Source organism: Setaria viridis, chromosome 2 (genome assembly GCF_005286985.2).
Source record: "Setaria viridis chromosome 2, Setaria_viridis_v4.0, whole genome shotgun sequence".
Lineage (NCBI taxonomy): Eukaryota > Viridiplantae > Streptophyta > Magnoliopsida > Poales > Poaceae > Setaria > Setaria viridis.
The window spans coordinates 39,719,435-39,784,409 of NC_048264.2; the positions used below are offsets into that span (position 1 = coordinate 39,719,435).

The 64,975-nt window shown below is 44.7% G+C and overlaps 11 protein-coding genes across 14 annotated transcripts; 6 read left to right on the forward strand and 5 right to left on the reverse strand.

Annotated features, from left to right (window-relative positions):
* Positions 1-743: 743 nt before the first annotated feature.
* On the forward strand, positions 744-14,512 carry LOC117842392 (protein CHROMATIN REMODELING 4). Its single transcript, XM_034722818.2, has 11 exons — positions 744-1,017; positions 2,232-2,477; positions 3,138-3,239; positions 3,334-4,014; positions 4,911-4,961; positions 5,136-7,781; positions 8,216-8,370; positions 10,211-10,325; positions 11,096-11,163; positions 11,278-11,884; positions 12,175-14,512. Exons 2-11 carry the CDS (start codon positions 2,259-2,261, stop codon positions 14,203-14,205), a joined length of 6,675 nt encoding a protein of 2,224 aa, XP_034578709.1. The 5' UTR covers positions 744-1,017; positions 2,232-2,258; the 3' UTR covers positions 14,206-14,512.
* Positions 14,513-15,142: 630 nt separating this feature from the next.
* LOC117842393 (uncharacterized) lies at positions 15,143-18,915 on the reverse strand. Of its 3 annotated transcripts, XM_034722819.2 has the most exons (4): positions 18,680-18,915; positions 17,390-18,553; positions 16,216-16,550; positions 15,143-15,363 (listed from the first exon to the last, which is right to left on the reverse strand). In XM_034722819.2, exons 2-4 carry the CDS (start codon positions 18,432-18,434, stop codon positions 15,313-15,315), a joined length of 1,431 nt encoding a protein of 476 aa, XP_034578710.1. In that variant the 5' UTR covers positions 18,435-18,553; positions 18,680-18,915; the 3' UTR covers positions 15,143-15,312. The 3 variants fall into 3 exon arrangements, with proteins under 3 accessions (XP_034578710.1, XP_034578711.1, XP_034578712.1); XM_034722820.2 differs by having other exon boundaries at positions 16,151-16,550; positions 17,390-18,915; XM_034722821.2 differs by having other exon boundaries at positions 16,217-16,550; positions 17,390-18,914.
* Positions 18,916-20,988: 2,073 nt separating this feature from the next.
* On the forward strand, positions 20,989-22,638 carry LOC117846512 (ubiquitin-ribosomal protein eL40 fusion protein). Its single transcript, XM_034727713.2, has 4 exons — positions 20,989-21,182; positions 21,329-21,542; positions 21,918-21,984; positions 22,423-22,638. The coding sequence occupies exons 1-4, from the start codon at positions 21,080-21,082 to the stop codon at positions 22,447-22,449; spliced, it is 411 nt and encodes a 136-aa protein (XP_034583604.1). The 5' UTR covers positions 20,989-21,079; the 3' UTR covers positions 22,450-22,638.
* A 1,837-nt stretch (positions 22,639-24,475) lies between these two features.
* On the forward strand, positions 24,476-26,668 carry LOC140221947 (uncharacterized). The gene is made up of 2 exons (XM_072291903.1): positions 24,476-25,772; positions 26,376-26,668. The coding sequence occupies exons 1-2, from the start codon at positions 24,476-24,478 to the stop codon at positions 26,666-26,668; spliced, it is 1,590 nt and encodes a 529-aa protein (XP_072148004.1).
* Positions 26,669-29,330: 2,662 nt separating this feature from the next.
* Positions 29,331-32,176, forward strand: LOC117846513 (ubiquitin-ribosomal protein eL40 fusion protein). The gene is made up of 4 exons (XM_034727714.2): positions 29,331-29,620; positions 30,254-30,467; positions 31,433-31,499; positions 31,907-32,176. Exons 1-4 carry the CDS (start codon positions 29,518-29,520, stop codon positions 31,946-31,948), a joined length of 426 nt encoding a protein of 141 aa, XP_034583605.1. The 5' UTR covers positions 29,331-29,517; the 3' UTR covers positions 31,949-32,176.
* A 1,551-nt stretch (positions 32,177-33,727) lies between these two features.
* On the reverse strand, positions 33,728-35,491 carry LOC117846511 (protein EXORDIUM-like 7). Its single transcript, XM_034727712.2, has one exon. It carries the CDS (start codon positions 35,189-35,191, stop codon positions 34,145-34,147), a length of 1,047 nt encoding a protein of 348 aa, XP_034583603.1. The 5' UTR covers positions 35,192-35,491; the 3' UTR covers positions 33,728-34,144.
* A 2,138-nt stretch (positions 35,492-37,629) lies between these two features.
* Positions 37,630-43,542, reverse strand: LOC117843052 (protein FAR1-RELATED SEQUENCE 6). Its single transcript, XM_034723613.2, has 4 exons — positions 43,385-43,542; positions 38,405-40,705; positions 38,249-38,320; positions 37,630-38,150 (listed from the first exon to the last, which is right to left on the reverse strand). Exons 2-4 carry the CDS (start codon positions 40,679-40,681, stop codon positions 38,061-38,063), a joined length of 2,439 nt encoding a protein of 812 aa, XP_034579504.1. The 5' UTR covers positions 40,682-40,705; positions 43,385-43,542; the 3' UTR covers positions 37,630-38,060.
* Positions 43,543-43,569: 27 nt separating this feature from the next.
* On the forward strand, positions 43,570-47,072 carry LOC117843053 (pentatricopeptide repeat-containing protein At4g17616). Of its 2 annotated transcripts, none has more exons than XM_034723614.2 (2): positions 43,570-44,171; positions 44,278-47,072. In XM_034723614.2, the coding sequence occupies exons 1-2, from the start codon at positions 44,094-44,096 to the stop codon at positions 46,246-46,248; spliced, it is 2,049 nt and encodes a 682-aa protein (XP_034579505.1). In that variant the 5' UTR covers positions 43,570-44,093; the 3' UTR covers positions 46,249-47,072. The 2 variants fall into 2 exon arrangements, with proteins under 2 accessions (XP_034579505.1, XP_034579506.1); XM_034723615.2 differs by having other exon boundaries at positions 43,576-44,202.
* A 566-nt stretch (positions 47,073-47,638) lies between these two features.
* Positions 47,639-51,289, forward strand: LOC117844896 (protein FAR1-RELATED SEQUENCE 5). The gene is made up of 3 exons (XM_034725729.2): positions 47,639-50,300; positions 50,385-50,445; positions 51,105-51,289. The coding sequence occupies exons 1-2, from the start codon at positions 47,762-47,764 to the stop codon at positions 50,399-50,401; spliced, it is 2,556 nt and encodes an 851-aa protein (XP_034581620.1). The 5' UTR covers positions 47,639-47,761; the 3' UTR covers positions 50,402-50,445; positions 51,105-51,289.
* Positions 51,290-51,429: 140 nt separating this feature from the next.
* LOC117844901 (expansin-like B1) lies at positions 51,430-53,852 on the reverse strand. The gene is made up of 5 exons (XM_034725743.2): positions 52,738-53,852; positions 52,510-52,616; positions 52,241-52,422; positions 51,948-52,080; positions 51,430-51,813 (listed from the first exon to the last, which is right to left on the reverse strand). The coding sequence occupies exons 1-5, from the start codon at positions 52,943-52,945 to the stop codon at positions 51,598-51,600; spliced, it is 846 nt and encodes a 281-aa protein (XP_034581634.1). The 5' UTR covers positions 52,946-53,852; the 3' UTR covers positions 51,430-51,597.
* A 1,479-nt stretch (positions 53,853-55,331) lies between these two features.
* LOC117844898 (NAD-dependent malic enzyme, mitochondrial) lies at positions 55,332-62,599 on the reverse strand. The gene is made up of 19 exons (XM_034725731.2): positions 62,199-62,599; positions 61,977-62,073; positions 61,305-61,423; positions 60,888-61,055; positions 60,547-60,675; positions 60,043-60,103; positions 59,660-59,763; positions 59,477-59,560; positions 58,615-58,721; positions 58,298-58,409; positions 57,825-57,938; positions 57,140-57,205; positions 56,699-56,771; positions 56,533-56,619; positions 56,363-56,417; positions 56,206-56,277; positions 56,050-56,112; positions 55,864-55,978; positions 55,332-55,777 (listed from the first exon to the last, which is right to left on the reverse strand). Exons 1-19 carry the CDS (start codon positions 62,367-62,369, stop codon positions 55,703-55,705), a joined length of 1,872 nt encoding a protein of 623 aa, XP_034581622.1. The 5' UTR covers positions 62,370-62,599; the 3' UTR covers positions 55,332-55,702.
* Positions 62,600-64,975: the final 2,376 nt, after the last annotated feature.

The window sequence follows — 64,975 nt, forward strand, 5'->3', positions numbered from 1 at the left end:
GCCGATGAGGCAGCGGGGAGGAGGCAGCGGGCGGCGTCGAGCGGGGTTGGTGGGGGAGTCGGGGGAGGAGATAAGATAGAGAGAGGGGGAGTTGATCCGAGCTGCGATTTTAGATCTAATAGATGAGAAATTCGAGTGAGGAAGCCCTTTATTTCACTTGGGTGAGGGATAGACAGTCTTTTGAGAATGTATTACTGATATCAATACGCCATTAAAAGTGATATCAATACGCCATTAAAAGATTATCGAACATCATAATTTATTTAGAAAATAAAATACCACAAAGTTGGAGACCAATGGGAGAGCCGGGAAGAGGAGAAAGAAACAAAACCAAAAAAGTAATAAAGCCCCACCTACGGAGCGGATCAGCGGAAGCAGTCATCATCTTTTTGCCAAAGCTCAAACCGTCTCGCAAACCTATAAAACCCCGGAAGAATTCGCGAGCTTCCCACGCAAATGATCCGCCCGCTCCGCCCAGCAATCCCGCCTCCCCCGCCCGCGGCCGCGCCTGGAGCGGCGGGCCGCGCGCGGCCACCGACCCCCGCGCCCTCGCCGTCTCCACGCCACCGCGGGGAGCGCGGCGCCCACCCGCGCGCGGTGCGCACCCTCCCCCACGTGTCCCCCCTGCCGCCCGGGGGCCCCGCCTGTCACCCACCGTCCCCGGGGTGGGCAGCCGAAAGCGACGCGTGAAGCGCTCTGCCTTGCCTGCCCTGCCTGCCTGCTGCCCTCAGCGCTCGCCTCTCGTCACGCGCCCCCTCCACAACCCCCGATGCGATGGGTGCCCCTGCCCCTCGATAGCCGCGCCGCTCTCCTGCCCCCGTTCCCCATTTGCATCCTCGCCCCGCCTCCCTGCCCTAGCGCCGCCCTCCACCTCTATTCGCCCCAAGCGCCGCCGCCGCCGCCGCATCATAGGCCTCGCCGCCGCCCCGGCTCCGACCTGCGGCCTCCGGAGGTGCTGCTGGCGCGCGATCCGCCGCGGCGTCCGTTGGTCCGGCCTCGATTCGACGGCGCGGGGAGGTGAGGCGGATCTCTGCAGCGCGATTCGGCGCGGTTTTGGGGCGGGTTTATGGGGGTTCTGTATGGAATTTTGTTGTGAAATGGTTTGCCGGCGGGTGGAGTTCGGGGGTTAGGGCGGAGATTCGGATTTGGGTGTGTGTGGCGGATGTGCTGTATGAGGCTGTCGAGTAAGTTACCTGTGGCGAGCTAGTGCTTTTGCGAGCTCTGATGCTTCAGCTTGCACGGTCCGGTTGGGAGTTAGTCTTGTTGTCTCTCTATGTGGAGAGAGCTAGTTCGTTGATTAGTTCGGTTCCTGTACTAGGGTCTAAATGCAGTGAACGCCAAAATTAGGGAGATTCAGTTCACGAGGTGAAGCATGGGGGTGTCCTGACTGAAAGTACCAGTGTGCTTGTGATGCTTGGTTTGGTGATTTGGCTGTAGTGCTAGTTGTGTGGTGGGCTGGATAATGGTTATAACAGCTTTATCATGTGAGTCTAAAGCAGCCAAACATGGAAAGTTTGTGGCAACTATTGATTAGTCCATCATGCTGATGGTTAATGCTGGCTAGTTGTGTAAAAATGATTAGGAAGGAAGGGTTTATGTGATCTTTCTCTATGGGTTTTGGCGATTTGTTGGGTTCTGTGTTCTGTCTTTATATGTAAAGTTCCAATTTCACTATACATGGAATGTTAATAAATTGACAAGCAACAACCAGGGAGTTCTGTCTAACTTTGTTTGTCTTTTAGCTTTCACACGGTTTTTCTATGATATGAAAATGGTTTGCTTTGTTCATTTAAATATTTAATGCTACTCTGTGGCTTCTGTTTTTTTTTTCAAATTTGCATTTGCTGTTCCACAACAATACATAGTCCAAATTGAAAAGGGAATTCAGTGGAAACCAATAGCCCAAGTGCAATGGATATTTTGTTGCAAACTTGCAATATGTGCTGTCACACACCACTATAACAGATAGTTACTTCAAGCTTATGACTTCACGAATGCTTTATTTTGGCATGAAAACATACGATACCTTAGTAGAATCTTATACTTAAAATACCAACTGTTCTAATGCATCAGCCCATAGTGTTCTTATACTTGAATACTTGATTAAGTCATGCTTGATCTCACTTGAGATTTGATGTGGGTTTTGTGATGGCACAATGTATTATGGGTGGTGTCATTTGAGCTCGGCTATTAATAAAAAAAAATTGCATTGCTCCTTGTTCTGATTGCAGTATGCCTCTGACGCAAGTGTGCTGAAGATGAAGGAGAGGAGCTCTTTATGTGATAGTGCTGCTGATGGAAATTGGGGTTTGAAGTACAAAAGGAAAAGGAGCAAGTTAACAGTTAGCCCATCTAACGACAATGAGGCTACCTCGCCAACATCAGACTCTCCAAGGAGCTACGGTTCCACCAAAAAGAAGTTGAAGCATGACGCTAACATTTCTCCATCTGCCAAGAAGATAAGAGGGCATGACGGGGTGAATTTCTCAATCAATACCTGTTCATTTGTAGTTTGCCTTTAGTCTTTCATGTAGATATTGTTTGTGAGCTTTTTGATAGGATATTGTTTAAGATTAATACTTCACTACTTTTTTGTGCTGTGCTACCATGCAAATATGAGCGGAAGGCTTAAACAATGATTTCATAATGTAGCCATTATGGAAAAGGTATTCTTCATGGAGCATGCATAGTACGATTCTAGTGAAACACCTGTACCATGGTTCAGGTCTTTAGGAAACCTTTTCATACAAGCAAGCAAGCCAAGTGAATTAGGAGCCTACATGTTTTATTAACATGCGAATTCTCACACCTGCAATAGCCTGTCATACTCGTTCATACTAGCTTGATATGCCTGAGCTTCCATGATACTATTTTGTTCAAGATAAATGCTTGCAAGTATGTTGAAATGGCACATCTAATTAGATTGTGACACATGGTTGAGGGGAATTTCTTAGCAACTGCAACGGGAAAATTGGTTATGAATAATGGGAGCAATTCCGTCTTCCTCCAAATATCAACATAAGAATTACATTTTTTTTAATTTTGAAATTTATACACTTCCTATTTATGAACTGCTTTGTATGTGACTTCAGTTGTGTTTTCCAAGTTTGCTTATACATATTACTTTTGTTTCTCAGTATTTCTATGAATGCGTAGTATGTGATCTTGGTGGCAATCTTCTCTGTTGTGATAGCTGTCCGCGTGTTTACCACTTGGAATGCCTCAATCCTCCTCTTAAGGTTTGTATTGAGTCTGTTGTTTGGTTTGAAAACTATATATTTTTATTACAATGACAATTTTTTAATCTCTTACATTCTTCCATCCCCAATCTAGCGTCCACCCCCTGGGAAGTGGCAATGCCCAAGATGCCGTCCGAAAAAAGGTAGCTTGAAGCTGATAGGTAATGCAGAAGCTGACACTTCTAAACATGAAAGAACTACTAGGATGTTTACAAGTACGACATCAGATAGTCCACCTTCCCATACAAAAGTCTCTTTTAAGACCCGGAGCTCCACACAAGAAAAAATTGGATCAAACGAACAAGGAAAACAGTCATCTGGTGGCATTTTGAAGGGGGGTGACCCTAGTCTGAAGAAGAATGAAGGTGAGAAAAAGAAGACACTGATATTACATTTGAAGAAGCGTTCAACCAAGGAATTATCAGAGAATGCTAAGCCTTCAACGTCAGAATTTGTTGGAGAACCTTCAGAGGAGAAAATTGTGAAACATGGAAGTGTTTTGAAACTGAAGAAACATCCACCCCGTATGGACTCGTCTCCAAATAAATCTAAAAGCAGGAGGCAAAGTAGTCAGAGAGACAGTAAAAGATCTGGCACAAAAAAGCTTAAATATTCAACGTCTGATGATGACAGCGTTTCCTCAACAGAACCATCCACATCTCTTGATAACAGTGAATCACCACCAAAAAGAAAACCCTCGGATGGAAAGACGCCTTCATCTAGTACCAAGAAAGGAAAAAAGAAAGTGAAATTTGTTGAAAAAAAGCACCCTGAGGTACTGAAGCAAACACCTTGTTATGTTCTAATATTCGGCAAGTAAATAGAATATGCCATTTTCCCCCAAAATGCTCCTAAGTATTTTTTCCTGCTTTGGTGGACACATTAGTATATTAATTTTATATTTTTCTTCGACATGTACTATAAAATGTGCTATATTTTCATTTTCTGTATATTATTTTTCTCCTGTTAAAGTTGGCATCGTTCCTGTTGTGGTTACTTGAGCCCCCCTTTTTTGTTTGGTTATAGCCCTTTATTTTTTTCCCTTTTAACCTTTTGTCATCTAGTATATTATAGTCCATGGCATCACCTCTGTTATTTTTTTTCATTGGATGCTAGTCTGATAGCATGATTAGCCATCTCTGTTTGACCATTGTGTGAATGTGGGTTCATGTTGAGAATTGCAATTTAACTAGCAAGATGAACACCCTATTCAATGCTGCACTCTTATAAAAAAACTGAACATAGGTTGAAGACCCAAAATTTTGACCATGAACTTACGTATCTTTTTGAGATATACTATCATACAATGCTTTCGGTCATTTTTGTATGTCTTGAACATAAAGTTAGCTAGTCACACATTTTTTTCTTTTCAACCTTTTGTTATCTAAAATTTTAGTCCATGGCAGCACAATTTTTAGGTTTGTCTTCAGCTGCTAGGCTGCTACATGATTAGCTGTCCCTGAGTTGATTATTGTGTGTTCATTTGTTAAGGGTTGCAGTTGGATCAAGTTCTATTGCATAATGAGCACCTTATTTGATGCTGCATTCTTTCCAATGTTCTATCTTAATGCAATGACACGCAGCTCTCCTGCGTATTCAAGGAAAAAAACACAGAAATTTTGTAACACAAAAATGTCATAGTGACGCTTTATACCTGTATACATTGTGCAGGAGCAGAGTGTGGTAGGAGACAAAATAACGACTCCTCAGGAGGATCAGCAGGTTGGTCAGGACAGTTATCTACTATTGTGGATATCAGTGTCTGCTATCTGCACTACATTATCTATATACTCCATATTGCATCTTCAAACAATCAGTTTTAGTCTTCCCTTTTCCTATACTCCTATTATTTGTGCCATTGAATCTGATTATTGTAATACATTACTCTTTGCTTAGGTTGATCGCATCCTAGGGTGTCGGCTTCAGATGGATGATATGACTCCTTGTGCTTCCGGTGGACCAGAAACTAGCCATGACATGCCTAATAGATCTCATGATGGAACACAGTCTTCTAGCAATGGTACAGCGGAGGAAGTATGTGCTGATGAATCAGCAAATCATGGTGATGAAAATCATTTGCCAACTTTAGAAACGCAAAAGGAAACAAACAGTAAATCCTGTAAAAATAAGGGGCCAATAAAGGAAGAACAAGTCAAGAAGATAGTATCAGGACGTTCAGGTGATCAAACCAGTATAATAAGTGATGATCGAGTAGTCAGAGAAAATGTTGCAGCTTCAATAAATGGTGAGGATGAGACGACATCTGATATACCAGCAGAAAAGGATGGTGCCAAACTTCCAGTTTCAGAAGCTGATACAATGGTCCAGACCAAGCAAGAGCATACAGCTGAAAGTAAATTGCATGGAAAAATAGAAGAACTAACAGGAAAGGACTACAATGATGTTGGATATGAGTTCTTGATCAAATGGGTTGGAAAATCAAATATCCACAACAGCTGGGTTTCTGAATCTGAGGTAAAAATATTAGCAAAAAGGAAGCTAGAAAATTACAAAGCAAAGTATGGAACGAGTCTGATAAACATTTGTAAGGAACAGTGGTGCCAGCCACAAAGAGTTATTGCTCTTCGTACTTCCTTAGATGATGTAGAAGAGGCTTTAATCAAATGGTGTGGTCTTCCTTATGATGAATGCACCTGGGAAAGATTAGATGAACCTACCGTGATGAAATATAGCCATTTGGTCACTCAGTTCAAAAATTTTGAGAGTCAGGCTTTGGGTAAAGATGTGGCAGATGATTATGCAAATACAAGGAATCGACTGGAGCTTAATGTATTGGTTGATCAGCCAAAAGAACTTCAAGGAGGAATGCTCTTCCCTCATCAACTGGAAGCATTGAACTGGCTGCGTAAATGCTGGTACAAGTCAAAAAATGTCATTCTTGCTGATGAGATGGGTCTTGGAAAGACAGTATCAGCTTGTGCTTTTCTATCATCTCTATGTTGTGAATTTAAGATTAATTTGCCATGTCTTGTCTTGGTTCCTCTTTCTACAATGCCCAACTGGATGGCTGAATTTGCGTCTTGGGCTCCTCATTTGAATGTTGTGGAGTATCATGGTTCTGCACGGTCACGATCTATCATTCGCCAATATGAGTGGCATGCGGGTGATGCAAGTCAGATAGGTAAAACCAAGCGGCCGTACAAGTTTAATGTTTTGCTCACCACTTATGAAATGGTGCTTGTTGATGCTGCATATCTGCGTTCTGTCTCATGGGAAGTTCTTATTGTTGATGAGGGACATCGTCTGAAGAATTCTAGCAGCAAACTCTTTAGTTTACTCAATTCACTTTCATTTCAGCACAGGGTTTTGTTGACTGGAACTCCCTTACAGAACAACATTGGTGAAATGTACAACTTATTGAACTTCTTACAACCTACTTCTTTTCCTTCTCTTTCATCATTTGAGGAGAAGTTTAATGATCTTACAACAGCAGAAAAGGTGGACGAGCTGAAGAAACTCGTAGCTCCTCATATGCTTCGGAGGTTGAAAAAAGATGCAATGCAAAATATCCCCCCAAAGACGGAGCGAATGGTGCCTGTCGAATTGACATCAATACAGGCTGAATACTACCGTGCTATGCTTACAAAGAACTATCAAGTACTGCGCAACATTGGAAAAGGTGGTGCTCATCAGTCTTTGCTGAACATAGTAATGCAGCTTCGGAAAGTCTGCAACCATCCATATCTTATTCCCGGAACTGAACCTGAATCTGGTACACCCGAGTTTCTGCATGAAATGCGCATAAAGGCCTCAGCAAAGCTAACCTTATTGCACTCTATGCTTAAAATATTACACAAGGATGGTCATCGTGTCCTTATTTTTTCTCAGATGACAAAACTTCTTGACATCCTTGAAGATTATCTGACTTTAGAGTTTGGTCCTAAAACATTCGAAAGAGTTGATGGTTCGGTATCTGTGGCAGAGCGCCAAGCAGCGATTGCTCGTTTTAATCAGGATAAGACACGTTTTGTTTTCTTGCTTTCTACACGTTCATGTGGACTTGGCATTAATTTGGCCACTGCAGATACTGTTGTCATATATGATTCAGATTTCAACCCACATGCTGACATACAGGCAATGAATAGGGCACACAGAATTGGACAATCGAACAGACTTCTGGTTTACAGGCTTGTAGTTCGTGCTAGTGTTGAAGAGCGTATTTTGCAACTTGCCAAGAAGAAATTGATGCTTGATCAACTTTTCGTGAACAAATCAGAATCACAGAAAGAAGTGGAAGATATCATTCGTTGGGGAACAGAGGAACTCTTCAGGAATAGTGAGAATGCAGACGGTAAAGATAGCAATGAGGCTTCAGGTGCTGTAGCTGATGTTGAATTTAAGCATAAAAGAAGAACTGGTGGCCTAGGTGATGTTTATGAGGACAAATGTATTGATGGTTCTGCCAAGCTTGTTTGGGATGAAAATGCCATCATGAAGCTGCTTGATAGATCAAACCTTCCATCAACAGTGGCCGAAAGCACTGATGGGGACTTGGACAGTGATATGCTTGGTACTGTGAAGGTAATTTGACCTGTGTGCTTTCTCCTACAAAAATGGTGACTATGTATGCAATCACTTCTGCTAAATTATTATGATATCAATATCCACGTGTCAAAATTGTTGATGTATTATAGATTGTGTTACAAAGTCTGCACTAAAATTTAGATCTTTAGCTCTTATACCACCTTAACTAGCACATATTTATGTTCCTGAATCCTGATCTCCCAGATGCTGCCTAGGTGCTAAGACACGCATTCCTGCCTAGCTAGTTTATCCTGCCCAGGCATCCACCTAGACTCACCTAATCGCTGATTAGATGCTAGGCTGCCACCTGACTAGCTAGGCTGTACTTCCATTATCCCTTTTTTTTAGGGTGATGTAGGTTTTACTTTGTGCTATTGATAGCCTCTTTCTGGAGATCTTCCTAATAGTTTTCTCTTGTCTCTGTTAAGCAGTCAATAGATTGGAATGATGAGCTGAATGATGAACCTGGAACCAACGAGGATATTCCCAATATCGATAATGATGGGTGCGAGCAGGCATCTGAATCAAAGCAAGGTGCCGGTACTCGTGCAGAAGAAAATGAATGGGATAAACTTTTACGTGTCAGGTACTCCGCAATACTCCACACACTTGTATTTCTTGTGCTGAAGAGTCCATAATTCAGAGGTTTAAGTAGGTTCAAGGTGATGGTCTTACCAATGTACTAAAATTTTAAAAACCTTTACCTCATTTTAAAAAGCATACCTTCACTTGATTCTCCTTGCTCTCCTTGTTTAGTTTATAATCTATCAAGCCAGAAATAAAGTTTCTCCTAACAAGCCAGAAATAAAAATTTACCTAAAAAAAGCCAGAAAGGAAAACAAAATTGCAAGAATACATACTCCAATGCTAGCATGTAGGAACAGTGAACAATTCATGCAGCTTATCAACTTTTATGCTTTGTGCCATCACAGTGGAGGCAAAGCTTGTATCCTTGCTTATTAGGGGAACAAATGTTTATACACCGTTCCCCATTTGGGGTGGAAAGCACCACTTGAATTTTGGTGTCATATACCGAGTATACAGGATTTGGGGCCGTTTGAGCATCAAAATCTCATTTAAACAAGGAAACCCTTCACAGCGTGGATTTATATACTTAAATATATAATTTGTTGAGACAAGGAAAGGCCTAGGTTCTCTAGTTACTCTGATGATTGGTTTCCCTGCTTAGTGCGCTCTCTTTCTCTTGCATTTTGACCATGGCAATTGATTATAAAACTAAGAGTAAAATGCACGGGTGGGCCTCGAACTTGGCACGGTGTGTCATCTGGGTCCTAAACTCCCAAAATGCACATTCAAATCCTCAAACTTGCTAATCGGTTTACGTGAGGTCCAAATCACCATTACTTAACTTAAATCACCATGTATACTGTGGGGCCCACGTGCGATGCCCATCTCTCTTTTCTTATTCGCTCTTTCCTATCGCCCTCCTCTCATCCCCTCCCCCTCCATGGCCGGCAATGAGCACCTTCCCTCCCCCTCAATGGTCCTCTGAGCCCTTGACGATGGGATCTTGTACTTCCCCGTGGCGATAGCTGAGCCTTCTCCTCGTTGAGCTCTCAACGGTGGGATCCCGTCCTCGCCTGTGCCGTTTTCCGATGGTGGCGGCTGAGCTCATGACCGCGGCGACGCCCACGCTTGCACGGCCGATTTGCCGTAGGAAGAGCGCCGTGAGGCGGCGGGCGAGCTCACCATGGCAATGTCTCTGCTCCGACCTCAACTCGCCGGCTCTACTCCGACCTCACTTGCACCGGCCCTCCTCCGGCCTTGCGCGTGCCAGTCCTGCTTCAAGCTTGCCCGCGGCCGTGCTTTTCCCACTTTGAGCTTGGTGGCCCGCGGGCTCGATTCGCCTGAGCTCGCGACGTACCGCTGCTACCACCGACGCATGGGTGTGTGCCCCTGACCTAGCTATGTTTTCTGCCACCCATGCTCGCGCCGCTGGCCATGGCGGAGCCACCTCTAGACTTGAGCGACTAATGCCCCCGCGTCCAATGCTGCTAGCTGAACCGACGAGCCGCCAACAGCCACCACCGCTCTGGGCTGCTCCTGCGTGCGGACCCACTTGCTGGAATTGCCACCGCCACCACCAACCAAGGAGCAGAGGCCGATCCAGCCTGTGTTCATGGCAGTTTTACAAAAGGGTTCCCTAAAAACTGACAATTCTGAACCCAAAAATGTGTATTGTAGATCTTACAGAAAACCCCCTCTAGGAATATAGAAGCTAGTCAGCAGAAACATGGATGATTTAATCTAATTAAATGTGATTTAATCTAATTAAAGTGAGCCAATTAGCAAGTTTGAGGATGTATATGCGCATTTTGGGAGTTTGGGGACATGGATGACACAACGAGCCAAGTTCAAGGTCCGGCTGTGCATTTTACTCTAAAACTAAAATAATGTTATTTCAGATGGGAGCAATATCAAATTGAGGAGGAAGCATCTCTTGGTCGAGGCAAACGTTTAAGGAAGGCTGTTTCTTACAGGGAAACATTTGCAGCACTTCCTAATGAAGCCTTAAGTGAGGTACTTTTGTGTTGGACTGACCTTTTTGTACATATTTCTTCAGTTCTCATCAGAAAGCACCGATGCTTCATTTACCACTTTGCTACTAACTACATGACAAATATGACTAGTAAAGATAGATCTGTCCTAGCTAGTGAATACTTTGTTTTCAAATAGATTGCAATTTTCACCAGGCATATGTACGAAGGACATTACATTTCATATTTGGGCTATAATGTGAAAAATTGCCCTCACAATAATACCACAAATGTAAATATTGTAAATATGATGGCACTCCCTCTGGTTGCAAATAAAGTCATTTAAGCCACAGAAATTTTCTGCAAATGCGTTGTCATTTAATTTTGAGGCTCAATTCACTCCATTCTTCATGAGTGTTCAAACTGATATGTTTATGGTGAATGGGAATATGTGTAGGTGCAAATAAGTCATTGATCTTGTAAGTTGCTCAAACATGTGACCAAACTTCTGTGTGTATTGGTGCCTTGAGCTGGTGCAGAGTGTTATCTGGGCGACCATGGAGCTTAGTAGGCTTCCATATAGATGCTGCACTAGGAGTCAATTTAGAGTAATGAATGATTCAATTTCTTGAAAGTTTACACTTTCCTCCATGGCTCATACGGATAGCACATATAGATGACTTTGTCCCAAGTGATATTGCACTTACATAGATATTTGTATGTATTGCCACTTTTCATTTGCTACTGTCCTTTCACGCTTATCTTCCTACAGTTTGTGTTATTGTGCAATGATTTGCTGATATTGGTATGCAGGACTCTGACGAGGGAGATGAACCAAAGAGAGAATATACTGCTGCTGGACTGGCCTTGAAGGAAAAATAGTATGCCCTCCTCTCCACTCTCTCCCTGGCTTTCTGTCACACTGCAGGCCATATGCTAGCTTGCACAGGTACTATTTTAATCTTCAGGCACTGATCTACCTCTGCTTTTGACAGTGGAAGACTTCGAGCTAGACAAAAGGAAAGGATTGCTCAGCGGCACATAATCAAGAACTATGCTGATGATAAATTTGAAGAGTTTATGACACCATATGACTCCATTGCTAATGACCATGCCGAAAATCCTTTAGTAATAGTAGAAGACCCAAATTCTTCACAGCTATCTGGAGCTAAACGTTTCAGTGAATCAACTGCAGAAATGAGGCAATCCTCAAAGAAATCAAAGAGATATGCTGAAGTCCCTCAAGATCTTTATGCCAGAATTCCTGGTAACGCTGCTTCATCTAAACACCACTCAAAGGGTACAGATGTCTTCAACCCAGGGACCCCAAATCACTTGCTACCTGTACTCGGTCTTTGTGCTCCAAATGCTGATCAGGTGAACTCATACAAAAACTCACTTAGTGGGCCAAGCATAAAGGAGCATAAAAAGGCTAGTGGTGACGTAGCCAACAAACAGCTTTCAACTGCTGCTGACCATTCTAGTGAGCATAGAAATGAACCTCAGTCAGCTTCTGACAAGGCCATCTTTCCTGGTGCATCTGAGGAGGCTTTGAGAAGGCTAAATAACATCATTCCAGATAGTTATTTTCCCTTCAGTCATGTATGTTCTCTTCTCTGTTTTTGCATTTCCACTTCTTTTGGAACTTGGTCCACTAACTTATTCAGTTAGCCAGTAACTTGCTTATCATTAATATGTTTCTTCACAAACCAAAAGTTTAAGATTAGTTCCTCACTTTCATACGTACAACATAGCTCTGGTTTTGATATTTGATTTTATGGGTATAGTGTTAACAGAGTGAAATCATTCTCAAGAGGAAGTACCATTTTGTTTTTATCAAGTTAAGAGCAGCATTAAGGAGCAGGAAAAATAACGTTTGTTCTTATGTGCAGATTCCTCCTATATCAGGGAAGGGGGTTGATCCTGTTGAAAATTCTGGACCTTCCATTGCTTCATTTCAAGGGAAGCTGGGTCTTCCGAACTTTGGTCTGGATGACAACATTCCACTTAAGCATATGAAATCTATACCTGATATGCTTCCGAACCTGTCACTGGGTGCTCAGAAAGATTATATTCGTAATTCTGTCCCAGAGTTGCCAGATAGTTCATTGTTACCAAACTTCATGGCAGATATTGCTGGTACTTCGAAGCAAAAGTCATTTATGTCTGGCCTGGTTCCAGGGCTGGGTCTAAGCCCAGTGCAACCAATCCATTCAGCAATGCCTGATAATCACAAGAAGGTCTTGGACAATATAATGATGCGTGCTCAATATGCCTCAAACAAATTCTTGAAGAAGAGATCAAAGCTAGATTATTGGTCAGAAGATGAACTTGATGCTCTGTGGATTGGAGTTCGTAGGCATGGAAGGGGAAATTGGGATGCCATGCTTAGAGATCCAAAGTTTAAGTTTTTGAACCACCGAACTAGTGAAGAACTGGCGTCAAGATGGATTTTGGAGGAGCAGAAAATTATAGAGGAACCAATGTCTACAGCCACTAGACGTCCCAGCTCTACACCATTTCCTGGAATATCGGACGCAATGATGTCCCGGGCACTGAATGAAAGTAACTTCTCCAAACTGAGAATGGAGCAACCTAAGCTACAGTCCCACTTAACTGATATTCAGCTAGGTTCCAGTGACATCATGTCCAGACTTCCTCATGTTGAAGCTGCTAATTACATGAACTCGGGTGAGGGTGGCCCATCTCAGATACCATGGCAGGATTTCAAGCATAGATCAGGTTATGGTGGAGATTTTCCTGGCAGTACATTTGACAAGTTAGAGAAACCTGATATTGGGTTGATCCCACCATTTATGCCAAATCCTTTTATCAGTGATAGCATTGGTTCACTGCCCATAAACAGAAAAACTAATAGTGCCGTTCTGCCGAATGAAATCCGGCCAAGTTCTTGTGAGAACATTCTTCTTCATGGTGTTTCAGACGGGCAGATCAACTTACTTCATGAGATGCAGCGTCGTGTGAGGTTAGGCAAACAACCCATGGAGATGAATCTCAACCACACAGACCACTCAAATCCTCAGCTTGATAATACTGGCGGTCTTGGAGGTTTGAAATCAAACAAGTTACCTCATTGGCTTGAGGAGGCTGTACGTGCTCCTTCATCGAAGACACCTGAACGTGAGCTACCTGCAACTGTTTCAGCAATTGCTCAATCTGCTTGCCTTCTTCTTGGAGAACAAGAACCGGCAATACCTCCATTCCTCATACCGGGAACACCTCTTTCTCGCCCAAAGGACCCTAGAATTAATTTAAAGAAGAGGAAACTCCGCAAGGTTCAGCAATCGACCTCCCATGTAGAGCATTCCAAAACTGGATCTGGCCAAGGCGATCATGACGCAATTACCACGCCCCCATCCATTGAAGCTTCACCTGCCCCTCCTTCTGTTGATGGTAATGATGGTGCCCCGTCACTCAACTTGAACTCTCTGTCATCATCTTCCGCTTGCAGTCAGGGGAAAGATGAGGCACCTCCCACATTTGAAGAATCACACCCAACCGTGGAAGGTTCAGAAGCTATTGAGGCAACCTGTACATCGAAGTCACAGGCTCCTGACAAGTCTAGCGAATCTCATGGATCATCAATAAAAGATGCTCCTGAGACCGAAGCCAGATTGCCTGAATCAGATAATTCAGCTCCAGTGGCTCCTGAATTGCCAGTTGTGGGTGACGTGCCTGGGACGAGCAGCAGCAGAGCAGCTGACATGCCTGTGCCATCTGATGACAATGACTTGAAACAGAAAAATCCACTTGGCAATGCCAGGATCACCGTGAACCTAGAGGAGCCGATGGAGAAACTGGCTCCACTTGAGGAGACCAAGGACTCGGATGCATCGCATCCAGTTTCGGCGCAAACAGTCGACGAAGACGGGGTGGATGAAATCACCTCAGATGAGCATTAGACCCGTGCCATTAGCCCGACATTCATTTCTGTCTCTTCCGTTCAACAGAACACTGGGATTTTCCCTTCTCCCAATGTTTCCAGTGTGGGTGATCTCTTGTTGTGTAATGCTGTAGTGCAGAATGCAGATAGAGCAAAAATCCAAGGACTAGTCCTTAGCAGTAGTAGTTGGGCGCTAGTCCGGCCGGAGCAACTCTCGGAAACCTGTATACAAGAAATGTATATTTTTGCTAACATGGTGTTGGGGGTGTGCGCGTGTGTAGACTGTAGACCGCTATTCATTTATTTATGCGTATATGGTTTAGTAAGGCATGCTGTCTGTCTAGCGCAGTGGCTGTAAGCCTGCAAGACTGCTATTGCCTTGCCCTGAGTGGCGGCCTGATAGAACATGAGCAGTTATCCTGAGACTGCATTCGAGAGCATTCATGGTTCGCCTGGTGCCATTGTACACTGGTAGCGGTAGCGCCTGGTGCTGATGCATGAGACCTCTATGCCTCGCCACTTTTTTTCTCTCTCTTTTTTTGTTTTCCTGAATCTATGCCTCGCCGCTGAGAGCATGCTAGCCCAGAAAACATGGAATGCTTGTCCTTGCTCGTGTTGATGCAGCGCTTTTGCGTGAGAGGACCCAAATGTGCCCTCAGTCTCCAAAGCCAGGCCAGATTCCTCTCACGTTGATTTACCATCAACATGCTTACGCGAAGCAGAAATTGTTCGTGTCACCACAAATTGCATTTACTTGGAGAAATAAAGTCACTGACTTAAGCAAATGGGGCGTGAAAAGAAATTGATCTAGCAGGCCTGAATTTTCAAGCCGAATGACAAACTAAAGGTGGGTTACAAAGCACTTTCCAGCTTCGGGTCACTCCGCGTTGCAGATAACTCGTCAGAAGTGAAGTATTTTTTTTTCACTCTTCTTTTCATCCAGGGAAAAAATCACATTGAACAGTAAATGAGAAATTATTGCAAGTCCAAACATGGTAACTGGTAGCCGCAATTAACAATCTAGGCAGTAGGTAGTTGCTTTACATTGCTACAGTAATTGGTGTAAGTATAAATTGCTGCTGCGTCAACATGAAAGGGAAGGAAATTGCCGACCAGCCTTGACAATTCAAAACATGTCCAAGGTTGGTAACACATCAAAATTTACTGAGGCTGGCTCCTGCAGAAGAGAGTTCATTTAAGCTATGTTAGTACACTGGAACACGTAAAAGCACTGGAAAATGCAAAATTGCCAACATGCAAGCCAACAATTGCACAACAGTGCGAGTGGATATCTTGATGGCTTCATAGCCTGAGAGATTGTTCCAAACTCTGTGTAAGTGCAGTGGCCATGGCTGACAATAGATGGGTAGACGACTTAGCCATACTAGCCAGCTGCTTCTCGAGTACACTTTACTCTATGGAAACTTGGAAAGCTCAGGACCATGGTGCTGCGAATAGGAATGCAAAACAAGATTACTCTAAACTGGACAACCTACAGTCACTGCTCTAATCAAAATGATATTTAGGAGGCTGCTCCCCTTGGTGCGATTGGCAATTTGCCATACAGAGCAGGTATTGGACAGAGGTAGCACAAGGCCAAATCTTTATAAGTTATTGACTTTGCTGGGGTGAAATGTAAACAACAGAATGGCTGGGTTCAGAAACTAGGAGTTTACAGAATGTGTATCACAATGCAAGGGTACTGACAAAACAGATAAACCTGACTCAGGTTGCTTCTGCAAGACATATGTAACTAGTTTTTTTTTTTTTGAGATATACATATGTAACTAGTTGGGTAGCTTGGAAACATGGCAATCACAAGCACACGGCCCCATGCTGTACTGGAAAATATTTCCCTAATATGTATATATGCAAAATATATGCCTGTAAACCAAGCAGCTCTTTCTGCTTGTATGTAGTACCTCTAAAATGAAAACTCTGAAACCTAAGAAGAACTACTGTACCTTCACTAATGCTATCATGCTGAACGTTGACGAGAACGCACTTATTATGGTTCAGTAAAACTTAACTCTGTTTCTTGCTGGGAGGCAGTCCATCCAGGTTCATAAGCTTCTAGAAACCCAAGCTTTGCTTTGTTTGGGAGGTCATGTGGATGGACAAACGGAACCCCTTGTGGCCACCCAATTTCAGTTCTGATATTCTCACAAGGGCTATCCAACGACCGAATGTGGCTTTCACATTCTTTGATATTGCAAAATCTCAGCTTGATGCCTTTCTTGTCTGCAATGTCCTGAACACGCTCCTTGAGCACCCTCTGCGCCTCTAGGCGAAGTCTTTTAGAAGGAGGGAGTGGCTTTGTTCTTGTACTTCCATTCTTTTTCTTCATCGCAGAGTTAAATGTTGCTGGATCAAATTGAATAAGCTATAAATACATAGTACTCCGATAAAAGAAAGTTTTATGAGGTCCAAACCCCAGGTATATACATAAACAACGAAAATTGGATCAACCACATTTAGATATTATATATCCCTATTAGTATGGTCCAATATATCAAGTTTGTCCTTCCAAAAAAAAAGTTTTACACAGTAGACAAGACATGCCCTTGGCTTCGAGTCCTATAACATGGATCAGTAATAGTCAAGCTAGAATAAAGGAAACCATATCTACTAATACACAATGTTACCAACAGGTAGGGTTCCCTCAGTTCCAAATTCTGTGATAATGAGTGAGATGTCTTGGTATATCACTATGCAAAGAAACTTGCCATAAACTAGATCACCCTAAACCTAGGTATGGTCTAGAGAAGTAGGCCTGGTCTATGATATGCAGTCTATAAGAACACAGCTGTTTTTGTTGTAGGTCTCCATTCTTTTATTTCAACTAGGGTGTTTTCACTTGCGTGGAGTAGAATCATACCAAGGTCTCATACTTGACCAGATGCACCTATGTTGGAGTAAATCTTACCATGTATCACATATAAATTGAGAACACACACTAAACACACCTAAGTACAAAAGGTGTTATTGCATCTAAAAAAATACAAAAGGTGTTGGTTATACAAATGGTTACACATGAGGCAGGAGTAGTTGTGCCAGTAAGCATTTTTTTTCCTTCCAAGCCATGTAACCAGCAGATGGTAAAACCATATTATGATGCACTCTAATATAATGAGGATGGCTTGGAGGAGAGAGCATCCTGACATGAGGCACATCAGGAGCTTTATGTATAGGCACTTAGTTACCTGAATCCTGTTCTGCATGTGGTGATGGTTCATCATCCTTGGGAAAAAGTTGATCAACAGAATGACCTGTCTGCATGAAATCATTAACTGATATGGGTACTTGAAACTGAGCATCAACACCGTGGCCAGCAGCTCTCATCTCTGAGCCACTCAACCTTGCAACTGATCTAGGCATGAGCTTGAAGATCAAAGAACATCGCCCGAACATACATCCCTGTAAGTTTCCAACCTCTGTCTTGTATACAGCTGGATTTACATAGCCAGCAGTTTCCTGATAAAGTGCGAGGCCAGGATACACAACAACATCGTTTGGACCAAGATCCCCATCAAGAAGAATCCAGTGTCCATGCATGTCTTTTACATATAGACCTGACCTATCTGACTTGACTAGGGTAAGCAAAGTCTTATCCGCCTGTTGATCCTGGTCAGAAAATATGAGCAACTGACCATCATCTTGAGAAGCAATGCTATGCTGCTGTACTTCAAATGACGGCCTTGAATGGCAGCATGCAGAAAGAACAGAAGATGATACCTCCTGGCTTCTCAAGGGTATGTTGTCGAGTATGTCAGTAAATGCACAGCTTCTTAAATTCAACGAGAAACTGATTGCATCCAAAATATCTCTTGAAACTTTACCGAGCACCGCAAATATGTCAGGTAGGCCCGAAGGAGGCAATTCCATGGCACCACTGCGATCTGTTACAGTAACCCCAGGTCTGTAATCATACGTTTCCAGCCACATTTGAGGATCCACATAGTAACCAGAGGTCTTGCACCATTCGCGAGCATCATCCGAGTGGACAGCCTCGCTAGGATTGTACCCACGCTGATGGAAGAAGAGGCGAGCGGAGTCCAGGCCGGACCTTAACAGGGCACTTTCAGATGGAGGCAGCTGAATGACGGCTGCTGAATACTGAGCCAAGGACTGCATCAGGGTTGATACACATATCTTGTAGTTCTCTGTAGGGAGGCCCTCGCAGGCTGCAAGATCAACGAGGCGCACGCGGCCGAGAGATGCAAGAATGCTTCCTGCTGCGTCCTCCATAGGATTGATGATTGCTGAATGTTGAGCTCAGTACTGAGCAGGGGAATGTGCCATGGGGGTTCAATTGAACCCAGGGGCGGACTCGGTATAGGAAATGGGTGGACGCATGTACACCCGATATGTTTTGCAAAAAAGGAAAATCGAAGTAAGTTGGGATCAGATCCGAATACAAATAGCTTACTCTAGGGTTTGGGGCGCTCCGTTTCGCTCAGCAGGAAGGAAGGGGAGAAAGCGGGCGGGCTTACCTGGTGCGTGCTCGTCGCTGGCGACGGGCCCGGCGAAGGGCGTCGCCGCTCGCCAGTCGTCGCCTCTATGAACGGAAGGCCACGACCACGAGAGAGAAGCTGAACGGGAGAGAAAAAGATGAGTAGCACACAGGAGGAGCTTTTCCTGTTCTGCCAGTTCAAACATTTGGCTCCGCCATAACATCCCAAACATTGGATTAGGATGCTCGATGCAGATTGCAGCGGCTGCCCAACCACCATTCGCTCGATGTTGAAGATCCTCAAATACAACGCCTGACTCTAGACATCGCATTATCATAAAAACAAAGCAAAATACACCAATAGTGCTAAACCTTATTCAGGTGTGGCATCTAAATAATTAATGATTGATTTGCAGGCATAGATCTCTAAACTTGTTAATTGTATTATACTACTTAAAATTAAATTACCAACAATTTTAGTGTATACTTGCCTATGCGTCATGTTAACATGACTACTCTCTCCGCACTCGATGAACTACTTAGAACTTAGAACTCTTGCTCGGACTACCAAGAGTGACAAGGAAGATGTTAGGGAATGTGAAGTAGATCATAATAAACTTTTTGTTTTTAGTAATTATTGTATGGATGCTATGTAGATGCGAAGTATAAGTATCATCACTTCATAAAACGGTTTGGACTATGTGCGAACTGCGGACACAAATCTAATAGTTCAAGAATCTAAATGACACACGTCAACAAATTCGAATACCATGTGTGAATTTTACTCTTAAAAAACCTAGACATCGGCGCAACGAAGAGAGAAGAGAAGGAAACTTTTTCCTGAAAAAGGCTCCTTCATTTTAACCGGTGCACCCTCTAACAGAGCAAGAAACTACACATGTCGATATAGAGAATAATATGTTGAGCTCTTTGCAAGCCTATGTATCGACATTAACACTTATGCTTTCATGGATGAGCGGACAAGTTCGATCCACGCGAAATTCTCCATTCTCAACTCGATCTCCTTGAGATTATTTTTTTATTTATATATGTCAGATTTAGTGATCGGCAGTTCACAGGGGGTTACTCAGGTGGTAGATTTATAGACGGGGGAGATCGTGAGACCAAGAACTCGAATGGTAACATAGTGGTACAAGGTTTAGACAAGTTCGGATCTCCGAAGAGTAATACCCTACGTCCTATGTTCTGGTGGATTGTATTGCTGATCACATGTGCGAAGAGTTGATCCGAGGTGGGATGAGTTGAGGTCTCCGAGCTCGGGGGTGCCCCTGGCTATAGGTTGACGACCTAAGGTTACAATCGGATATGATCTAATCTTGCTATATGAAAAGCAATCTAAGTCGGTTTACAATAAGTATCTCGTGGTATCTGGGTATAATCCGTTCGCCCAGTCTCTGAACTTGTGCTCTATATATCTTTATGCCTTGGCCCGCACGACATGGTCAGCGAACCCACTTGTCAGAGTCAACCAATATCTTGGTCGGTGGGGACTCGTGGGTATCCTTATCCCTCATTATACATTTATTTCATTATACATTTATTTTAGTGTTTTGGAAACATAATTGCTTTGACAAAAACAGATATGCCTACATGAAAACCTGATATGGCCGTCAATGGGTAGGATTCCTCTTATGTATTTTCTCTGCACGATATATCTTCAAAAATTATAACTTTTTATATGAAATTGGATGGAGATAAATTTCGAACAAAAATTATAGAGCTCGCCAAGGTCTATAACTTTATAATTCACAATATTTTCCTTTCAAATCATCTTGACAAAAATATTATGAACTATAAAATTAAGATTTCATCAAGATTTCATCAAGGTCTACAATTTTTTATAAATCTTGTCTCATTCGAGTTCATATGAAAAATTTATAATTTTTCTAAGGTCCATTGGTAACAAAATTCCGCCACTTGAAGTCGGCTATATATAGGTTTTTAATTTCTTTTGCCCAGATAATTTTATAATTATCTGCAAAACACTAAAATAAAAAAATATATAAATATAAATAAAATAATCGTCCTAGACGGCCATGGCCATTGCTAATTGGGCCATAGGAGGAGAGGTGGCCTGCGTGCTCCACGGACGGCCCGGCCTCTCTAGCGGGTGCACAATGCAGCAGGCCTTGCGCGACCGGCCTCCTCGCCTCCCCTCATTTCCTCTCTTCGCATTTCGCAAATCGCATGGCAACCAACCCTGCCGCGCGCACCCGCACGCACGGCGGATTCGCGGCGTCGATGGCGCCGCGGATTTCGCCGCTTCGAAGGGTTCCGTAACGGGCACGTTCACCTCCCTCCCTCTACATAAAGGAGACCACGTCCGCCGCCATCATCATAGAACGCCTCTCTCCACACCAGTTCATCTCTCTGATCTCCCACCACCACACTACCCGGGATCGCAAAGCCACCGGCGAAGATGCAGATCTTCGTGAAGACGCTGACGGGGAAGACGATCACGCTCGAGGTCGAGAGCAGCGACACCGTGGAAAACGTCAAGGCCAAGATCCAGGACAAGGAAGGTGATCTATCCTCCGCCGCCACCGCCGCCTCATCATCCTTCCTTCGATCGTTTGTGTACTTTTGATCGAGCCTGAAGAAAATTCCGATGGTCTTGGAGTTGCGGTACTAATCAGCTGGAAATGTTTTGCCTCCTTGAATTTCGCAGGCATCCCGCCGGACCAGCAGCGGCTCATTTTCGCCGGGAAGCAGCTGGATGACGGCCGCACCCTGGCCGACTACAACATCCAGAAGGAGTCCACGCTGCACCTGGTGCTCCGCCTCCGCGGCGGCGGCAGGGGCGGATACCCCACCATGCGCGTCCCGTGGGACCTCATCAACCTTGCCCGCAAGCACAATGAGAAGAAGATGATCTGCCGCAAGTACGTATATATAACGCTGATCCATCTCGTTCTATGAATGTTGGTTTAGTTTAGTTTAGTTTAGTTTAGTTTAGGTCGGGGTAACTCAATGTCTCAATGGATCTGTATTATTTGCGCCTGTGTGTAATTATGGTCGATCTATAGTTCGTTAATTTGCCACGCAATATATGCTTCTGTCTACTCTGAGTCACTGAATCATTTAGTACGTCGATTTGCCTTCTTTACGAGCTAGCTAAATCATCCAGATCTATCTGTTATTCTAAGTTTCTAACAGCAAATATGATGTTATAGCCTGCATGCGTGTTCAGCCTTTCTCAATTTTCGGTTAAGCAGTTTAATCGATGCTCATTTTTTTTTTCAATGTCTGATTTTCAGGTGCTACGCACGGCTTCACCCCAAGGCCACCAACTGCCGCAAGAAGAAGTGTGGCCACAGCAACGCGGTGAGAGCCTTATCCTTTAATTTTTCTTCCACATGAGTCATATTTGGGTCATCAGCACATCCCAGTAATATTAGGAACGGTAGTATTTCCATGGAAATCTGTGTTTGTCACCTGTTATTTCCATGGTGCTTGTCTCAGTTTTCAAGGGTATGCAGCATTGTGTTCCTTTTGGATATAGTAATGTATCTTGTCAAACGTCATTGGAATTTCATAGCTAAGTTTTGATTTTATGTTCTGCTTGCTCGATCTTTTTCGTTTTATACTATATATGCTCCATATCCACTATGCCAAACTATCATTTCATTTTACAATGTTTTGTGCAACAATATATACTTGTAGATTTAACTATATAGCAGCAAACAACATAATTAAGTTAAAATAGTGAACAACTTCGGTCTGTCCTTTGATCTAATATATCTTTCCAACATCACTTTTCAGCTGAGGGTAAAGAAGAAGCTCATGTGAGCCATTTGGAAAGCTCACAAGCGACAATCTGGAGTGTCATCTCAAGGCGCCATGCATCAGCTGAATAAATTTTGTCAGGGTTTTAGTTTTGACCTACTTTGGATGTTATGAACCTTGTTTACTCTTTCGAGAACTCAGTATCATTGTGTGGCGTGGCAGTAGCATTGTTACGTGGATGTTTTTGCTGGATATATGTTTCTTGTTTTTTTTTGTGAATTTACTTATGAATGAACTGCATTGCTCACATCACATGCTACTTATGCATGTTACTATTGGCGTTGTCTTGATTGTTGGGTTTGGGTAGGTTGCATTGACTCCAGTGATTCTGGAAGGACTAGAATAAAACCAGCGCAAGGTGAGTGTTAGTGCATCAGTACATGCGTGGATGAGTCGTTGAAGCCTGAAGGCTGTTGTTCATCTTGGGTTAAGATGCCTTTAGTTTTTCCAAGGCATGCGTCTTTTCAATCAATCATACCTCTCTTCTACCGGTGCCAATTTCATGTACTCACAGTTGGGATATTTAACCTATGCTATGCTGTCAAAAGGATCCTATACTTGCAAGGTCATGGTAAAAAAAACCCGGATTAATTCCATTCAAATCCAAAAGACAAAATTTACAAGAGGCGAAATCATCATAAGAGACAAATTAGCATCACAAGTATTATACTTACCGAAAACAAGTTCACAAGGTCATTGATAGGATGATGCCTTTGGTGGGAAAAAAAACTTCCATTTAAACCCACTGCTACACACATGACAAATTAGATATATCAGTGTTACATAAAACTCTAGGATCTCACACAAAACAGCCATCTCCCTCACGTATACTACAGGAAAATGGTTTGTCCATCTTTTTCTTCATCCATCGAAAGATCATGGTGCCTGCACATCTAAACTTTATCTCGATACAAGCTTCATGATGATCATGTGTCCATCTATTCAAAATTAATTACCTGATTTGATATTTTTATTTAAAATGAATAAAATGAATTAGTTATGAATTTTAGGATTTAGCAAGGTTTTTATTTTTTTAAGATAAGAAAAATAAAAACCCACATTTTAAACCAACTATCCTTTTTTCCCGGTTTTAATAGTTGGACGTTGCTCAGTGTCCATTTTGTAGTTTGTGGTTAGAATTGGACTGTCATGGTAATTGAAGGGTGTAAATTGAACTTCCATATATGAAATTGATATGGATTGTAACAGAATTTAGTTTGATCTAAAATTTTCATTAATAGGGTTTGTTTAGTTAGTAAAGAATTAGGTTTTGTTTAGTTCATATGCATGTATTGCTACGTTGCGGTAAGTTAGGTGCTAGCTTGATTTTTTTTAGCCACAACGATGATAAAACTCGATCCTAAGATGTGGGATCACTCATCTAGAAAAATGTCTTAATTCTCCTATGCTAACAAAAAATACATGGAAAAATTTTATAGTGTAAATCTAGACTTGTTCGGTAATTTTTTATGATATTCTTATGATAACTAATACATGAATTTGAAAAGGCCTGGATCATGAAAATGGGCCCATTTAACCACAAACAAGTGGTCAAAGGCCCAAAGCACTTAATTTCCAAACCATTTATCAAAATTCAACCACGATCCAGATTTAACCCATGAACAAGTGGTTTAGAGGCCCAAAGCACTTGATTTCCAAGCTATTCAACTGACAATCCAGATTTGAGATCTTCCACCCAATAACCCTAGCTTCTTCTCCAACATCATCAACCCCTATTAGTACTTCCGCCGCCACCACTCAACTCCTCCTTGCTACGGACCATCTGCTGCCAAACACCATCGAGCTTAGGTGGAATCCTACCTTTTATTGTCTCCGGCGACTTTCCGCCGCCTTTCACCACTAAGTTGTCGCCATGATACCTGTATGCTAGCACCATAGATGGTCCTTCACCTCCTACGGTGAGCCCTTCCTTTATTGTCTCCGGCGACTTTCCGCCATCTTTCACCACTAAGTTGTTGCCATGATACCCATATTGTAGCACCATCCAATCGATGATCCTTCACCTCCTATGGTCAGTGAAATCCTTCATTTGATGCCTCGTACAGGATTTGCTGGAGGAAACCTAGATCTTGAATCTGAATTTCGCGTCAACCTGCTAGGCCATCCTTCAAATTCTGCCCAAATCAAAATGTCTGAATCCGAGCCGGAGCACGGGCCCGAGGGCCCTGAGCCCGAGCCCATCCCCCCTTGGCCGTCCCCGTCCTCCGTGTCCTCGGTGCTGGAAAACGACGACCTCATTACGGTGATCCTCCGCCACCTCCCGCCGCGGCCCTCCTCCCTCCCCCGCGCCTCCCTCGTCTGCAAGCGCTGGCGCTCGTCCGCCACCTCCGAGAGCTTCCTCCGCGACTTCCGCGCGTTCCACCGCGCGGCGCCGCCCCTCCTCGGCTTATTCCACAACAGCTACCTGGGCGGGCCCGATCGCCGCTTCGTCGCCGCCGTCGACCCTCCCGACCGCGTACCGGCCTCGCCCTTCCGCGTGCCGTTCGGCCGGGACCACCGGAGGTGGAGGTTCCTCGACTGCCGCCACGGCCGGGCGCTTCTCCTCGGTCCGGCGGGACCCCGCCACGAGGTCCTGGTGTGGGACCCCATGACCGGCGAGCGCCGCCGCGCGCCTCTGCCGCCGGATGCCGCGGACGTCCGCCACGGGGCGGTGCTCTGCTCATGCGGCCACGAGCGCGATTGCCGGTCCAGCCACTTCCAGGTAGTCCTGGTGTGGTTTAAGCTGCTTCCGTCGACACACCACAGGCGGGCTCTCGCCGCCGTCTACTCGTCGGAGTGCGGCACGTGGAGCCCCATCATCACCGTGCAGGTGCCGTTCATGGCCGCGGCCGGCATCGCGACGAAGCCCGGCACGCTTGCCGGCAACGGCGCCGTGTACTGGTTGCTTCCGGGGAGCCGCATCCTCGAGTTCGACGCGGTGACGCGCAACTTAGCGGCGATCTCGGTGCCAGCGTGTGCAGCAGGGTGTCTCTACTGGCAATGCCAGCTTGTGCTGACCGAGGCAAAGGAGCTTGGGTTCGCCATGGCCACAGAGGTCGGCATCATGCTGTGGAAGAGGGACAGCGAGAACGCCTGTGGATGGTCGATGTACAGGTCCGTTCAACTGGACGGCCGCCTCCCCCCGAGGAAGCCGATGCAGGAACAGGCGTCATTGCTGGGGTTTCATGAGGAGGGCAATGCAATCTTTGTGTGGGCTGAGGCTGGTGGTGTGTTCATGATCCAGCTCGAGTCGATGCAATCAAGGCTGCTGTGCCAAGGTGTCCGTCACTTCGAGATTTATCCCTTTGCGGGTTTCTACACCGGAGGTACTTGCTGCTTTCTTGTCCTCGTATGTAGTGCAGAAACAATGCGTTAGGCAATTAAGTTATTCACTGTGACTATTTGCCAAACGATGTCCTATGTTCCATTGTAGTATAGCCACAGAGTAGTGCAAAGTTGTTCATGATATGACTTCATTGAGCTGTGTGTTTGTCTTTATAGATTGCTAACTTTTGTTATTGGTTTCCCCGAATGAATTGTGGAGATGTAAAAAAAAACCATGTCTAGAATGCTGGCATGTTTAATTGAGCTTCCTGTTGGTATTCCAGTTCCTTTTGCTGGTGCTGATTAGGCTTTATGTGTAAATGGTTTTGTTAAACTTAGTTCCTTCAGTGTTTTTCTCTACTACCGTGGATGTTTCCACCAGTTTCAGGGTAATTGCCTCAGTACCACCGCTGGTGCAAATGATGAACTGCATGCGTGAGAATTAAAAAGATTAGTAGTACAATGCAATCCAGTACTAGTTCATATATATGTATATAGTAGGCTAAAAGTTCTCCATTTCATATGTCAGCATTATATTAAACTATAAGTAAAGTATGTTCCTTTTTCCCTAACCAGAGTTGTTTTGATGAACTCACTCGACGCAGATGCCACCGCAAGAGCACACGGAGACGACGATGTGGACGCGCGCAGGCCTATGCCCAGGCTCTCCATGGACACTCTGAACATGTGGCACTATGAGGATCCCCAGGGAGACTTGCACGGGCCATACCCGATGGTGATGCTGTGGCGATGGAGCATCGACCCTGGTTTCGTCGCTGGTGAGGACTTCAGGGTGTGGAGAACCGATGAGACCAAGGAGCAGGCGGTCCTGCTGACCGACGCCATGCGGACGACGGCTCAGCTCCTAGGACCGTCGCTGGAGCAGAGCAGTGAGTGAGTGGCAATCCTTGTGTTACTGTCTGTTGTGTTGGTGTCTGTCTTGAGTTCAGGAGCCTGATCTTGGCGAATTTGGTGGTCGGTGGATGTGGTTTCTGAGGTTTCAGTGAGCCTCACTTGTTGTTTAATTTCGTACCTGGTACTTGCATTGCCACCAGGCTATGTATGAATGGTACCTGTAATCTGCTTTCGGAGTTGTTTGTTAATTGACTTCAGTGCTTCTCATGCTAGTTACGAGTTATCTTATTCTTACTATACTAGTAGTACCTACCTGCAGCTCTTGTTGCCTGTTGGCGCAGATCCTGGCTAGATTGACCCCACTTGGTAGGTACTCCTATTAGATTAGAATCACCATGCAAGAATGGTCATGTGAGTATGTGACAGATCATCTTCTAATATTTCTCAAAATTTCACCCTTTTGTTATTCGCTTCCGGATTCCAGTGGACCTAGTAGTTGATCATTCCGTAGTTAGTACAAGCTGACGTAGTAAGAGCAGATAATGCTCTTCTTCAAACTAATATGTACTTCTTCCATTCCAAATTTTAGGTCGTTTTAGCTTTTTTAATTCATAATTCGTGCCATGCACCTATACACTATGTCTAAATACATAGTAAAAACAACTGTATATCTAGCCAAAACGTCACAATTTGAAAGGAAGGGAGTAACGTGATTTCAACTACTACATATGAACCTTTCTTTTAGTTTTATCCGATACGAAATTTTTTCTGAACGGACAGCCAGTGATCATGTGGTGATTTAAACTGTTATGGAAATTGCCTAGTCTTGACAATGACACAAATTCTTTAGGAAGCATGATGTTGCTGCTGGCAAGTTTGTTGAGTTCTATGGTAAAAATTTATTTGAGTACAGTTTTACTTTTGTCAATTTTAATAATCGATCACTAATGGGTGGGTTTTGCGTGTAGGTGAGGGGAGTTGCTAACAGGGCAACAACTGCTAATATGTCACGTTGTCGCTAAAGACTAGAGATTTTTTCTTGGAACGATAAAGACTGGAGGTTTTGGGTAGACGGTAGGCTGCACATAGTAATTTAGTCTGAAAATATAGAAAACAAGCACAATTATATGATCCTTGAGAGTTGAGACCTCGAAGCATGTTCTGGACAGGCTCTGTTTTATTCGTAGGGTGTTTTTCGCCACTGATTCCATAGCAGTAGCAGTGTAACTTGCTCCGTCATCAGTAGCAGGTAGCAGCTGATCAAAAGGTGATTTCAAAATTCAAATGTGTTTGCGTCAGCAGATGAGACTGAGGTGAAAGTATATGAGAGAGTGGCACGACTGCAACGTGGGCGATTTTACCGGTGGGCTGGGAATCTACTTGTGCGTTTGGTTCAAGGCACGAAGTGGGACGGGACTGGATAATCCCACTTCGTCCCGCGTTTGGTTTGGAGACAGGTGGGACGGGAACATCACCAGGAGGGAATATACCCTCCAGATGCGGGATGCCTCCATCCCATCAAAACGAGCGGACGGGGGCATCCCACTTCGCCCCCATCACGCGCCGTTCGTTTGCACCGGCGAAGGGTGCCAGGTTGGGCGACGGGCAGCCACCGGCGGAGGGGCCGAGCTTGGGCGGTGGATAGCCGTCGGCGGAGGGGGCGATTTTGGGCGGCGGGGACGAGGCGACGACGAGCGCGGGCGAGATCCGCCGCGGCCTGCGGATGCGAGCTCCGCCGCGGCCTGGGCGGTCTCCACCGCGGCCTGCGCGCGTGAGCTCACCAGGCGAGGCGCGGGGGCTGACCTCCGCACGGGGGAGCTCGACCCCGGAGGGGCGGCGGTGATGCGCCTGCGGGCCACGGCCTCCGCGCCGGTGAGGTCGACCCCGAAGGGGCAGCGGTGGCGCGCTGACGGGCCACGGCCACGGCCTCCGCGCCGGTGAGGTCGACCCCGAGGGGTGGCGCCAGCGAGCCGGCGGGCCGCGCCTATGGCCTCCGCCCGGAGGAGCTCGCGAGGGATGAAAAAAAAGAAAAATATGGAATAGGGAATGATAATGATAAGTGGGTCCACTTTTGTATGACATGTAGGGTCCATTTATTATGCCTAACGATGTTAAAATCACCATTCATCCCATTCCCTCAATCCCTCGTACCAAACAAAAAACTAGGACGTACTCATCATTCTCAACCAAACATGAAATAGGATCATCCCGTACCAAAAAATGGGGATAGGATCATCCCGTCTCACTTTGTCTCCAAGCAAAACACACCCTACAAGCGTCACAAGTGATAAAACGATTCGATGTCCTGCAACAAGAAAAGGAACCTCCGAACTGTCACTACTCCTAGCCAAGGGATTTTTTTTTTTGAAACTGCGAAGGGAAAATTTTAAACCGTGTAGCTACGCCGCAGGTATCATGCATCATTCCGTTGGTCATATTGTTTGAGAAAAAGACCTATCAGAAAACGCCTTAATCAGAAAGTGAAATGATATCTAGTATTGGGCCGGCACACTCCTCCTGGGCCGTGCTCCAGGCCGGCCCGTAAAAAGCCCAGCCCACCCCCGGACAGCCACCCCCACCTTCGTCTTCTCCGTTCCGTTGCCGCCTACGTACGGCGACCATGCGCGTGGGTTGGTCTCGCCGAGTTGCCGTTCCCCGGGACGGTTTCGTAGCGCCCGCGTCAGTGTCACGCTGTCACCCACTCCCCGGCCGGGAGGGGGAGCCTGCTGTTTCGTAGCGGCCGCGTTACCTCCCCACTGCACCCCTCGCCTACAAAAAGGCTCCACCGCCAGTCCACCGCGCTCCACTCCTCCCACTACCGCCGCCACCACCCCCAAAACTCCCGCCCCCGCCGCGATCGAGAGGGAGGAAGCGAGCGATCCGCCGGCGGAGATGCAGATCTTCGTGAAGACGCTGACGGGGAAGACCGTCACGCTGGAGGTCGAGAGCAGCGACACCGTCGCCAACGTCAAGGCCAAGATCCAGGACAAGGAAGGTAACTACTACAAACCACGCCGACCGCCGCCCCGCTTGCGTCGTCTCTCCTCCCTCCAGCTTCGTCGTCTATCTGTTGCTCCGAAGTCCGTCGAAAGCTTGCCCCTTTCTTTGGTCTCGAACTCTCGATGTGTTTGAAGTTTGATTACCCTTCCTCGCACGCCTTGTTGTTTCGTGAGAATCGATGTGGTTGGGTTGATCGCGTCCTCGGTTCCTCCTCTCTGCGTTATTTCGGGTCACCGCCGCGCGCTTCTTGCTCCACCTCCTGCGTTTAATGCTTGAAAGCCTGCTCCTTTTGGGGTTTTTGATGTGTTCGTTACCGGCCCTTGCATGCGCTGGGATGTTCAAGTTCCCGCCTTTACATGTCTTAGGTTATAACAGAGCAATCTGATGTTTCGATCTGGATATATTAAGCTGAAAAATCATAACTTTTATTTTTGATAGGGTCAAAGAAAGGGCCTGATTGCCTTGCTTTGCTAATTGTGCTTATGAGAGTTCCATCAGATTCTTCTTGATGATTCCTGAGCTCATTTGAACTGACCAGATCCCTGCTTTAGAACTCAATCTCCCTGACGAGTAGTACTGAACCAATCGGCCATGAAAATCGTTGCGTAATAACCGATTTATTTTGCAGGCATCCCGCCGGACCAGCAGCGGCTCATCTTCGCGGGGAAGCAGCTGGAGGACGACCGCACGCTGGCCGACTACAGCATCCAGAAGGAGTCCACGCTGCACCTGGTGCTCCGACTCCGCGGCGGCGGCAGGGGCGGCTACCCCAACTTGTCCGTCCCGTGGGACCTCATCAACCTTGCCCGCAAGCACAATGAGGCCAAGATCGTCTGCCGCAAGTACGTATCGAGGCCTCGATTCTGCTAACTCTACTGATCTTTCTATGATGATGCCATCATTGCATTTGTTACAGTATGTCTTGCTTAAGATCTAGCTAACTGAGCCCAAGAAATACTCCAAATGCTATGTAATGGGATTGATGCCGTGATATAGTACTGCCTGGAAATGATATGTAATGGGATTGATGCCGTGATTTATATGAAGTGCTAATTAGATACCTGTGCTGCCGCAATGATATAGACTGCACAATGAAGCTTCATACATGCCTTTCGATTCTGGCTTGTTGTTTCAATTTTGATAGGTCATCTCAGTATGCCATTTCGAGAAACAAATTCTTAGTATGCAGCTATGCCTTGTTTGTAGAGTTGTTATTGTTAAACCTAGGGATGAATCATAAGATATGCACAGTTACCTTATGATTCATTTGGTATAGTATGTCTTGTTTAAGATCGAGGTAACTGAACCCAAGAGCTCGATCTGTAAAAGTTTTGATGTATAGTCCTGTCCTGTTTCAGTATTGCTCGAGAAATGATATATATGTTATGAGATTGATGCCATGATTTATATGAACTGCTAATTAGCTACATGTGCTCCGCAATGATATAAACTGCAAAATGAAGTTTGATTGCCTTTCGATTCTGGCTTGTTTGTTTCAATTCGATAGTTCGTCTCACTATCTCAGTATGCAACCATGCCTTGTTTGTAGAGTACCAGAGTTATTATTGTTAAATCTAGGGATGAATCATAAGATATGGACAGTTGCCTTATGAGCTAGCTATACAGCAAAATTATTTGATCACTGTTTTATCACCATTTACATGTGCCTGTTAATATTACTAAGTTTTGTGCTTTTTGCCTGTTTCCCTTGCATTATTATGGTTATGTGTGGATTAGCACTTGATATTGCGTGCCTCTTCAGCCTCTTTTTTTAGCTTAAGATTGTGTGCTTGTAATGTCTTTGCAGGTGCTATGCGCGCCTTCCCCTCAGGACTACAAACTGCCGCAAGAAGAAGTGTGGCTACAGCAGCGAGGTAATTAAGCCTTGTTTTCCCCTGCCATCCAATCCAAGTGTTCTGTATGTAGGCCAGCATTATTAATGTTCTTGGCTTTACTCATCTTAGCTTTACACCGTTCATATTCTTGGTTTTGTAGCATGGCCCATGCTAATCACTTAAGTCATCATATGTGCTTGTTTAAGAGTTGATACAAAATGGCATCACTGTGCTCCAATTATATTGATAGTGTTGAATCAGTTTAGATGTTATTGGAATTTATACCCAGGTTCAATTATTCATGTAATGCTTGCACTAGTGTCTTAATTTGTCTATATTTACTATGCTGAACCATGTCCTGTTTTAGAACAGTTTGTAAAACATCTATGCACAGTATATGATTGTTTGTTCATTCTTTTGATTTTTGCCCCCTACGTTCTTTTCAGCTGAGGTCAAAGAAGAAGTTCATCAGCAAGTATTCCATATGAATCATTTGGAAAGCGAGAGAAGTGACATTCTGGAGTGCCATCTGAAAGCGTCATGCATCAGTTGAACCAACTTATCTTAGCATTTCTATCAGAGCTGTTAGTTTTGTCCTAGTTTAAGTTCCCATCTATATGCTGAACCTTCTCTTTTGAGTACTCGATGCTGTTTCAATGCGTGCTGTGGCATGCCTATGAAATGCTAGTGAAAGTCCTTTTGGTTGAATGCTGAAACGCTTGTCACTCTTTCCGAATGCTTGAGTTGTTCAGTTTGGAAGGAGGATGAGAACAACTAGTTGGGCAAAGGCATCTATATTGTTTCTGTTGTCTCTTATGTGAATTGCAAATGAATGATCCAGAATGGTAGTAACACTTTGCTAGTTATTGGTGAAAAACTCAACCAGTAGCAGCAGCAGCAGCAACATTAACTGGTGATGAACTTGCTTGTGGCACTTGAATCCTGGCTGTTGCCTGTTTGCATAGGACGATAGGGGTGTGCATTTGAACAAATGACTCCTGAGTTGTGCTCTGGGCTGGTTCTGTTTCATCCGTAGGTTTTTTGTACACTATATCCTTGAGCAGCGCTGCAGTAGCAAATTGCACTGTTTACTGTAGCTGCTGCCTGCTGGCCAAAGTTCTTTTGGCTGGATGCAGAAACTTCTGTCACTCTTTCGGAGTGATTTGTTTAGTCTGGAAGAAGAGGGAGGATAAGAATAATCAGTAGGATAATGGTTTCTGTTGCCTAAGTGTAGACTGCAGTCTGCAGATGCCTTATCCGGTGAGCATTCGTTATTAGTAGTGAACTCACTAGCAGTAGCAGAATCATTGCTAGCGATCGGTGAGGAGCACAACTAGCATTAGCAACATTGCTACTAATGAGTGATGAACTTGCTTATAGAACTTGAATCCTCACGGTTTAGTTGTTGCGTTTGAAGGTAAGTAGGTCTTAGCCAGTGATTCTGAAAAGATAGAAAAACAGCACAACCATGAACCTTTGAAGGAGTTTGCAAGTATTGTAGACTGGTACCCCTGCATGAGTGCATATGAACATGTGATCCTTGGGTTGTTTTGTGGATTGGCCATGTAAGTTTTGTTCATATTTCTTTTGTTTCATCTCTTTATTTACACTGAATCCTTGAGCAGCAGCAGTGGTGAATTAGTAACTTGCTCCGTTACTAGAGGCGCTGATGGATGTGACTGCAAATATTTGCGCCCGCCCCCCGCCCCCCCCCCCCCCCCCCCCCCCCCCCCCCCCCACCCCACCCCCAAAAGATGAGATTGAGATGCGGTGTTTCAACTTTTTTGGACGATATTTATGCTTGACATCATGCAGGCATGCAGCTATGCACTGCAATCTCCTTGCGGTGCACCTCTGCAAGGGCCGGGTGAAGAAGCTCAGGTCAATGCAGAGGCCGGCAAGGGCCTTGACCCCATGAGAAGATGAATCCTTCGCTGCCTGATCCAACGTGCACTGTAAGCGCAACAGTAACACATCCCTCCACTCCTAATCCAATGCCGCGCTGTAATTGCAACAGTAAAAACGTCCTTTAAACACTCTCTGACCCAATGTAGGAGGAGTACTCTGTAACTAAAACAGTACTACTCCACTTCCTAATTCGATGCTGGTCGACTGTAATTACAACAGTAAAAAAGGGGGAACAGCCAGCAGGTCCTCAGAAGAAAGAGATAGGAAAGAGATGGTCATCAGGCAAGGAGACCAAGCTGCAGAGTTACCATGATGACCAGGCTAAAGCATGCAGAGTCAAAAAGGATAAAGCTAGAGCCTAGAAGGGAACAATCAAGCAGGCGACAACTTTGTTTCAGCAAGCTGGAACCAAATTCAAGTGCTAGAAAGCAAGGCAAATCGATCACACTTTTATGCTGCAAAATTCAAACAAATCGAAGAACAAATCGGCAATTTCTCATTGTTTCCTGCTGAGGTGCAGATCGAACAGAAATTCAGAACCCACACAGTTCATGTAACCATTCAGGATCCCATAAAGTGTTGCTTCAGAATTTCTTGCCTCATCTGGTCTCTTGTCCTCATCTCAGATATCCAACGCTCTTATCTTTCTTATCCATTGATTCATTCATTCATTCATGGGACTGCCATCGATTTCTTCAATGTCATTGAGCATAATGGCATGAAGAACTGAACTGACCATTCCCTGCAACGAAGAGGAAGGAAACAGGGGGCGCCGGTCAGTTGCTGGAGTTGGGGCCGTAGCAGGCGGCGCGGACGGGGTTCCAGAGCCACTGCACGAGGAACCGCCGCCCGTTCACGCCATTCACGTTGTAGGCGCTGCCGTCGGGCGCGCGGGACACGTTCCCGACCATGCCCCCCGCGCCGCCGCCGTCGCCGTACACGCCCAGGCACAGGTCCGCGATCTCCGTGGGCGCCGTCGGCGTGTCCCCGGCGTACCACGCGTTCACCAGCGGGTTGGTCGACATCTCCGCCAGCTCGTGCCCCAGCACGATCACCATCCCGTCCACCCCGGCGTCGCCGTTCGGCGGCCGCAGCACCGCCTGCCCTCCCCCTCCCCCTCCTCCTCCCCCGGCGCCGGCGCCGGCTCCGTACTCGGCGGCGGCGAACGGGTATGCGCACTTGCCGGGGCACTGCGTGGCGCTGTTCCCCACCCACAAGTACGGCACGGTGACCCCGACCACGGAGGCGAAGGTGAAGTAGTGGAAGCCGCACACGGCGCGGCAGAACTCGTCGACCTGCACGTCGGGGGAGGTCAGCACCAGGTACGCGCCGCTGTAGGGGTCCAGCGGCAGCGGGTCCGGGTACGCGTACACCGCCGACCGGATCACCGACTGCATGTCGGCGCGCCGGAGCGAGGCGCCGTGGGAGTAGCCGGCGTCGGAGTGCTCGCCGGCGACGGCGAACGCGCCCGTCACGTTGGCGCCCGTCTGGTCCGTGTACATCCGCGGCGTGCGCGCCCACCAGTCGGAGACAGCCGGGAACGGGGCCGACGCCGAGAGGGAGGCGAGGAAGTCCCGGAGCACGGCCTGCGCCGCCGGCTCCCACCGCCCGTACCAGATGAGGTAGAGGTTGGTCGGCGACCCGGACACGACGGGCCCCATGTGGTACTGCATGTCCACCAGCTGGTTCCCGTCCACCAGGTAGTCGGGGCGGTACACCGGCGTGCACCGGACGGCGGCGAGGTTGCTGCTGGAGATGCAGATCGCCGCCGCCGCCGCGGCGAGGAGGAGGAGGGAGGGGTGGTGGGGGAGCAACCTCCCCATTCTGGTGGGATGTGTCGATGTGTGGAGTGGAGTGGAGTGGAGTGGAGGCTTCAGGGAGCGAGTGAGCTGGGTTTTGGTGGTTTTTGAGTTTGAATCCTCACGCTTTTTGTAAGGAGAAAGAAGTGGGATACAGTCGTAAACAGGTCATTCGCATTAATACAATGGAACTTATTATTGATTTTTTACGAGAACAGTAAATTTTAAAATGAAACTACATTAAACACCTTTAGCTGAATCCACTTCAAACGGATCTAGGATTTGAAAGGAGGGTGGCTTATTTTCCCCTTCTTCCTCCTTCCTCCTCTCTTTTTCTTCTCCTTCCTCCTCATTTTCTTCTTCCTCTTCTTTATCCATAGCTGAAATTTTTAGGGGGCTTCGGGAGGCTCCATGGGCTGCATAGAGGTAGGGGGCTGGGGGCTGCTGCATAGGATCCCATCCTTTACTAAAATATTATGTAGCTAAATGATAATAAAACAACTAAACCTTGTTGATTGCCAAAAAAGTTAATTTTCATCATGGATCCATAATATTTTCTTTTTCAAAACATAGTATGAAATTACATATGCATCTTATGCATCTTGTTATTTAATGGACACATCATCTGTTACTAATGACCCATGGACGGAGCTAGGATGAAACAATTGGGGAACCATTAGCACAAATCTTAAGTATAATCTTTAGTTTATACTCTATCCGTTCCAAATTGTAGGTCATTTTAACTTTTCTAGGTTCATAGATATTATTATGCACCTAGACATACACTATATCTAAATGCATAATAATATCTATAAACTAAAAAACTAAAATGACCTGCAATTTGGAATGAAGTGTATGGAGTTACATGTATGTATACATGGAGTGACTGAGCCGGACCTAGTTGGCGGATTTAACCAACACAGATACACTCAGTTAGTGAGTACACATCAATTGAAATAAGTTGATTAGTTTAGTGTTCAAAGTTTGAGAGGTTTCATGCACACTTTCTAGAACAACGTACGAAAGGAGTACGAAATTGCTTGTTGGAGCAAATAAATCAAATCATCATCCTATTCTATCCAAAAATTGAGATTGATATGAATTTGTTGAGGTGAGACCAGATTGCCAAGACCCCGACTCCCCAACCTATTTTTCTAAGATAGAGATTACATAGTATACACACTCGATGTGGTCATGTGGGGTTGGGACCAGATAGGTTATCTTCAATCCTGGTCTAGTTAGAAGGGGTTAAACCTAATGGCATAACAATCTGAAGATCTTAGGTCTAATAGGACCTGCTGCTTGATTTTTTATTTTTTACATTTATTTTTTGATTCGTAGCTGGTACCTGGAGCTGGACCAGGACCGCCCTTCTTGATGTCTGCCACGGACTCCATGTCAACGGCTGCACGCAGCTCAAGGCTGCACTTATATTCGTTCTAGGACCAGTGCGGTTGACGTGCGGGCCATCCTGGCCGCGGCGGCGAGAAGATAGTCAAGGCTGTCGTCTCTAGCCAAGCTCAAAAGCTCTACAAGGGCCGCGTGTAACCCAAGCCACAGCTGGTGATAACTAGACGTGGTTATGAGAGAGAGGGGAGTAAAATCTTGTTGGGAGCACAAGTGATTTTCTGCGTGGCATCCCAAGGAGCAGCACGTGAGACCTGCAGTAGAAAAACCTTTTGCATCATTCCATACACCTCTACCTCTACTGCCAGAGTCATCTTCATTTTTCCTAGTTGTGTATACCATTATTCTACTACCTCCTCTCTCTCTCTCACCGTACTGCATCTGCACCCGTGCACATCACAACGCATTGCTTCCACAAGTGAAAGAGTGAGGCCAAAGTGACTGCAAGTTTGCATTCTCGAGAACAGATTAAAAAGAAGAAGAAGATGTTGCAGGTTTCGTATTTCTGCAACACGATAGAGAGAGAGAAGAATAATACGAACAGAGGAGGAGGAGCCATCACTGCTCCTGACGCGTGAAAGATGGTGGCGGCAATGCCGTGGCGTGGCGCCATAGGATTCATCAGCTTCTTCTGAGTTCTGACCTGCTGCCACGGACGAGGGATCTCATGATCATCACAGGCACACTAGTATATAGCAGGTGAATGTGGGTGCGAAGAACTATAAGATTTATGAGATGTCATGTGGTGGATATTGTTTTACGCCCGGATCACGCGGACCGGAGCAGGGTCAGGCGGATCCGACGGCGAGGTCAGGAGGATCGACGGCGGCAGCACGAGCGCCACGACGACCGGCGACCGCAGGTGGAGGACCGCCACGAGCGGCAGAGGTCAACCTCGGGAAGCAGCAGAGCCAGCTGTTATGTTCCTGGACCAGGACAGAGCAAAGCAATAGGTTATATCCCAGTCAACTCCCTAGATATGTTCTTCACCAGAGAGGATAAATATTTCCTGGGATCAGCTTGCTGGATCCCAGTTTGACAGGGTAGAATGTTGATTCACAGAGAAGCAGCAAACATCTGATTGCAAATGGATTCACAGGGATACACATGGAAACATCAGGTCAAATTATCAGAGATCGATTCGAGTGCATCTGACCTAACATGGTTCAGATAAACCTAATAGGAGCTGCAAATATCCAAGCAAAAAGGAAACGATTATGTACAGCTCGGCAATTAGACAGATGCGGAGGCACATCGCATACTGGATAAACCCCTTTGGACCAAAATGGTTCAAAGATGGTTGATTTTGCCGGTTTTCACCAAATGTGATCTCTTTTCCTTCTTCACCTTTGTTCTGGTGGTCACCAACTCCGAGGCACGGAACACGAAGGTCAGACCTGATCTATCACCCCTAGTTTTTCCCAGCTATGATACTGTCAGAACTTAGTCTATTGGAAGGGATCTACAATTGCCTTGCTGCTTCCTCTCACTGGAGCTGAGACCTGCTGCTGCTTTCAGGCCAATGGAAGCTTGGCGCATTGTTGTATTGTGACAAATCAAATGAAATGGTCTCCACCTACAAAAAAGAGCGTCAGTATGCGTGAACCACACCAGCTAACCATCTCCTGAAAGAGCAAGAGAAGACAAAAACAGAAAGCTTATTTCTGAGCTTACTCCATAAGGGAAAGTTTCCGGAGCACCCGTCGATGTTAACGGCCATCCCTCATTTACAGGATTCGCCTGGACCTAATAAAAAAAGAAATGAAAACTTTATATTAGCAAAACTATAATTGCTAGCCAAATGTACATATATCTAATAACATCACATACATTTGTTGCATCAGTTACGCTGTCAGTTGCAGTGACTGCTGTGTTTATAGTGTTTGCGGTGGCATTCCTCCTCTTGTTATATGCCCTTTTAGTTTTCTTTTTCAAGGTATCAAGAACAGTTGGGGTCGCCAGCTTCTTCTTGCGGGAACGCTTGGACTGGCCTTGAGTAAGATCCCAGCCCTTTGTACTAAGAGAGATGGGCAATGCATCATCAGTAAAATCCTCGTTCACAGGATTGTATGCAAAGTTGGCTGTTGAAACATGGCTGTCAACCCTTTGATCTCTTAGTGACTTCTCATATGAGATCACTTTATCCCTGATTTCCCTCATGATTGACAAAGCATATTCTTTTGATTCTGAGTTCATGGAACCAAATTCCACAACTTCCGCAAAGTATTGGTGGCCAAGTTTGTAGAGATCATCGTAGCTTCCCAGTTCCTGATTACCCGCTGAGACAGGTTGGGATATGGAAGCACATGTTTGTTTACAATCCTTGCACCAGCGATGAATGATGTATTTTGGTGGAATCATCAGCACAAGCTCCTGCCTCAATACAGTGAGCGCATGCCTGCACAATATTCCTTTGGATTGGAACAACCGGCAGAGGCACCATATGTCATCTTCAACATTATCATAAACAACTTTGTAGTCTACCTTGGTTGCTTGATTGATATGCTCCGAAACTACGTATGTAACCACTGAATCATTCCGGTCAAGTATACTATAATTGCAATGAAATGAATGCCCTATTTCATTCAAGAACTTCTGAAAGATTTCTGCAGTGTACACCTTTGCGGCTTGATCTTCCACAGGTAATCCTGTCATCATTGGTGGCCTCATCTGTGATGATCTTAAATCTTCATAAGATTCCTTTTCTAACTTATCTTTAACAGCTCCCTCATACTGCTCTACAAACATTTTCAAAGAGGTTCCTGACGTCAACCAGCCGTCAAAATAGTCAGTAACACTATCACTTCTATCTGTGACAGACATTCCTGCCCAAAATGAATCCTTCACATAAACAGGAGCCCATTGCATCCTGACCTCATATAGTTTAGACAACCATTCATTTCCCTCTAAGCGAAAATGTTGGATGGTATCTTGCCACTCTTTGTCAAAGTCAGGCATAGTAACATAATCATAGGCCAGTGTGGTGAATGCGGAAATAACTTCATCCTTGCTCTCCATTTCTTCCAACTTTTCAGGAAGCTCATTTAAGATGTGCGAAAGGCAAAAACGGTGCCTTGCATTAGGAAAAACCTTTTTAATAGCTATTGCTACATCATGACAGTAATTGGTAATTATTGAATGTGGTGGCTTGGCATTCATACATCTTAACCACGTACCGAAAAGCCACACATAAGCTCCAAGAGATCTACCTGCAAGCAGGCCACAGCCTAGTAACACTGGCTGCGCATGGTGGTTAGTGCCCACAAATGACACAAACTGCATATCATACTGATCACTAAAGTTTGTGACATTAATAGCAACAACATCACCAAAGTAATTGTATGAACTGCGTGATTTGGCATCCGCCCAAAAGACATTCCTTAGCTGCCCTTGCTCATTCATATCTAAACTGTAAAAGAAACAAGGGTTTTGGTCTTGCATTTTGTTGAGAAAATTCAACAGTTCCTCTAAGTCTCCATCTGCAAGCTTCAATTTCCTATTTCTGTCTATCTTGGTTCTGAATTCAGCCTGTGTAGATGAAGTTACACCAGTATCACCACCTCTACCTGAAAGTGCAACAGCTGAGCTGCTCTGTGGTCCCTCAGACTCAGACATACGAGGTGGATTTAGAGAGAAAGGAGAGTTCTTCAAATGCCTCTTAAATTTAAGCAAGCTCGGATCCAGTGGATGGTTGTGCTCCAACTCAAGAACAATTACTTCCCAGCGGTTCTGAAAATGTGCGTCCTTCACGATCATCTTAGCCTTGCAGCCAGTCTTCATGCCTCGCTTTCTTGCAGGTCTTGTCACACCAGATCTCAGTCTAGACTGCCCTCCTTTAGAACATATGAATGTAGAGCGATAACGGAAACCATCAAAGGTATTGTTAGATCTTCTTGTAATACCAAAACCTGCGTGACAACCGTATGTCACATAGAACTGAAAGGCATCTTCCTCCGAGTCAAATATCATCCCTACTTTTGGCAAACATGCCGGATCTATATCAACTGGTTTGAAGACATCAATCTCAGCAGCATTTCCTTCTTTCTCACCATCTTCTTGCAAATCTTCTTCATTAGATGATTCAGTGCTATACTCTTCCTCTTCCATTGGTCCAAAATTTTCCAAGTGAACCTGAAAATAGAGCAACTATGTCATGAACTTTGTATAAATATTCTTACCAGAAGCATGAATAGTACACCTACTACGGCACTGTGTGCATCGTCGCATATAATGGTGAATAAATTGGAGCAGACGGTGTCACTGAAATTCCCACACACTCCCTCCAGGTGAAATATATGTTGTTTTTAGACTTGTACACAGGAAACACGGAAGTATATGGAGTGACCTCATTGCCCTTCAATTACTCCCACATTGGCAAAGGTGCCTCCTTTGTTTCATAAGATTTAGCAAGGGCATAAGCAGAAAAGAAAAGGAGAAAGGTGCCAGGCTGCCAGCAAGCTTCCAGAAGACTAGAACTATGAAAGTAATCAGAGTAGCTGATACTTGATACAGTAGAACTTCCTTATGCCATATAAATTTGAAGGGGCAAAACACCAGAACTTCATATTTATAGGGGGCAAAACTGTCCAGATTACAGCATGCTAAATGAGAATGTTAGAATGCAACAAGAAACAACCAACTGACCAGAAGGTGTTTCAATGTTATCTTGAGCTACAAACTGACTAGATTTTGTTCTGTACTAGATAGTGTAGCAACTTAAGTGCTACTTTCTTCTTCCTTTTACATTGCACCTTTATCCCAATTCATAGATGAACAGGGCAGCAAATCACTTAAAGACACAAAGCATGTGTTTGGTTTTGGGACCAAGTGGAATGGGTTGGGTCCATCCCACTTTTCTAGGTTATGTTCAACCCATCTCATGTTTGGTTAGGAGGGATGGGTCCGTTCCAGTTTTTTGTTTGGTTGGAGGGGTTGAGGGTTAGGATGGATGCCATTCTAACACCGTTAGCCACGCTTATCAGTGGGTCCCACCTGTCATCTATAGGTCCCATGTGTCATCCTCCTTTCCCTTCTCTTTTCTTTTCTTTTTTTCTGGTCAGCCTCATCTTCTATATGCGGCTCGTCCTCCTCCCGGCGGCGCCGGCCTCCACCGCGTCGCCCCCGGCACAGCAGCAACACCCGCTACAGTGCCACCACCCCCACTGCCACCGGTGACCGCGCTCATCGTCCTCGTCCTCCCCTCCGCCGCCACCGCCGCCCATCCCTCCGCACTTCTTCCTCGACCAAGCATCACTGGTGCCTGAAGCGCGGCGACGTCCCCGCGGAGCTCGCCAACGCGCACCTCCTCAAGTTGCAGCTGCCGTACGTGCACGTCCGCCTCAAGAGCCGCACTGACGTGGACGCCCACGCCGCCGAGCTCCGAAGCAGCGTGGATGCCGTCCAGCCCCAGCGCGGCGGCAGGCTCGTGGGTGGCGAAGCTCGAGCTCGCACGGCCGGCGGCGAAGCTCCCGTGGGCGGAGCTGGTTCTCGCCCTGACCGCCACCCCTGCCTCTCCCCGTGCCCTCGCCCGGCGGCAGCGGCCTCGACCTCGCCTAGCCGGCGGCGAACTCGACCTCGCCTAGCCGGCGGCGGAGCTTGAGCTCGCCCAGCTGCCCGCCCCTGCCTCTCCCTGTGAGCCACGCCGCGCTACCCGCCACACCGAAGTAGCTTCGCGCCGCGCCCCGCTCTCTCTCTCTCTCACCACGCCCGAAACAAAGAGCAACGACGTCCATCTGGGTCGAGTGCGTCCGCTCATTTTGGGCAGATGCATTCGACCTGCATCTGAGGGGAATATTTCCCTCAGGGATGGACCCAACCCACTTCGTTTTGCAACCAAACGCGGGTTCATGTGGGTCGAACTCGTCCCAACCCAGATAAACCCCCAAACCAAACACACCCAAAGTCAAGTTCCTAAATCATAATGGACTAATCACTTGCATCAATGAAGCCTTGAAGTAGGTTCCTTCCATGAGGCAGCAAAGCCATGTAGCACTACGACATGGTGCATCTCCTGCAACACACGCTAGCGCCAGGGAGGAGGTGAATCTGCTAGGGACTAATCCAAGAGCCAGGGAAATAGAGATGATGCTGCAATGCACAAACGCCACTTGTGGGGAAGGGAATCAGTGAATTGCCGTGGCGCGGAATGGAGATTGCCATATGGCAGATACCCACCCTAGCCTGCAGCCAACAAATCTAATTGAACACATACTCTTTTTTGTCTTAAACCTGGGATTGAGTGGTGTAACACAAATCTTAACAATACTACCAGCTGGTCCTGAACACAGATCGTGCCATGGAGTCCATGGCGTGATCTGTGCCATCACTCAGTGGTACCATAACAGAAAGCTGCATCCTGAAGTACAGCAAAACTTGAAGCATTCTATTGACATATTCACCCAAATCGGCTTATAAAGTAGGTAAAGGTCTCAGTAATAGACGTGCAATAGCCGCTAGCCAAGCCGATGGGAGCTCCGGCTCCCCGCCTCTCATATGCTATCCAGCCTCCATCCACGTCTCTGGCGGCACCAACGGCGAGCGCGCCGCCGTCTGTCCCACCCCACTATTTCAATTTCAACACGAAAAAGCATTGCCTTCTCAGCATACAGATCGAACTGGGATTTCACCCTATGGAAACCAAGAATCTAAACCTTTTAGCTTGAAACGCGAAACTTTCTGCTCGATTTTTCAACTAAAAATGGAATGGGATTGAAGCAACTCGGAACCTAAACTTACACTCAAGGAAGCTTTGAACTGAATAAAAATAGCAATTTTACTGGAGAAAGGGGGGGAGGGGGGTTGGGGTTTTACCTTCCAACTCCGGCGAGGGGAGGCGCGCGTACGTCGAGGTCACGATGACGCCGGTCGCTGCTAGGTGAGCGCAGCGGCGACGAGGCGAAGCAGATGCGGCTCGAGAGCAAAGGGGGAGAGACTACGAGAGGGAGAGGGGCGAAGGCCGGAGGAGAGAGAAGGGGTGGACCTGGAGGCTGGGGCCCACCCAGCCAGCGGCTTTGCCTCTTGCGGCGACACACCTGATCGCACGGCTGCGGGTGCTGAGGCGCGATCCGACGGCTGCGCATTTCCCCCGTTCGTCTCGGCTCACACCGAAGAAACCCTCTCGGCCTCTACTTCGCCGGCGCCGCCGGGCACGCCGCCGCCCTCCGGGACAGGCGTCCGCCCCTTCGCCCACAGGAGCCCGCCGCCTTGAGTCCTCCCTCGCAACTCCGACGCTAGTGTCTCTTTCCATTCCTTGACCTTCTTGGAGCCGGTATTCATCCGGACTCGCTTTATTCGCTTCCCTGCAGGGTGTGATGTGCGATTGAGCTCTCGAGCCATAATCTTTCTTCCTCTCCATCATATTACTTGTCGAATTTATTACTGCGCGGTGCCATGCTGATCTGACCCCATCCATTCCCGTTGTTATTCTTCTATTACTTGTCCCAAGAATTGGGCGGGTTTTCAGCTGGACCCTCATGTCCGGCATTAACACTCAGCTCCATCTCCACACTTGGAATTGGCAATGAGGAGCTTGTTTCAGGCGTGCCACCGCTACCGCCGCCTCACGTCCGTCCCTCGTGCTGTGGAAGCTGCCTTTTCTGTAAGACCACACTGCTTGGAAACAATTTGAGGTATACTTTGTGCTGTTGTGCATAGTTCACCTGCCGTTGTGACTAATAAGATGCATGCTTGTGTTCTTGTTCCAGGCCAATGACTATGGGCCATGGAGGAGGTATAGGTATATTTCTGCAAGCACCAGTAAGGTTCTACCATGGGAAACGCCGTCCCGTGAAACGCTGCTGAGGAAGATAGATGGTGCTTTAAAGGATGGCAATGTCGAAGAGGCACTGCAATCATTCGGAAATTACAAGAAGCTTCACGGTCTTCCTGAGCCGCGGGTACTGAATAGCGTGATCGTGTCGCTGTCTTACATGTCTAGTCGGAGGTGGCTTCAGAGGGCATTTGACTTGGTTCTCTCAGTTCATCAAATTAACAGCAATGTTCTCAACTGTGGCTCACTGATGAGGCTAGCGTTGGCTCTTGCGAGAGATCAGATGCCTGTTCCAGCCTCCATGGTCCTGAGGATCATATTGGAGAGTGGAAAGCTCCCTGATGTTGATATACTGAGCATGGTGTTTCTGCATATGTTGAAGTCACAGGTTGGATCCTATCTTGTCACTGATGTTATGATTGAGACCTGTGAGAGTTTCTTGGACCAAGTTACAGATAGACGGGAAATGAAAAAACTTGATCCAATAAAGAACAATGCCACCTTGTTCAATATGGTTTTGGAGTCATGTGTGAATTTTAAATGCATTATCAAGGCCCAGAAAATAATGGAACTGATGTCATTGGTCGGAGTTGTGGCCGATGTAAATACAGTGGTGATTGCTAGCCGTGTCTTTGAGATGGTTGGGCAACGAGATGAGTTGATACAAATGAAAAGAAGCATCGACTCTTTAACATCTTTGCCATTTCTTCAGTACTACCAGCATTTTTTTGACAGTCTATTGAGCCTGCATTTCAAATATAATGACATGGATGCTGCTGCAAAATTTTTAATCAATCTGCATCAGCAACGAAAACCTAGTGTTTTCTTTCCCAATGGTTTACAGAAACAAGGTATAATACAAATTGGATCTGGAAATCTGAAAACCGGATATAGAATAATGTTTGATCCCGGAAAAGTTGACAGGAGCTTTGTTTTGGGTACAGAAAGCCAATTTGGCCTTGTTGTCCTTACTAATGGAAATCTTCTTCATACAGAAAAGGCTCTTGCTAAACTTATTGTAGGTTGTGTGAAATCAAGGAATATGCATGCATTATCTAGCCTTTTTATTATGTTACATAAAGAAGATCTAGAGGTAATTTCTCCTCTGGATGTGGTTAATGCATGCATTCAAATGGGATGGTTGCATGCTGCTCACGAAATGCTAGATGATTTAGAGTCAGCTGGAATCCAAGTCGGGATTACTAGTTACATTTCTCTTTTGAGAGCATATGAGCAGGAGAATAAGTCAGAAGAATTCGATGGGCTTCTCCAGCAGATACAAAAGATTGCATCTACCATGGATGATATTCATTCAAATTATCCATTTACGATCAAGAATATTGCCAAAATAGTGAAGGATGAAATGCCTCTCACTAATTCATCTTTGTTTGCTGCTTTGGCTGAAGAAATGAAACATTACAACCCTGAAGGACACTTGACATTAGAGTTCAATAATTCGATTCTTTTCTTCTGCAAGGCAAAAATGATGGAAGATGCTCTCTGCACATATAAGCGTATGAGAGAACAACATATCAGGCCCACTTATTATACTTTTTGCCACATACTGTGCAGTTATTCTTCAATGGACATGCATAGGGAGATCACCATGCTTTGGGGAGAAATAAAGCGCAGACTTGAATATGGAGAGCTAGATGTGGACAGGGACTTGCTTGATTGCTTGATTTTGAATTTCCTTAAAGGTGGATATTTTTCGAGGGTGATGGAGGTCATTAGTTACATGTCAAAACATAATATTCACTGCGACAAGTGGAAATACAGGCATGTCTTCCTGAAGCTACACAAGAACCTGTATAGGAATTTGAACTCCCTGCATGACAAAACTGAAGCTCAGAACAAAAGGATTGAAGATGTCCGAGCTTTCAGGTCATGGGCAGGTATTAAATAAATAGGGTTAGTAACCATTTTGGTCCCTCAAGTTTAGCAAAAGGTTCACTTTGTCCCGTAAGGTTTATTTTGATCCTTTGCATTTGCAAGTTGGGTGCATTTGATGACTTGGCGCCAGGAAAGCATGCCATGCCACTAACTGTTCATTGCCTCCTCTTTGCTGACTATGCTCTGACAAAAAGATCAAATTGCCCCTGCCTCCCAGCTGATTGTGTCGAACCATTCAAACCAGTTGCCAGTTACCACATAGACCAAAGCATTGCATGGAGGGGCACTATTTCTCACTGAGCTGGCTTGAGGCGAGAAGCAGGGGCACGCTTTTATGGCAAGTAAGCCCCACACGCACTGAGCTGAGATCTCTTATGCCCAGAGGAGCTCCAATGTCATGGCAGGTTTTGGCATGCCATGGCACACTGGCTACGGTGCAGTTGCCCATGGATTCCCACGAGGCCACGAGCAGTTATGTTCGGACCAACTTTATTTACACGCATGGTGGGCTTTGCACTGGATTGGTCAATATTTTGTTGTGCCCCTGGGATTGCCATATTGTGCTGAGTTTTTATATGCTTCGGCCTCAATATGCAAATTCTGGACAGAATTTGAATTCATCGGCAGAGCAAGGGGTCATCGATGGAGGAACTCACAATGTGGGGCTTTAAGCAGCTTGGAGTAGAGGAAATCATCCAAAGTTTGGGGATACTGTATCTAGAATTTGTACAGTGATTCTCTTTTTTTTCTTTGATAATCTTTAGCTGTGTTTGAGAACCTTGTAAACTTATATGCAATTTTGGGAAATACAGCCATCTCTGCGTCTTTTAGGGTTGACGACATTTATTGTCAGGATGGAAAAACGTTGGAATTTTATATTTCAGTTTGGCATAGAAATGGAACATCAGTATATCAAGAAGGATGTATTTGGAAATTTTATCCCTTCAAATTGGTCAGTGTCATCTAGTGTGCTTTCTGGTTACAATTGCTAAAAATGTTTGACCTGTATTAGTGGCACAAAGGAATCTGCAAATTGTTCATTAAAAAAAGTTAAAGTTCATTCAATAAAAAGGAAACTGCAAATTAACAAAAAGGAACTAGATTTTTTTTCCTTGGTAATTGAATTGCTGTGCAATTCTAGTTTCCTTGCTTTGTTGCTAAATAAAATGTAACAAGGGCGATGCGGTCACGAATAACGTGAGCGGCAAAGGAGCCACAGGAATAGCAGCACATCAGGAAAAACCATAGATCTTTAGTTGTTGTAAGATAGGCAATTTTTATAACTTCAATATCATCTCAAAAAAATTTGAGCGACATCATCTCAAAATTTTGACTGGAAATGCTCTAAAGGGACTCGGCCAGCACCAACACGTCGCAGCACAACTGCTCCCCTGTCGCGGGAAGCTCAGCCACACACATCGACCCACAGCCGCCGCCTCCGCAGGCGATCCCTCCGACCACTAGGTCCCCTTCTCCCTCCTCGCTCCCCTCATTCCTCCAAAGTCCAAACCCTGGCGCAAACCCTAATGTCCGCCGCCGAGGACCCCTCCCGCCTCTCCGGCGAGTCCTCCCCGTCGTCCCCCACCTCCTCCGGCTCCTCCTCGCCCTCCTCCTCTGGCGCCGCCACCAACCTCGCCCTGACCGCATCGACCTCCGCCGCCGGCAATGACGCCGACGCCGACGTCCCCACCTCCCCGTACCTGGGGATGTACTTCGAGACGGAGGACGACGCGTACGAGTTCTACAAGGCCTACGCCGCCCGCCTCGGCTTCGTCGTCCGCAAGTCCAACAAGTCCAAGAACTCGCGGCACACCGTCACCCGCCGCCTCTTCGTCTGCTCCAAGCAGGGGTTCCGCCAGGAGCCCAAGAAGCCACAGGACGAGGCTGCTGGCGCCGGAGCCGCGTCCTCGTCCTCGCCGGCGCCGGCACCCCGGTGCCCGGAGTCGCGCACAGGCTGCCTGGCGTCGCTTACCATCAAGCTCATTCCTTCTGCCAACGCCTTCCGTGTCACCGACTTCGTCGCCGGGCACAACCACCAGCTCGCGTCCGCCGCGCCTGCAGTTTCTCTGGCCCTACTGCCACCAAACTCGTCGCATCACAGCATAGCTGCTGCGGCAAGATTGCCGGACCCAAGGGATGGGCCACATGTGGACATGCACTTCGAGACCGAGGAGGACGCATATGTCTTCTACAACAGGTATGCTGAGCACGTGGGCTTCAGTGTCCGGCGCTCCTACAAGAAGCGCAAGCGTGGGATGATAGTGTCGCGGATCTTTGTTTGTTCCCGCGAGGGTGTTAGTGACCGTGCCAAACAAGAGGGTGGGGCCATAGTCCCTGCAAATGGTGTTGCAGGATCAGCAAGCACACCTAGGCCGGGCCCGGCACCGACACGAACAGGATGCCAGGCGAGAATGGTGATCAAGATCACTCCCTGCCGGACATACCGTGTGGCGAAGTTCTTCCCAGAGCATAACCATCCGCTTGCCAATCCAGAGTGTGTGCATAAGCTGCGGTCACATAAGATGAGGGCTCGAGCACATGAGTTTGGGGCAGGGGACCTGCATCGAAGGAAGCAAGGGAAGGGTGTGCAGCTCGGAGATGCTGGCGCGGCATTGCAGTACCTGGAGGAGTTGCAGGTAGGAAACCCTTCAGTGTATTATGCGGTAGGGGTTGGGCCTGATGGGAAATCTGCTGTAAATTTCTTCTGGGCTGATGCGAAATCAATAATTGACTTCAGGAGTTTTGGGGATGTTGTTTGCTTTGATACAACATATGGATTGAATATCTATGGACGGCCATTTGCGTTGTTTGTTGGTGTTGACAACCACAAGCAGTTACTTGTGTTTGGTGCAGCACTACTCTATGATGAAAGCATTCAGTCATTGAAATGGACCTTTGAGGTGTTTGCTGATGCTATGCGTGCTAGGCAGCCACAAACTATTTTCATCGATGAGCGTCCTGAGTGTGCTGTTGCAGCAGCAGAGGTCTGGCCTGGAAGCAACCGTTGCATAAGCGTGTGGCATATCTACCATAATTCAAAGAGACACTTGAAGCAGGTGTTTGAAAGCTCAAAGAGTTTCAGCAATTCTTTGAGCCATTGTCTCTTTGACTATGAGGACGAGATGGAGTTCTTGTCAACATGGGAGAAGCTAATTGAGAAATATGACATCAGCGAAAGTGAGTGGCTCAGCAGGCTGTTCATGGAAAAAGAAAAATGGGCTTTACCTTATCAGAGAACCATCTTTTCTGCTGATATGCTCACCACTCTTCAAAAGGATAACATGATTAATGAACTGAAACGAGAGCTCAGCGAGCAAGAAGATATTCTGCAGTTCTTCAGGCGTTATGAGGCTATTTTGGAAGAGCATCGATCAAAGAAATTGCATGCTGATGTTGATGGCAACCAGGTTACTTTGCCTATCCCGTCGTTGCGAATGCTAAAACAATCGTCAAATGCTTATACACCTGAAGCTTTCAAGATGTTCCAGGGTGAGTTTGAGGCTTACATGAATTGCATGTCCTTCCCCTGTGGTGTGGTTGGCACAATCTCGGAGTATAAAATTGTGCTTGATGAGAAGCCATCAGAGAGCATTGTCAAATTTGATGCACTAGATGGCTCAGCCAGTTGTAGCTGCAAGAAGTTTGAGGCTGTTGGAATTCAATGCTGTCATGTACTGAAGGTACTTGATCTCAAGAATATCAAAGAGCTTCCAGAACAATACATTTTGAAAAGATGGAGAAAAGATGCCCGTTCTGTTCAAATTGGGGAGGAACCTACCTATGGATCTGGCAGTGTCATGCGATCTCCCTCAGAAGCCCGATTCAATAACATGTGCCGGTTGGCTAGCTTGATTGCTTCAAGGGCTGCCAAATCTGAGGAGGCAATGTCGTACATTGAAAGCCAATCAAGTGTTCTTCTGAAACATCTTGATGATATTCTACAGACAGGCTATCCAGATATGGGAAATCATGCTGTTGCTTCAAGCAGTCAAGCGATTTCCTTTGTAGGCAGCCAACATCCTGACCATACAACACAAGCAGGAGCAGTTGCACAGACAACAAATGGTATAATCTATAATGTTTTAACATTTCCAACATATCATCATTCTGTACTGTTTTTAATGAATGGAATCATGTGGGTGATGGCAGGTCTGATGGGGCTTTGATGGAACATTTGCATTCTGTAGTCCAGATCATACTAGCAACATTGGTAAGTAGTTCATGTTAATTTACTGAAGAGGTGATATTGCACAACCTAAACATTAAAGAATTCACTTTGTTGCAGTGTGACTTGAACTGCAAAGGATTCACTGTTTTAGTCCAACCTCGAGGTTGGAGGCATGGCAGTAGGCTTAGAATTGTATAGCTGTATATAGTTTTCCAAGTTCATAATTTTTTGGATTTTCTAAGGATTCATATAGAATGGACCAAAAGTTGTGGTAGAATAGTCCTTTTGTGTGTGTGTGTGTGTGCGTGCGTGTGGGGGGGGGGGGGGGGGGGGGGGGGGGGGGGCAGTGGCATCAGAGGAATGTCCTTTATAAAAAATTCCGTGCCTAATAGATCATTTCATTGATACGACATTACATGTACGAGGAACGTGCTGACTTAGTCTATTGTTTTACTTAATGTCTAACCAGATTTCCTACACACATAGTGATTCCCTTCTTAGTACTTGCTTGTGCCTGTATGTTCTGTTATAACTAGTTTAAACTCAGGTTTTGTTTGTCCACAAGATTGAAACTTTGTGGTGTTTAGGCTTTTCCTCTAACAGATGTTTAATTTCTCAAGTATAAATGAATTAGGAAATCTTGTTGCTATTTTGACTATAATTATTTGAAAGTTAATTAACTTGGTTTGTTTCTTTTATAGAACTTCAGAATTGACATGATTGCCGGGAATCCTCCTCAGCCAGAACTTGTATACTACAGTGGACAATTGAATGGGGCTGCCTTTGTAAATTGAGTTGAACATTGGTTTAAGCATGGTGGTGTACAGTATTTATCTGTGGTCAAGTTGATGTAATTGTGTTGCTAATCATATTCAATTTTGATGAACCCGTGCCTTCTCTGCATCAAATATCATTTTTCTCCATGCATTTTGGTGATGATTCATGGTCCTCCCCTGGCAAATAAGAACTGCCCCTTTTTTTAAAGATGGTTCTAGTTCTAGTCGAAGTGGTAAGAGAGCTGCTCAATTGTTCTGAAAACTTTGTTTATTCTTCCATGAGAAATTATTGATATATAGGCACCACAACCTTAACAAATTACAATAAATATGTCGCAAGAGCGTACTTGATCAGAATGCAAGGTAACAATCAATCATCATAACTAGCTATATAATCCTGTTGTATATTCAATTATAGCTACTGCAGCTGCACTTGGACCCCAGAATCGTACGTGGCTCCTGCTGTCCAGTTCTGTGGTATTGTGCTTGTGGAAACCAGCCATTTCTGGTCGCCGCGATGTGGAGCTCCGCTGCTAAATAGCATCCTTATGTTCAGAGGGCCATTTGGTGGGGAGATAGCAGCCCATACTGCACCATGAGTTCGGCCCAGAAGCTGGCATGTCAGGTTCACAGTCTGCATTCAGTCATCAATCAACAGGTATTTAGAACTAAATATTTCATTTTAAGTTCCTGCATATTTAAATCTTTCTGAATGATCATAAAATTTCCTGCCTTTTTTCTACATGATCTGCAATGTTTACTGTTTACCTCACAAAGCTGGACTGCAATAATATCCTGGTTGCCTTGTTGGTACCATATCTCAAATTCAAGATAGTAAGGGAAATGGCTGCTCTCAGTAATCTTGAATATAATATTCTTGCCTGGGTAGATACATGGAACCCTGAAGTTGGGAGAAACCACGAAAAATTCAACATGCCTCAGTTGTGTCATTAACTCATTATGCAAGATCATTTATGTTGTAATTTTCAGCTTATTTGCCTTGTAAATAAAGCAAGTAGGCACATCGTTCAAAGCTTAAGCCATGCTTTTTATGCACGCACCTCCTGTACTCAATTCCAACATAACCAAGGTTCAGCAGTGTTGCACCAGCGTCCTTGTTCTGCCCCATCCCAGCGAAGGCGTGCTGGCTCAGGATGAAGTCAGTCCCGTTGCTTGCCCCAGAGTCTGTGATCACGATTGTCACTCCACTTGGGGAGCAGTAGTGAGGATTTGTGCACCTAACCTGTTGGCAGTCACAAACAATCTTAGTTTGATCAAAGGAGTTATGTTTCGTAGTTTACACAACTACTGCTGGCGGAAATGAATTTACCTGGTAGCATGCACCACAGCCTACCCCATTCCTGTATAGACTTGCTGATGCTGAAACATCTCCATTGTTGAGCGTTGCCCCAAATGCACCATATTCACATGCTCCAGCTGAAAAATCTTTGTTAGAAACTTAATTGTCCTTTGGTATAGGGTTTACATAAATATTTACACAGAAGTCTGGTAACCTAGCAAACTTTTCTCTTTAGATTACTGCTTACGTGTTACTTACTTTCGGTCCCTCGTGTATCAGAGTTGGGGTAGTGTACTGCTTTTGACACCGTGAAATTTGCATCTGCAGTAGCCTTGGAGATGAGTGCAAACAGATAAAGCAAAGCTGAGAGGCAGTGCATGGGAAAAGCCATCTGTGGCACAGAGACGAACGAACAAGGCTTAGAAGATTGTATTGTACATATATATAAGATGAGAGATGGAGTCATGTATTTATAGTGCTCAACTTGAGGTGCCTCCCCTTAGGCTGCTCACGAGTTACGAGCTGGAAACTTTTGGTTTTGAATGGATGGGGATGCCAATGCTGTTGTTGAATATGCTTCTCTGAGTGCACACGTGCCTGAGTCCTTGTGATTCCTTTCTTCATTCTCGAGGAAGTAGGCGCTGTCTGGAAGTTCTGTTTCCAGGGTCTCATTGTTTTAGAAATGTTCCGTTCCCGTGTCTGGAGAGTTTGGTTTTGGAATTTGACTTTTACAACTGATAAATAAAACTTTCGTCTACGTAGAACAGGATATTTCATTTTTGTTTAAGCTTGATCTGCCTGCATGCTAATTGCAGTTTTGATGTTGTAGGCTGTAGGACGTGTAACCAATTTGCCCGCACGTCCTGCAGGTCTTTGAACCGACAGGTATATCCCAAACCAAAGGAGTGCTATCCTGTCTTGAAAGAGTTATTCCCAAAAGGACTGATGCAGAACGGCAGTTGCTGCCAGTAAGTGTTTGATTTGAATATGACAGGGACGATTCATAACGGCATGTTTTGCTTGATTGCCAGGTCTAAGGTAGTTTTGAGCTTAATATTGTCACGCCTAAGATTAAGCTTAAGCATACCGTAGTTCGTTGGAAGTCACTTTGTTTTGCGGCCGAATATGTTTTCACGCTGCAAACACAAAGAGCGAATATAGCATGGTTCTCAGGGATGAATACGGGATTGGACACAGTACAGATACAAATATAGATGCGGATAATGTCACATCAAATTTTCGACATTAAGTATCCGGATTTGATACTAATATGATATTGAATATCCGGATTCAAATACGAACTATTTTATTTGGTATTTGAACCCTTCGGTTAGATCCACGGACAGATTTTTCACCCCCTTGGTACCCAAGCATCCATCTAAAGAAAAAGTATTCAATGGTTGATACATACACACACTCTGAAGTAGAATTTTCCAAGAACAATACGTGGAATGCGTGGTAACTTCTAAGATCATACGATCTATTTTCACGGGTTTTTTTTTGGCATTGTGGCCTGTAAAAGATTGTTTTTTTTTGTTAGATTAACCTGAGAGCGTCTTACCGTTTGTTGTGACGACTGGTGAGCATCACATCAAATAAAAATCTCTCAGCAACGTAAATAAACAAATGAAATGAAATGGCCCGTTATTTTTAAATATATGATGTTTAAGGCTAATTAACATGTCCTAAATGACATATATTTAAAAACAATATAACCAAACTAACGAGCATTACCCAACCACGTAGGAAGTTGACAGCCATCAAGACTGCAATCAGGCATGCTGCGACTCAACATTGCCAGCTGTATCAACGGAAAAAACAAGGAACAGAGGACGAGACTGGGATAAAGAGGCGCGAGATGCTTCGCGCAGAGCAAGAAAGTTGACCAAGTTCGGAGAGCTGAAGGGAACTAGTAGACAGCAAATCGTCCAAGCCATCCCTCCCTTTTGGAAAGGCCAAGTGCTTTCCTGCCAACTAGATGTTGAAAGAAACAGGCGCAAACCGTTTCTGCACAGTGCACGCGGAAGTCCATCGACAAGCAATATCCAACGCAACCCACCTGTGGAACCCATCGAAGAATATTGCTTTCTCCCAAAAGATGATAAAAAAAACTGTTAAAACAAACAAAAAATGATCACCATAAGCATAATTCCCGAGTCTGCACAAAAATCAACAAGATAACTCATGCTCGAGCGAAAATAAGCATATGCTTAAGTCCACAGCTTTACCAGAAAACCCGAGTATGAACCAGATCCAGATCTAGGCATCTTCACAATTCACCTTAGTGGTATGATCAACTCAGGTTGGCAAGATTAAACCAGGCTGGCTGCTACGACTACAAGAGACCACGCATCCAAAAAGGAATTCTCCATTGAACCACAACTCCACAAGGTATCTTCACCTACATCGCATCATAGCTGACATGGATAGCACTACTAGAACTCAACCACCCGGAACCAAATGGCAATGTGTACATGGGGTGACATGAGGTACGATAAGAAACAGTAACAGCACGGTTTGCCTTACCCTTTGTAGTGCAGTTCTGGAACAGTTCCTATCTTGAGAGGGAAAGGTCTGGTAAAGCAGCGTGTTCCAAGGAATTAACAGATCCTCACACCATCGGTTGTACAGATGGAGTTCCATGAACAGGACGGCTACAGACCTGAACTGGCAGGATGTATCCATTCACCATCGGGTGGACACGGATCGCCACTGTGGACAGCAGACAAGTCATAGCAGCAAATTGCAAGTACTGATGAGGCAAGAATACCCATACAGCTGGTGTAGTAAGAAACTATAAAGAACGAGGCAAACATCAAATATTTTTCGACAAGTAAGCAATCAGAACCGAATGTCACAGGTAAACCTATGGTTTTGTTACTTGATCTGTGTTCAAATGTACACACAGCATACTGACGTTCGAGAAAAAATGGAGTGGGGTTCCAGCCACGCTACAGCTGACATTTGAAGTAGAAAAATGTTCAGCTCATTGGAGATGCGTCAGGAAACGGAGCCCATAATATAGGCCTAACCTCTGGTAGTACTAAATTCAGTTGAAACTGAGATCAATACCTTTGACCTACCACGTGGCAGATGCACGAAAACAATCAAGGCTGCTTGCTTTATAACTAGCATACCTACACTTCTGAAGTAACATACAGAGTGCAGCCTAAAGTAAATTGTACATGATCATGAACATATGCGAAATAGCAAACAGAGCTCTCTAGTCTGTCTTGTATATTATTGTTGGATAGACGGGACTCCACATGTTCGTCTTGACATATTCAACGGTTTCTTCCTGTATCACAATGAGTTCAAGGTCAACAAAGTAATACGTGATATGACCAAAATGTACTTCGCTTGGGAAGTGGAGAGATTAACCACCTCACTGAGTCGTGCAAGCTCACGTGCATCCATGTCACGGTATCCCTCAGCTAGATCCTCTGCTACCGCCTCCCTCACAACTGCTGCTGCTACCTCCTTAGTGATGTCACGTATTCTGCATGTAGAACATATTAGAAGGCATATCATACAACACAAACAGGAAAATCGGAATTAGAATTATGAAACCTGGAGATTGGAGGATAAATTATCCCTTGGAGAACCTCCTCTTCTTCCATGTATGAAGCCAAACTACAGTAAAATTTACATAGTAATGAAAACAGTTATAGATGTAAATACGTAACCCGAATGTGTTACAAGGTGCTCGGAGGTCAAGGGAGTCACCGTTCTGCTGCAGCCTGCAGCATTCCATCAGAGATAACCCGAGCACCGGATAGAAGGGTTCCTAGCCCTATTCTGCACAACAATGAACCCAAAAAAATGAAATCATACTTTTCACAAGAATAAATTCAATTGCATAGCGTAAAGATAATGATCTAACCCTGGAAAGAGGTACATGTTATTCCCTTGATTGGAGTGGCCAATCTTCCCATCACCTGTAAGAATCATTAATGTCTGAGTCTAATATAAGAAAAAAATTGAGATCCTACAACTGAAAATGAAAATTGCATATGAATACGAGTCACGATGACTATGAGTGGGAAGAGGTACCAAGATCCACATCATGGAATGGGCTTCCACTAGCAAAGATGGCTTTTTCACCCAGAATTGAAAAGGCTTCTCCAGGTGTACACTCAGCTACAAATGGAATGATTGCAGAATTAGATAAGAGAAGTGACAAACAATAAACATCGGAGCAAAATTACAAAGCACAAACCATTCTTAGTTGGGTTTGACATTGCAAAAATTGCCGGTCTCGAAGAGGATGAATCTTTTAGTGCCTCTAGAACCTGAAGGTACAAATACCCTACGATGAGCATTCACTTCAACATTTTGTAGCTTTTCAAAATCTAAAAATGGTGGGTGCAACGTCTAGAGCACATGTAGTCAACTTGTCATGATGCAAGGCCTACAGCTTGGGACAAGCATAGGATTTGCAGGAGGCCTTTTTTTTCCTAAGTTGCAACTATTTAATAAGTGTAATAGTAATATGAAGACTTGTTTGTTTGAAAGTATCCTTCCCCAATAAGAATAGATGGAAAAGGCAATTTTCTGCAGATTTGGTTTATGTTTGTAATCTTGTAATTTTTAAAGTTGATTTTCAAACCAGTGGATCTTAATTGGAGATCCTCTGTCATTCCCTTAACATGCAACTAACCTCCTTCGAGAACAAACCACCAACTGCAGATAATCCAAGTATGACATCAGGCTTCACCTTTTTAACCTGCACAACAGACAAGGTACCAAACAAAATATTCTGCATCATTCTAATGTTATTCATTCATGAGCTGAAGTCCACTTCGTTAAGTCAAATTTGAATTTTTGTAACATACATACATGATACATAAACTGATAATTAAGATATTTCATAAATGTTAATCTTCAAAGGAAAGCTAGAAAAGTGTCAGACAAGAAAATCCAGAAATAACAGAAAACCACAAGTGGACTATTAACTGAGCCATCTAACACCACATGAAATGGCATTAGCTCTGGACCACAGATAAACAGTGTTAAAAGTCATAAGGCGATGTCATTTTGTATGCGGTGCTGCATCACAGCAGTGAGCAATGGATGCTCCTTAGTATTTGTCATGGAGAAATATTAAGTTTATTCTCCAAAACTTTTCAAACCTAGATTCATACTTTGGTCTCCTTGGAAAGGGTGATAATAAAGAAAAAGCTTTGCCAATAAGTTAAATAAATGTTGCAGTAATGAATCGGGTCCATATTAGAAAATTCTTTTGGGAATACATATCCCTTCACAAAATGTGGCAATTCATCCTTTAAGAAATGGTTACCAGTTATCATGCTTATAACAGCATAATGTACAAGATTAGACAGTACCACTTCAACTAAGCTTGCCCCCTCACTTAGGCCCTGGTGACCAAGCTCACTCTTTCTCCTAGCAAAAGGTCGTGCATCTGGATCAATGTCTGCACGGTCTTCTGTTATTAGACCCTGCATAATGGAAAACGCAAATCAGGTCTTCTGTTCACTAAGTACAGACAACTGGTTTGTGCGAAACTTAGCAAGAAAAAACAGGTCACATTTTTTTTGCGGGGAAAAACTAGGTCACATGTTGAATGATTGGGTATATAGCTAATCAATTGTTACATGAGCAAGGAGGCACTCTCACTGACATGATAGATACAATAGTGTTGATCTAGTTAATTTTCTTAGAGCATAAGAGTACCCATGCCATTCTTTCTACTCAGATTATCATTCCAAATACAGGTGGTATGGAATGGATAGGATAAAATAATAGGCAACCCTGCAAATGCGTTAATTGTTAAAGGGTTCTTGGTTATCCAGCTTACATGGGCATCAACTATCCAGAATTGGCTCCTCGCACTCTCAAAAGCAACCTCATTGTTTCCCAACATTCTTGCCATGGTTCTGCTTGCAGCATTCACCACTCCAATACCAGCACTGTAAAAAGTAAGATATTGTAGAGGTAATACTTCTTTTGCAAGAATATCAGTGTTAACATTACTCGTATTTCCAAGATTCTTTTTGAACTGAATATGCTAACTAATAAGTTATCAGAAAAAAAACTGCCGATGTTGCCATGAACCACTTAGCATGTATACTCTAATTCTATACTGAGTGAAAAAGGATTGAGAGCATTTCAGACCTGCCAGCACCAGCAACAACAATCCTTTGCTTTGGGAAATCTATCATTGGCCTTCCTTGTGCCCGTACAGCTCCTAAAAGGCCAGCTATTGCAACACCAGCAGTTCCCTTTGTGCACAAAGAACAGTCATTTCAAGAGCAATACATTGACTCTTCTTGAGGTCTTGATAAATATGGAATATACTAACTGGAATGAAAAGTTTGTGAATCCAGCAAATACAATGCAAAAGTCAAAAACTCAAGCATTATTTGACTTGTAAAGGCTTGAACATGAAGACATGTTGACGAATATTGTAACTAGAGCTAGAACATGCATTGTGAAGAGCACATGTATCCTGTGAAGATACAGTATTGCCAATGTTTGAAAGTGATTACTACATCAGGTTTCACCATGCTCAGTCCCTTGATAAATATATAGATTGTGCAACACCATCCCTCAAGCTAGGTCATGCTTGGTTGCCAGCAACATATTGCCACAAACATGATGGCAAAGTTGGTACGCCACATGTTCTATGGAGAACAAGTTCTCCACAGTTGGGGAAACATTTGGCTGGAAAATATGCGAGTGATGAGTGGGCCACATGCTTATCAAAGTGTAGTGAGCCACAGTTGTAGACATGAAGCAAACGCTAGCCACACTAGATCAAATTTGCTAACTTTGATGTGGTATAAACTATGCATCAAATACTGGTTAGTGCTTACATATTCAGAGGTATTCATGAACTGAAAATGACAATAAAATGAATTTTTGCAGATGCCGTCTGTTAGCCAGCGTCACAAAGAAAGTACAGAGTTCATATCTCATAAAGACAAAGAAACCTAATGAACATCTTAGGAACAAATTTGCACAAACTAGGACTGACCTGAACATCATCATTGAACATGCGATAAGTCTTTCTGTAACGCTGCAACAGCCTAAAGGCCCATTTACTTTGGAAATCCTCAAACTACAAAAACACAAGAAAAGTATTTGTGATACTGTTCCAGATTGAGCCTCATGTAATGAAAAGGTTAACCAAATGAAGCATAGGATGGCAAAATAGCACCTGTACAATAACATTAGGCCAGCGAGTAAAAACAGCTTCCATGAATTCATCAATGACTGAGACATATTCATCTCCCTCAAGACGGTGCTCTTGTAGCCCAAGATCTGGATTATAAGGAATTAAGAAAAGTTAGAATAACATGACAGATTTTCCCAATATCTAGCTAAATATCCAGTGTATCTACAGTTGAATAAGTGTCATTATAGGCATGCCATAACATGGAAAGTTATGGCATTGGCTACATTGTCTTTTCCTTTATGTTTTGAGAGTGACCATATTGTTTCATATGACAAATATGTGAAAACAAAGCTAAGAATTTGAGAGACAATAAATACTGTTAAGTATCGTAAATCCAGAACTAGAAATATCAACCAAGATCTTACAAAGAGGATCCTTAAGGAGCTTCTCATTGTTCGTTCCGACATCAATCATAACAGGAAGAACCTAGAAAAAGTAAGAAAGCAATCGAAGTTACAAAAAAGAACTGTCTATTTGAACATGTGAAAATTAATAATAAGCATGTAAAAAAAGTAACAGTAGATCACTTGAAAGTTTCATTTTAGACAAAGCTAGTGAACTCCACAAGCTATTGTTGTTTCATTAAGAAACACATGGTTTCAATATAGGGAAAAATCCACTCAGATGTCAAATAGTTCTTAAACTAATATCTTGCATGGACATGTTTCTTTGAGATTTTTTAAATTATCAGATTGACTCCACTCAAATAGCAACACCAAAGCAACAAAAGAACAATCCCAATCCTTGAAAGGTTATATCACGTGAGTACTTTGTTATTTGATTGCCAAAAATTTGTTCAGTTTACTGTAGAATCAAAAATGGAAGAGAAGGGGGGAGTCTGAAATGTCCTAGAGAACCTTTCAACATACCCTTTGAGGATTTATTCCAGCAGCAGCAACATATAAATCCAATTTTCCAATAGCAATGCCAATACCATGCACCCCCAGATCACCGAGGCCCAAAATCCTGCTTCCATCAGTCACCACTATCATGTCAACCTGCAAAAGATTGACCGATTAACCAATTTTTATTTGCTTGGAATTGAAAGAAATTTTCTTCAGATAATTTTGTCTTTTTAGATCTCCAAAAGGCAAAGGACTGAAAAGTAGACTACCTTAAACCAACTGTATCATACCTTAAAGGCAATGGAATAGTTCAATTACAGAAAGATCAATTAGTAAGGGGACACTGTACAAGGACTGATGCATACCTGATCAGCTGGCCAATTGTACACCATGGACATCATCTCCCCACGATCTTCTGAACTAAAATACATTCCCCTAGGCCGTCGAAACAAACCACTGTAGTTTTGGCAAACAAGTCCAACGGTTGGTGTGTAGACAATAGGCGCATGCTCCTCAATGTTATCTATTAGGACCTAACGAACAAAAATGAGACAATGTAAGGCAACCATATCAAAAAGGTAGAATTCAACTGGTAGGATCCAACTAGTTCCAATCAGCTATGTTTGATACTGCAGTACCAACAAAGATGACACAGAAGGTGCATAACCACCACACATTGTGGGTGTTAATCAAATATATTGTAACCTAAGAGAATGTACACAATCAACAAAATTAAGGTTGTGCCCGCATGAATGTGCAGGCACAGCTGTGAAGGTACAAACCTTGTAGTACATTGTTTCATTTCTGTCATGCAATCTGTTGAGGATGCGCCATTTTGCTAATGGATATGTATCAGACGGTCCATCTCTCACATATTTCTGCAGCCGTTTCAGATCAAGCACTGTAACCAAAGTACAAATTAGGGTGAATTTGCAGGACATAGTTACAGTATATTTCCGTAATGGTGCTTTTCAAAATGGCCTACAGAGTTACTGTACACCCAGCTAGCGCACCAGCAGTATCTGATGCATCTCCTCTAGCTCTAGCAGTAAATAAGAACGTGCAACTTCTGCAATTAAATTTCCAAGTGATAAATATGGTATACTTCATTGCAACTTTTAGGGACACTTTTCTGTTTGTCCGTAGCTTCTAGAGAAATCTGAGCATACAAAAGACCTCTCAGCCGTTCTATACACAATCACAGGACACTTGCACCCCCGACCTCCTAATGCTAACCGCATCAGCTGAACTTTCTCAACCTCCAGACCTCAGACTAGCCCCCAGGAGACTGATCCAACACCAAAGCCAGCGCCAAACACCACATTCGTCGGAATACCGTTCCCACACTACAGCGGCCGATCCAATTAGATCCCGCGGCCGATTCATGCATCGAGTGGCGAACCCAAAAGCCAGCGCAAGCAACCAGGCGGCTGATCGGGACGGGGAACACGTACTGAATCTGTCGATCTGCTGCTGTGAGGAGACGACGTTGGGCGGGAGCAGGCCGCGGAGGCCGAGACGGTCCCTCTCCGTCATCGAGAACGCGGTGCCCTGCAGCAGCCACAGCCAGCAGCATCAGAAAGTTCACAACCCCCAGAAAAGGCGCGACCGAGTCAAGTCAGGGAGCGCCACCGCCCGCCGCGAGCGCCCGGACGGGGAGCGGGGCCGAGGCGTACCCGGTTGAACCAGGGGTCGTGGAGGATGTCGGGCCCGCGCTTGTGGAGGACGACGGGGCGGTGGCACTCCGCCGTCACGTACTCCCGCGGGTGCTGGGAGAGGAGGAGGTGGAGGCGGCGCAGGCGGTCGGGGGCGAGGGATCGCCGGAGATTCCGCGAGATGGACGCCATCCCTACGCCGGCGGCTGCTTCCCGGGGAGGCTCTGGCCGGTGGTGTCAAGTGGTCCTGGGTACCAGCGGACGGGGGGGAGTGGAGCCGTAGCTCTCGACGATGCTTTTGCGCGAATTATTCTCCGGCGCGTGCGTGGGCGACGCGGGGCCGTGGGGGTTTGCCGGTCCCGGCTGCCCGGTTTGGTTCGTTGACGGACGCGCGCTGCCGACAGGGAGGAAGAGGAGTGAGATCTGCCCGGTTCTTCGTACGAACGGCTTCGGGTCGATCAGATGCTGAAGCGCAAAGCGATTGTCAAGAAGAAAGTTATTCCGATGCAAGCGTGTGCCAGTACGCGTAGATTTTCTGGTAATTGCGTGGGAAAAAATAAATTACTCCGGTTCTATGTGAGGTCGTTTTTGTTTTTCTAAATTCATAGATATTATTATACATCTAGACATAGACTACATCTACATGCATAACAATATATATGAACGATTTGGAACAACCTACAATTTGGAACGGAGGGAATACGTGACAAGATAACTTTTTTATAAAAACCATAGTTCAGCATAGAGTTCATGATAATTTTATATGAGTTACGAATATGAATTGTGCTTGCAAAATACTACTCACCTAATAATACGTACTAGGTACACATAAAAACTTCATAAATACTTACTAGGTACACATAAAACCTTCATAAAAAATCATATCATTTTATTTATTGATCTATATATCTAGATCTTATGGTTAGATTAAACTACAATGTGACTTTAGTGATCTTATTGTTACGGCGACAGTGGTGTAGAAAAAAATTATCAAGTTTTGAAAGAATATGGTAACCTCATACCTAACGCTTTATCACTTTGCCACATAAAAAGTGTAACAGTATCCTAAAATTTACCTTTAACTTTGAGTTTTCAAGCTGAGGAGGGTCAAGATGCATCGAAGCTTACGGAAACAGGAGCTCAATTTAACGTATAGATAGATCTTAGGATTAGCTCTCGCCTTCTCTCGTCCCCTTAAATAAAATGAGCTTTTATAATGAAGTGTTATGGTCATTGTTCAAATAGAGAAATACTAATAAAGTGTTATGGTCATTATTCAAATAAGAAATAACCGTATTGCAAAATGTGTGCTATGATTCAATAAAACCTCTTTACTAATCAAATGGGCCTATGTTGTGCCATTCATCCATATAATTATCCACAATATAAAGCACTCACTTAACACCAGTCTTAACCACTTCTACACCTCTGTATGTACTTCACAATATTTAAGGCATAGTTTGACTCGGCATAACCTTCAAAACTAGATTTTTGACTATATATATTTTGGTAAAGTTGCAGAAGAACCCTTACAAACCATAAATATTTCTACAAAGTTTCTTGAGTCATATAAATAGGACAAAGATAAAAGATAAAATTGCATTTCAATCCGTCCTCAGTGGTGAGGATCCTCCACCAATGAAGACGCCACAGCCAAATAAGCTTGTCACCCATAGAGGGAGAGGATTGTCATGATTTTGAGTAGAGAGGCCTAGTGTCTTCTGAGAAATCTTGAGCCAAAGTCAATAAACAAACACCAACTATCCCAAACATGTTGAGGAGAATTCCAAATGGCGGAATCAAAAGGCATCTACCTACAACCATGTAAGATACCTGAATCGCTTGCGAGCAATGAAGACGTTTGACGCTTGAAAGGGAGCTTCAAGGAAGCTGACACACTATAGATCTAGTGATACGACTATTAAAAGGATTGTTCCCTCACCCTTCGTGAGGCTAACTATAGTCGGAGAAGGAGGAAGGGCTGGAAATCGGCTGAAAAGAGATGTTGCCATAAGTCGTTTTTGGGATAACTATAGGCACAGTAGCAAAAAAGTTCACACTTTGACCTTAACTTCTCTCGAACAGTACTTTTTGTAGAAAATAAAAAACTTACTAATGTGAAATTAAAAAATGATACCATTTTCATACAAAATCTAGAGAGACTAGTGTTAGTTAAAAAAGGCATGTTCGAACTTTAAAATCTATGCGCACCATATATGAAAAAATGGTGCGAGCAGTACTTCCTCTATTTTTTTGACGGTCATATTTGCAAAAATCATATTCTCATAAACGATATAGTCCTATTTGCCATCGACATAGGTCATGTCAATAAATTGCATCGACAATGAGAAGTCATCGCGGCAAACATTGCATGACTAATGAGAAGACGCTTGTTTGCGTTAATTAGATGATAAATATGTTTATTTTTCTTGATCATCATGTCAAGGTGAAATATGTCTATCAAAAGAGAATGGAGAAAGTATCTTCTATTTTATTTTACCTATTATTTATTTCTATGCTATTTGTTGGAGCATCGTGGTTGGCACTATCAAAAGATACTAGAGGTCTACAATAAGAAGGTTGTGAAGATTATTTATGAGATATCATGATAAGTAAAAGAATTCAATACTACATTTGTCAGTGTAATACATAAAGGGGCTATTTGCTTTGAGCCTGGACGGGGCTGCCTCACGCAGGCAGTGTTCCCTGGCATCCAAACGCATAGGGCTGAGATCGCTGCCTAGCCGTGCTAGATTGCGATCCAAACAAGAATATTGATATGGTAGCTTATTTAATAT

What these genes read in the sequence shown, in the direction of transcription:
- LOC117842392 (XM_034722818.2), top strand. Translation starts at nt 2,259, where the DNA reads ATGAAGGAGAGGAGCTCTTTATGTGATAGTGCTGCTGATGGAAATTGG. An exon ending in ATATGCTTGGTACTGTGAAG is followed by an intron (nt 7,782 to 8,215) that starts GTAATTTGACCT and finishes TCTGTTAAGCAG; the next exon opens with TCAATAGATTGGAATGATGA. An exon ending in GATAAACTTTTACGTGTCAG is followed by an intron (nt 8,371 to 10,210) that starts GTACTCCGCAAT and finishes ATGTTATTTCAG; the next exon opens with ATGGGAGCAATATCAAATTG.
- LOC117842393 (XM_034722819.2), bottom strand. Translation starts at nt 18,434, where the DNA reads ATGGAGGACGCAGCAGGAAGCATTCTTGCATCTCTCGGCCGCGTGCGC. An exon ending in ACATGCAGAACAGGATTCAG is followed by an intron (nt 16,551 to 17,389) that starts GTAACTAAGTGC and finishes AATTTGATCCAG; the next exon opens with CAACATTTAACTCTGCGATG. An exon ending in CCTCCCAGCAAGAAACAGAG is followed by an intron (nt 15,364 to 16,215) that starts TTAAGTTTTACT and finishes TCTCTTCTGCAG; the next exon opens with GAGCCAGCCTCAGTAAATTT.
- LOC117846512 (XM_034727713.2), top strand. Translation starts at nt 21,080, where the DNA reads ATGCAGATCTTCGTGAAGACGCTGACGGGGAAGACGATCACGCTCGAG. An exon ending in CAAGATCCAGGACAAGGAAG is followed by an intron (nt 21,183 to 21,328) that starts GTGATCTATCCT and finishes TGAATTTCGCAG; the next exon opens with GCATCCCGCCGGACCAGCAG. An exon ending in AAGAAGATGATCTGCCGCAA is followed by an intron (nt 21,543 to 21,917) that starts GTACGTATATAT and finishes TCTGATTTTCAG; the next exon opens with GTGCTACGCACGGCTTCACC.
- LOC140221947 (XM_072291903.1), top strand. Translation starts at nt 24,476, where the DNA reads ATGGTCAGTGAAATCCTTCATTTGATGCCTCGTACAGGATTTGCTGGA. An exon ending in TGCGGGTTTCTACACCGGAG is followed by an intron (nt 25,773 to 26,375) that starts GTACTTGCTGCT and finishes CACTCGACGCAG; the next exon opens with ATGCCACCGCAAGAGCACAC.
- LOC117846513 (XM_034727714.2), top strand. Translation starts at nt 29,518, where the DNA reads ATGCAGATCTTCGTGAAGACGCTGACGGGGAAGACCGTCACGCTGGAG. An exon ending in CAAGATCCAGGACAAGGAAG is followed by an intron (nt 29,621 to 30,253) that starts GTAACTACTACA and finishes TTTATTTTGCAG; the next exon opens with GCATCCCGCCGGACCAGCAG. An exon ending in GCCAAGATCGTCTGCCGCAA is followed by an intron (nt 30,468 to 31,432) that starts GTACGTATCGAG and finishes ATGTCTTTGCAG; the next exon opens with GTGCTATGCGCGCCTTCCCC.
- LOC117846511 (XM_034727712.2), bottom strand. Translation starts at nt 35,191, where the DNA reads ATGGGGAGGTTGCTCCCCCACCACCCCTCCCTCCTCCTCCTCGCCGCG.
- LOC117843052 (XM_034723613.2), bottom strand. Translation starts at nt 40,681, where the DNA reads ATGGAAGAGGAAGAGTATAGCACTGAATCATCTAATGAAGAAGATTTG. An exon ending in GCGTAACTGATGCAACAAAT is followed by an intron (nt 38,321 to 38,404) that starts GTATGTGATGTT and finishes TTTTTTTATTAG; the next exon opens with GTCCAGGCGAATCCTGTAAA. An exon ending in CGGAAACTTTCCCTTATGGA is followed by an intron (nt 38,151 to 38,248) that starts GTAAGCTCAGAA and finishes TCTTTTTTGTAG; the next exon opens with GTGGAGACCATTTCATTTGA.
- LOC117843053 (XM_034723614.2), top strand. Translation starts at nt 44,094, where the DNA reads ATGAGGAGCTTGTTTCAGGCGTGCCACCGCTACCGCCGCCTCACGTCC. An exon ending in CTGTGGAAGCTGCCTTTTCT is followed by an intron (nt 44,172 to 44,277) that starts GTAAGACCACAC and finishes TTCTTGTTCCAG; the next exon opens with GCCAATGACTATGGGCCATG.
- LOC117844896 (XM_034725729.2), top strand. Translation starts at nt 47,762, where the DNA reads ATGTCCGCCGCCGAGGACCCCTCCCGCCTCTCCGGCGAGTCCTCCCCG.
- LOC117844901 (XM_034725743.2), bottom strand. Translation starts at nt 52,945, where the DNA reads ATGACTCCATCTCTCATCTTATATATATGTACAATACAATCTTCTAAG. An exon ending in TGATACACGAGGGACCGAAA is followed by an intron (nt 52,617 to 52,737) that starts GTAAGTAACACG and finishes AAGATTTTTCAG; the next exon opens with CTGGAGCATGTGAATATGGT. An exon ending in GTTGGAATTGAGTACAGGAG is followed by an intron (nt 52,081 to 52,240) that starts GTGCGTGCATAA and finishes TCCCAACTTCAG; the next exon opens with GGTTCCATGTATCTACCCAG.
- LOC117844898 (XM_034725731.2), bottom strand. Translation starts at nt 62,369, where the DNA reads ATGGCGTCCATCTCGCGGAATCTCCGGCGATCCCTCGCCCCCGACCGC. An exon ending in GTGGTTTGTTCTCGAAGGAG is followed by an intron (nt 56,772 to 57,139) that starts GTTAGTTGCATG and finishes TTGTACCTTCAG; the next exon opens with GTTCTAGAGGCACTAAAAGA. An exon ending in AACATGTACCTCTTTCCAGG is followed by an intron (nt 56,278 to 56,362) that starts GTTAGATCATTA and finishes ATTGTTGTGCAG; the next exon opens with AATAGGGCTAGGAACCCTTC.